The sequence below is a fragment of the Chionomys nivalis genome, chromosome 2, assembly GCF_950005125.1.
Source record: "Chionomys nivalis chromosome 2, mChiNiv1.1, whole genome shotgun sequence".
Lineage (NCBI taxonomy): Eukaryota > Metazoa > Chordata > Mammalia > Rodentia > Cricetidae > Chionomys > Chionomys nivalis.
The window spans coordinates 93,433,662-93,494,609 of NC_080087.1; the positions used below are offsets into that span (position 1 = coordinate 93,433,662).

Consider the following 60,948-nt stretch of genomic DNA (forward strand, 5'->3'; position numbering starts at 1 on the left):
GTAATCATAGAAATGAAAAATAGAGTGAGTGAAATAACAAGTCAAAAGAAGCAATTAAATATAGAGTTTTGAACACTCACAGGAAGACAGACAAAAAGATGGAAGGGTGATGTTACAGAAGAGTATGGAAGTACAGGGAGACAGGAGGCAACTCTAGGAAAGTTTCCTTTTAGATGTGAGTCTTTACACAGAATGATTTACCCAGTGCCCAGCAAGAAAATCAAAAGCGACCCACATTCAGAATAAATCATAAAATTTTAGTTCATATACATAATAGCACTATATCTCAGCATTTCAAAAGGAAAACTGGGTCACCCACAGTACCACTTAGAATCATTCTAGCAAGTTTAGGCAAGATTCACACTACTTTAGAGAAGACTGGTAGAACAGACTCAAATGCAAGCATCTATTAAATTACATATAAATAAAATTCATTTATATAAAAGATACACTCATATATAAGTAAATACAAAATTACAACAAAGTTACATAGGCTACCAAGAGAACATCTATCCTTCCCACAGGAATAAAAGAAAAGAAAACAAAAAGCCCAGAGTTCCAAGAACTGGTGTTAGTCCAGGGGAACTCAGCACTGCGATGCCCACCTTGTGCCAACCATTCCCAGCAGAAGCCACAGTAGCAGAGTGGGCGTCTCTACCCCTAACTCTGCACTTTCACAGAGCTCTGTACCAGACAGCAGACTGGCTCTCCTCACAGCCCCTGGAGGTGATTGCTAGCTTTGACTTGCCACACCCTTGCACAGCCTGGGTACGGTCCTAGCTGGGGCTGCGAGGGACTGAAGAAAGCACAGACACATGGACACAGAAACGCTGGGAACCAGTGGTCCGGGCTATCTGCTGTAGAAGCTGCAGCACCCCAGAAATTCAGTGTGTTTGTTATATACACCTGAACAGGTAGACAGGGTTATTACATACAGATAAACAAGGAGGCAGGATTAGCTAGTCTCCTAGGAGCAATCTCTGTAGGGGAGAAGTCTTCAGGTCATAAACATGGCCCGTGCATGAGGTGGGTGGAGTGGGGATATGACCTGGATGTTTTCAGCATTTGCCCTTGGAGCCAAGGAAGGCCATGTCATCCCCCCGCACCCCGTTTAGGGAAGGCTATACCACTCCCATAGGACTGGAGCCTTGCTCCTTGCCATGACTGTGCTCATGTTCACAACACACATCTTCACTCAGGACTTCATTGGCTCCCTACATGAACTTACAAAGTTCACATTTACCTTCCAAATCTTACATGAGTGCCTCTAATTGGCAGAACCTGCATTATATGTGGAAGTCTGGAAGGAAAGGATCTAAGCGAATTTCTCAGCTTTCCAATGACTCCAGAGTAGGAAAGTATGTTAGGAGGCTACGCTGAAGACTGAGGAAGCAATTTTTTTTTTTTCTATTCCAGACACAGACAGACACAGACGCACACACACACACACACACGTGTGCGTGAACCTTCTTTCCATGTTTAAACTTGTACACGACAGTTGCCATGTAACTGCAAAAGGGGAGGGTCAAAATCTTATTTTTGTTAATTTCAACCTAATGCTGATGTTCAGTATAACTCAGTGTTTCTCAAAATCTACCCTGAATTAGAGTTACCCGTGGCGCTCACTAAGTATGGATTACCAAGTCCCATTCCCGCTGTGCCTGATTTAACTTGTCTGTTGATGTGAGAGGCAGCCTCCAAATTTGAGTCTTCTAACAATTTCTGGGCTATGCTGATATTGCTTGGCCAGTGACAGCAGTTTCGGAAATACAGATATAATAATCTACAGGACAAATGATGTCAGAAGGTGCAATTGATACAGTCTTTCTAATTTATTTTTAAAACTTATTGCATGGGCCCTCAACCACCACTCAGCTGGTCACATAAGGTATTTAAATTACATAATAAAGAAGAGCTTCTCCCATCTCCCACACTCTCGTACCATTAGGTCAACTCATGAGTTCTACGGGGTTAAGCAATATCATTTCAGTTTTGAAAAGATATTAGCTAGAGTGCTTAATTACGACACGGTTTCTTAGAAGAAACATGTTCAGAGGACTTTGGCATCTCATGATGAAATGATGGATATACTAGCTAGAGTCTCAAACCGTTAGGTTAAAGTAGCTTAACATGGACGGATGAGTCTTGTGTAGCCCAGGGTGGGCTTGAACTCACAGACATCTGTCTGCCTCTGTCTCCAAGTGCTGGGATTAAAAGTGATTAAAGGCATGTGTCACCACTGTCTGGCCTCTATGGCTAACTAGTATGGCTTAGCTCCACACTGTGATCTTTAGGCAAGTTTTACTTGTTATAGCACAAACAAGATATCACCCACATTCCATACATACCAGGTACATGTGTGGTACATATACATATATGTAGGTAAACACACACACACGCCTGAAATAAACAAAATGAAAACAAACCAAAAACAACCCTAGCTAACACTGTGGTGAGTTGTGGAGGTAGAGGCAGCTCCTGTGGCATCTGTACCTCCAGGAGCAGAGGCCTAGAAAATGATATTACTGAGGCTGTCTAGCAAAGGGCAGGATGAATCAGATGAGCCCAGGCAAGAAGAGGCTACTTTTAAAAATGGTAATTAAACAAATTCCAGAAAATCTGAATGAGAAATGAATAGAAACATGTGCCTCCAAACTGTAAGGTAAACAGATGAGGGGAGGTTTGGATCAACAAAGTCTAACCAAGACTCAGGCTTGCATTTCCACCCAAGACAGGCAAGGAAGCAAAGAATTAAGCCAGATGAGAATTAAATTCGGGGTAAAGAAAACTGGAAGTGGATAATGACTCACAAAACTACCTTGTAACTGAAGGTTTTTCTCTTGCCCGCCAGTTACTGAATTACCACTGTAAGGTTTAATATTAATCACAAACTATTTGGCCCCTTAGCTCAGGATTATTATTAACTACTTCTTACAACTTAAATTAATCCATTTATATTATTCTATATTTTACTACGAGGCTCATGACTTGTTACCTCACATCCTGCTTCTCGGGCTGCTGTTGGCATCTCTCTGACTCCACCTTCTTTTTTCCTTTATCTTTGAATTTCCTGCCTACCTATATTCTACCCTGTCATAGGCCAAAGAGCTTCTTTATTAACCAATGGTAATAAAACATATTCACAGCATATAGAAGGACATCCCACATCACTACCTGGAAGGGAATGAATCAGAAGTTTACCAAGATTTGGAAGGAATTCTATTGTTGAAGAAATATGTATCTGAGCCAAAAATGTGTTTCCCTGCTAAAAATTCAAAACTCCTATCTGTGGGCTCCTGGCTGCAACTGCTACTGATAACTTTGCTCAGACCAACCTTCCTTCTGGAAGAAAAGACGAGAGCAGGAAAATTCATATGATGAAGGTCTGAACACACCAAGGAGTTAACAATACTTAGGGAATAAATTAAAACACATGGCCTATGCTTCCCACACATCCCGACATTGGCCGAAACATGGTGCCAAAGAGAAGTCCAAGCAGAAGGTGACACACAATGTCCTTATTACCCAGGAGACAAAGATTTCAGTTTGAAACTGTCCAAGGGAATGTTTTTAAAACCCTCATCGGGAATGCTACAAAGAAGAACCTCTGTAGAAATCCCCTCAAATCACTGAGTCACTTAAGTCACCTGTCACTGAGCTTGCTGTGCTGCAGACTGTCTTGATAAACAACCTTTTTGAATGTTGTAGGCCATTGGTTAATTTCTATAGTTTTGGGGAGGTCGCTTCTGACAGTTTTGCTAGTATTCTCTGAGCTTATAACAGTGGCTCTCACCCTGTGACTCTTGAATATGGTTCCTCATGTGGTGGCGACCCCCAAACATAGTTATTATCTTTGATGCTACTTCATAGCTGTCATTTTGCTACTGTGACGAATTGTAATACAAATATAGTATTTGCAGGGAATCTGATACACTACCCCTGTGAAAGGGCTGTTTGACTCCCATAGGGGTCACAGCCCACAGCTTGAGAACCACTGGCTTACATGTAAAACCATTATCAGAGGTCTTTATACTTCCATGTTTGTTGACTTTACTCTAAGACTATGATTAAAACACAGTTCCTCTCGTTGCTGGTTGATTCTTTGGATTATGCCCATGGCTGTTGATGTATATGTGCATCAGGATTACCTGGGAGGTTTGTTATCTATAGCTGGGTCTTCATGGGAGTTTCTGATTCAGGCCCGAGACTATACCTGGAAACTTACATTTTCAAAGACTTCTTAGGTAAAACAGATGCTGTTGTTCTGGTGAACATTTTTTAAGACTACACCATACTGTGTGGTTGCTGCTTCAGGGAGTGCTTGCCAACTATGCAACACTACATACTATTATCTCATGTGCACACAATAATACAGCTCATAAACTCATACGGATTTAGTACTTCATTCTAGGTATGAGTTTTTCATTTAATAGGTTGTTTAATCTGTACCAACAATGTATAGATGTGTATTATTATTTTAACATATTAAAATAGTAAGTCCAGGCCAGAGAGGTAAGTAGATTACTCAGAAGCTGTAGTAGGAAACTGCTTGTTCATTTCCTGGCTGCCCAGACTCCCAAAATAACCACACAGAAACCATATTATTTGCAATATTGTTTGGCAAATAACTTAAGTGTATTTCTGGATAACTCATATCTTAAATTAACCCATCTCCATTAATCTGTGTATTGCCATGAGGTTGTGGCTTACTGGGTAAAGTTCTGGCATCTGTCTCAGGCAGCGCTACATGGCTTCTCCCTGACTCTGCCTTTTTTCTTCCAGCATTCAGTTTAGCTTTCCCCGCCTAGCTCTGTTCTACCCTATCACAGGCCCAAAACAGCTTCTTTATTCATTAACCAATTAAAGTAACACATACACAGAAGGACTTCCCACATTATCTCCCCTTTTCTGTTTAAAAAAAGGAAGGTTTTAACTTTAACATAGTAATTACAAAAAACAAAACAGGTATAAAAAAAGAATTACAGTTATAATATTTATATCTACTTTATCTTTTATCATATTTAAGGAAAACTATAACTATCTATTCTTCAACTCCATCAAAGACTACAGAAGGATATATTACCTAAGTAAACAGGAAGTGCATTGTAAACAATTTCCAAAACTCTAAAATCACAGAGATATCTCACTGCCTGGAAGTCACCCAAAGTTCTTTGGTAATGCTACGGGCACCCATTTTCAGACTACAGGCCCATAGTATCCAGCAGACTTTTCCATGAAGCAGGAAATTTCAAAGACAGTTCCACCTATACTGGCAGTTTGTCAGTCACTTTCTTCTGTGTCCTGCAGAATGTCTGGCAGACTCTTTTATGAAACAGGAACCCTGAAGGACTGAAGGATTGTCTCACCTTTAGTCAAGCTCAGCAATCATTTTTCTGTGGGTCCTGCATGTCTATTTCATACAGCATACCATTAAGCAGTCCAGACAAGAGCAGTTTTTTGCCCAAATGGCTAACAAACTCCATAAGGAACCTCTTCAATGCCCATTTTCCTCTTGAAGTAGCTTGGTATAGCCAAGAGCAGATGTGTCATGAAAAGTCCTAATTTATTAAAAACATAAATGCCATATTCTGAAGGTCTCTGAAAGATTTGAAGAATACCTATCTAACTGAAATATATCTCTATATATCTAGGAAACCTAACATGACTACAAGCTTGACTATTATAGATGATTATCTATTAACCTATATTTCTTAATTATACATTACATTCTTAAATGAGCTGCACAAACACAATACCTTAATCAAGAGCAGAAATATACATATAACAAGATTGACCTCAAATTTGTATCACTAAACCAAGATCCATACCAATGCAATGATATGGATATGATATAGAGATGAATATTTTGTAATATGTAATGTATAATTAAAAATATAAGTTAATAGATAATCAAAAGTTTGTAGTCATGTTAGTTAGGTTTTCTAGATATATAGAGATATATTTCAGTTAGGTAGGTATTATTCAAATCTTTCAGAGACCTTCAGAATATGGCATTTAAAATTTTTTAATAACTTAGGACTTTTCATAACAATGAGACACATCTGCTCCTGGCAGCACCAATAACTTCAATAGGAAGATGGGCATTGAAGGGGGTCCTTATGGGTTTGTTAGCCATTTGGGCAAAAAACTGCTCTTGTCTGGACTGCTTAATGGTATGCTGTATGAACTGGACATGCAGGACTCACAGAAAAATGATTGCTGAACTTGACTAAAGGTGAGATGGCCCTTCAGGCTTCCTATTTCATGAAAGAGTCTGTCAGACATTCTGCAGGACACAGTAAAATGGTGACTGACAAACTGCCAATACAGGCAGAATTGTCTTTGAAATTTCCTGCTTCATGGGTCTGTAGGCTGAAGATGGATGCTCCAATGATACAGAAGAACTTTGGGTGATTGTTCAGGCAGCGAGGTGTCTTTGTCATTTCTAGAGTTTTGGAAGCTGTTTACAATGCACTTCCTGTTTACTTAGGAAATAGTATATCCTTCTGGAGTCTGTGATGGAGTTGTAGAATAGATAACTATAGTTATAGTTTTCCTTAGTTATGATAAAAGATAAAGCATAAATATTGTAGTTAAAACATTCCTTTTTATTTAGACAGAAAAGGGGATGTGATGTGGGATTCTCCTCTGTATGCTGTGAATACCATTGGTTAATAAAGAAGCTGTTTCAGCCAGTGGCTTAGCAGAATAGAGCTAGGAGGGAAAAACTAAACTGAATGCCGGGAGAAAGAAGGCAGAGTCAAGAAAAGCCATGTAGCCCTGCCAGAGACAGATGCTGAACAGAACTTTCCCTGGTAAGCACAGCCTCGTGGTGATACACAGATGAATAGAAATGGGTTAAATTGAGATGTAAGAGTTAGCCAATAAGAAGCTAGAGCTAATGGGCCAAGCAGTGACTTAATACAGTTTCTGTGTGGTTATTTCGAGTCTGGGCAGCCAGGAATGAATGAGTGGCCTCCTACTACAAGAAGTGCACAATTATATACGCAGGAGTTAGTGTGAGAATTTAGAGTTCATGCTTTCAGCCCCACCCCAACACTTCTCAGACTGCAACATAAATCACTTGTGAAGTTTTGGACGACTGTGCTTGAGACATGCTTGCAAGATTAAAAACAATGACTCACATAGTGAGTAAATGATTGCTATTTTGGATCTATTTTTCTATCCTTGAAAGGCATTGCAATAAAAATGTCATTGAAAGCCAGATGATGGTGGTGCATACCTTTAATCTCAGCACTCGGGAGTCAGAGGCAGATGGATCTCTGTGAGTTCAATGCCAGCCTGGTCTACAAGAGCTAGTTCCAGGACATCCATAACTGTTACACAGTGAAACCCCATCTCAAAAAACCAAAAGAAAAAAGTCATTCAAGCGCTGTGTCTTTATCATATGTCTGTTTGATAATGTACCCTTTCAAGAACAAGCCTTTAGTTGGTATATTAGTCAGGGTTCTCTAGAGTCACAGAACACTGTGTGTGTGTGTGTGTATGTATATATTATATAGAGTTCAACATATATGTGTAATATATATGTGTGTGTATATATATATATATATAATTTAGTGGAATGACTTACAGACTGCAGTCCAACTAATCCAACAGTGACTACCTGTGAATGGAAAGTCCGAGAATCCAGTAGCTGCTCAGCCCCATCACGCTGGTGTCTCAGCTGGTCTTCAGTATGTACTGGAAACCCAAAGAAGTAGGCTCCAATGCCATTGAAGGAATGGGGTGTGCTAGCTAGGCCAGATCAAGCAAGTAAAAGAGCAAAGCTTCCTTCTTCCATGTCCTTTTATAGGCTTTCAGAAGAGGGGGGAGGCAGATTAAAGGTGTGTGTCTTCCCTCCTCAAGATCAGGATCAGAGGTATGTCTTCCCACCTCCAAGATCCAGACTAGAGTGGACTCACCCACTTCAAACCAAGCAGACTGTCTCTTACAGGTTCCAGTTCCAGTCAAGTTGACATCCTGGAAAAGCCATCACAGCTGGCAACCAGGTTTGAAAGCTCTTATTTGGTATTCATTTTTTTCTTAGTTACTCTCATAATTCTCTCTTTAGAAGTTGAAGAAAAATACATTAATGTAAGAAAAACAAAACTGCAAGTAGGTATACACGGCTATGGTATGAAAACTATTGAAATTTGAGAATCCCCCTGCTTGCCAGCGGGTTAGTGTGTTCAACTAAACTCATCTGCAAGTATTTAAAGGGGAAATTAGAGGAATGTAATTAAAATATAAATTCTCTTTAAAGAAGGCAAGGACTTGGAAACACGTAAAGGACAGAGTAATATCATTTTCCAATAAAATATATGCTACTGTAGTAGTCTGGGAATTAAACTTGGTTTCAAAAATGTCTAGCCAATTCTCGTGGTCTAGGTTTGCATGGGAAATTTCCCACAAATTGTTTACATCAGTGGCGGAAAAAAAAATAGTTCCAGTTCACTGGCGGATTTTACAGTTAAAGGACATCACAAGAAGTGGGGTCTTAATTCGTAGGGGAGGCGACGTGTTAAATGTAGCCCGGGCTTTAGGCACTAGGCGATGGAGCTGGAGATGGGGGCGGGGAGGTAGAGAAGAAAGCTGGATTGTAACCAGAGAAGCAGGCCGGCTTCAGAATGAGAAAAGAGGACATGTGCATCACTGACATAATGAACTTCAGCTGTGACTGCGTTTAAATTAAGCAAGGTGTCCAGGGACTCCAGCTGTTGTATTTATTTTGGTGATGTGTGACGAGAGCTGTTACCTCCCAGCCTGACAACCGATTTAACTTAGAGATGTCAGCTGCTTAACTCTGGTCAGGCCAAATCTACTCTACCTGCCCTATGGGAACAGAATCGGAGACCAGAGCGGGGGAGGGGGGCCCTGATCGGTGGCGCACTGCCGTCAGGGCGAGCAAACGACCACCTTCCCGCTGTTATGGGAACTGCCATCGCTTGGCGTCTCCTTCCCTTGTACTTGAACTGCAAATTCTAGTGGCGTCTGCCCGGAATCCAGCACCTCCATCTTGCCGGAGGCTGCGGGAATGCCGAGAAGTGTAACTGCGCCAGTCCCCCGCTCGGCTCTCCACACCCCCTTTCCTTACAGAAGACCCCGCCCTTCTCTCCCAGCCCAAACCACAAAAGGCTGAACCGGCGCTGCGGACCGCGGCGCCCCGCCCCCGCCCCAAACGTCGCAGTGCTGCAGGGGAAGGCGCAGGGCCAGACAGGAGGCGGGGCCGAGTGCGGCTCCCCCGCTCGGCGTCCAATCAGCGACGGCCCTCGGAGAGCGCCTGGGGAGCCGGGCGGAGAGACAGCCCGAGTTATTTTCCCTTTTTCTGCCACGTCCAGCCACTGACGTAAGCCCACTTCTCGGGCTCCGATTGGACGCGTGCGTTTTCCCTGTCGAGGGTCGCGGAGCCTATTGGCTGATCCTCCAGGGGGCGGGACGAAAGCGCTGACTTCCTCCGCCTCCTTCGCGGCGCAAGGGGCGGGACGCGCTGCCGCCACCGCCACCGCCGCCGCCTCTGCTTCCGCCGCCGCCGCCGCCACCGCCGCCGCTGCAGCCGCTGCGCGTTCCGGCGGGGGAGGAGTCGGAGGCGGAGAAGAAGGCGGTGGTGGCGGGTGGAGGATCGAGTGCCGATCTCGCTGTGGAGCCGCTGCACATTCCGGTGAGGGGACATTTTTTTTCTCTATTTCTCCCCAATCTGGCTGGTTTGGTCAGAAGGGATCTGGGTGACGGAGCCGCTGCCCCGGCGCCTGGGCTTCGGTGGTGGCTCCTGCGGAGCGGGCCTGGCCGAGGCCGGCCATGGTGGGTGGGGTTGGCGGCTGGGAGGCCGCTCGCCTCCCGGGCCTCATCCAGCCCGCTCGGGGCCGCGCTCAAGCCTGAGCCGCCCGTCGCGCCCTCCGCCCGCCCGCCCGCCCGCTCCCGCCGGCTCCCCCCGGCTCCCCCCGGCTCCCCCGCCGTCCTTGGTGCCCGGACCAAGGACCTGGCGTCTTCCCCCCCCCCTCGCGGCCCGCCAGTGCCGCCCACCCCTCGGGCCCGACGCGGTGGACCGTGGCGTCGCAGGCCTGCGGGGCCCCTGTCCGTGGGGCACGCCTTCCTCCCCGGCCCCTCGCTGCCCCCCGTTTCTGCGTCCTCCCCGGTTGTCACCGAAACCCAGGCCCCCAGACACCCTGTCAGACGGTGCCAGTGGCCTAGCGCCTTCCCGGGCAGCAGCGTTAGGCCCGAGCACGCCTGTCAGAGAGGCACCTTCAGTGCCGCCCCCCCACCCCACCCCCACCCCAAGATTCCTCCTGGTTAATCATTTTTGCGCACTTACAAAATGGTGAGTTGAAAGCTGCCCAGACCAACTTAGAGAAAAGGGGAGAAGGTAAATAGTTTGTTTGTTTTTTTTTTCCTGGAAGAATCGGGGAGGTTTTTCTCTTCGGGCATTTAAAAAAAAAAAAAAAAAAAAAAAAAAAAAAAACCTCTCTACATAGTCACTGCTTTGAATCTCCTCGTTCTGCCAAGTATACAATTCTCTTTAAAGAGGCCTTAGTTCTATTTTCATCACGAAATATTTGCTCCTATTTCTTTTAAGATGGCAGTCATCGTGGCTGAAGACTCCCAGGTCGTCTGAAGAGTATGTCAATAAACATCAAAATTGCAGAAATAAACGTAACCGTTTTTGTGCTTGTCTTCTGGATTTCATGTCGTTTTTATATGCAGTAACTTTAATCTTTTATTACAGACATGCAGCCTTGGTGTGAAATTCAGCAGTATAAAGGAAGGAGTCCTAAGTAAAATGTGAACATTGTCCCCCTCCGGTGCCGCACCACTATTGAGATTTGGTGGGCGTCCTTCAAAGTGCTTCCCCAAATGCACCTTTAAATTAGACACATACAAGCCACAAGCCGAGTTGGCTTATGCGGGGGTGGGGGTGAGGGCTATACCAACGGAGCACGTTTTGTTTAAGGCTCGTATCTTCACCTAATTACATGTCTTGGACACAGTCCCTTGTTTCATGTTCTAAGAGTCCAACATATTTCTTTAATTAGATGGACTTTAATTAAACTTTCCTATTGAAACCTGTTTAAATTGCTTGCAGTTGGAAGGTACGCTTTAACTTAAGTCCTTGGCTTTAGAACGGTTCACAGTGTGGAAGACTGTGAAAATACTACCAGTCCCCTTGTATTTCCTCCATCCCAAGACCCAGCCACTGTTAATCCCGGAAACACTTTTCTGGAGCACAGGTCCAGAGAAATAGATTTGCAGAGCTAAAGGACTTGAGTATTTAAGTTTGATAGACTTCTAACCCTCGCTATTACTCTCTTCAAAGGTATTTTGACTATTTCTTGAGTAATTCTTCTAGGTGATCTTCAGACCAATTGCAATTTAAATTTTAAAATCCCTATTTTGAATAACGTTCTGTACGAATTCTTAGAACTCTTTCATAGTCATGAACCCCCTCCCAAGTTTGTCTTCAGGTTATTCTTCACATCCTGCTGTACAGTAAAGCTTTAGTTAGCCCCCTATATAGTTGACATTCCTTCCCAGTATTTCCACTTCTTTATGGTTGGTTACTGTTTGTAGATGAAAGGTAACTTTTCTTTTTCCTGTCTCTGGAAATACAAAAGCTTGTTTTGTTCCGTTTTTCGTGGAGCTTATGTTTTTATTTAGTTTTTAGTTTTCTGAAAATAGGCAGTTTTGTGGTTTTCTTTCTAGTTTTTGTAACATTTTGTTCATTGAATTGCTGGGTAGGTACTACATATTATTGAATAGTAAATAGTTACAATATGATGTTATTTTTTATTTTAAGGTGAATGCTAGCATTAAAAATATTTCACAGAGCTTTCTAATAGCCAATACTAAGTTAAAACATGGCCTTCTATTTTTAGTTTTCCAAGATAATAATATTTTCATTTTTAAAAACAGCGTGTACATGTGTGTGTTTGTACACGTGTATATTGCTACAGCATGCATGTAGAGGTCAGAGAACAACTTGTGGGAGATAATTCTTCTATCATGGGGTTCTGGGTATTATATGCATATTGTCAGGCTTCGTGGCAAGCACCTTTCCCTAGTGAGACATCTTGTTGACACCTATTATTTTCATTCTTGTTGATATGTTTAAAAAACCTTAAGAAGTGGATGTTAGGTTTTATTTATTTGTTTTTGACATCTTTTCATTTATATGTTGGTTCTATTTGGGTATTACCAGTGCAGCTTGTATACCAGTTTCCTGAAAGAGGTTATCTTTTCAAAGAGTCAACTTTATTGGCAGTAAATTAGACATAATGAAATGTACTTACTTAAAATGTACAACTCATTTTGTTTTCATAAAAGTATGCTCTTAATGGCCATTACCACAGAATAAAATATAACACAATCAGGATAGTATTTTCATCTCTCTGAAAACATTAGTTTCTCTTGGTCTGCAATTTCATATAAGTGAAATTATTTCTTTTGTGTCTGTCTTTTCCTCATATCATGTTTTTGAAGATAATTGTGTGTGTTTAACCGCTTCATTTCCTTTTATTGTGAAGTAGTTGATGATAGGTGATTTACTGCTGTTTTAGTCACCTATTTATGGGTATTTGGGTTGTTGCTGATTTAGGGTTGTTATTAATAAAGGTGCGTGAACATCCATTCTGAGCTCTTATGTGAATTAAAAACTTTTTATACCTGAAAAAAATATCTCTACAAGTGGCATTTATGGGCTTGTATGGAAACTGAATGTTTAATCTTTACCCTGTTTTAGTTGTCTGCCAATGACATGTTTGCTTTATATCTACATTCTCACACCCTTCTAGTATATATGTATTACACTGATTTTTATTTTTGTTTTTCACTTGTTTATTTTCTTGGTCTTTCTGAAAAAGAGATTTTGTTTTGTAGCTGAGACCGTTGTGAACTCACTATGTAGCCTAAGCTATCCTTGAACTCTTAATCCTCTTGCCTCAGGTTTCTGACTACTGAGATTATAGGCATCTTATCATTCCTGGTTCACAGTGAATTTTAACTTGTATTTATTTACTGGACAGCAAACAATGCTGATAACTGTTGTCATTTGTAAAGGTTTCCTTCAGATGATATAGCCATTTTTAGAAAGCCGCTTTTCTCAATGAATTTTAAAGCTTTTGAAATATGATCTTTATACAGCATTGACAGGCAAGTAAACACACATTTCAATATGAAGATTTTGTTTTGTTTCCAATCTGTAAATGTGAGGTGTGGCATAATTATTAAAAAAAAAAAAAAAAAAAAAAAAAAACAGAGACAGATATTGGGGTTCAACCTGAAGACCAGAAAACCAAAGCAGCACTGGCTCATACCTCTAATACTGATTTCATGTCCAGGCGCAGACTGAGCCTTTTAGGCTTTAGACACAGTAGTGGGAAGTTTCTTGGATGTTGCAGGATTCTCAGCTTTGACATTCGGAAGCTTTCTAAATGAATTAATCTTACACTGAACAACCTGACCATAATAGCCAATCCTTGTTTTTTTAAGGCATGTTAGTATCCTGTTTGGGCTTTTCTGCAGTTACTCGCATCTTTTTATTCTTTTAAGGTGACATGTGTGGTCTGATGTCATAGTCTGAGCTTGGAAAGCATCTCTAGTTGATAATATTATACTTCAAGTTGTGTATTTCTGAACTGATTACTTCATCATGTTTTAATGGAATGCAGTTGTTTTCAGTATTTTCTTTATTGACCATCTCGGCTTTGGTTTCAGAACTTTCTTACCTTCTTGAACGTGATCTTCAGTTGTCATCACTTGCTGTTCTCTGGATATATGATTTTATTGTTTGTATGGAAACATTGCTTTTCATATTAATAAATATTCCTTAAGTTTTTGTTTTCTGAAGGCCGGCTGGTCTCTCTTGGTCAGGGACAGGTGCAAACATGGTGTAGAAGATACATTATACATAGTTAGACAACATGCTTCTATTTTTTAAATCAGGGGTTATAAAATTGTTGGTTAGATTTTTTGTTTCTTTGTCTTGATTGTTTCCACAAACTAACATTCCTCTGATACTCATTTTCTTCTCCTGGATTTTCTGGCTCTAAATTGATACTTGTTTCTTCAATTTTTACTTCCTGGATATATCCCTTGATTGCATGAGCCTCCACAGTACTTTCTCCCAAATTAATATTTTCTTGACTCTTCATTGTTAAAATATCTTTCATTATGTGTGACATCTCGTCAGTAGGCTGAGCCCCTTCCAGAATGGCCTTCTCATAAATTGAGATAATATTTTCAATAGGACTTTTGATAGGTTCAATACGTATCCAATATTTAACAAGTTTTTTGGCATCTGGAATATTATGAATCAGGTCATTCATTATGCCTAAAATTTCTTTTGAGCATCTCTTATTAATCAGGTTCAGGCATTGAGAAATTGTTTTGTTTACTTTTTCAGTAAATAATCTTTGTTTATCTTCTTCTGCCATGATAGTCCAAAAGGATCTGATGGGGTTTTCATTCCTTTTGGCTTAGACTGATTTGCTATTCAGTTAGGAGGCATTTTCAGCTCCTTTCCTTTGCCAGTACTCTACTTAGTCATCTGAGCTTTTCTCTCTTCTGTGGTTTCTTTGGGCCAAACTGATTTATAGACAGCTCCTGCTACTGAGTATCTGCCTTAGTCAATAGTTTTTGACCTTTCAATCAGTCTAGTATTAGACAACGTAGTCCTTGCTGCACCTTCAAAATGTTATTATGCTTCTTGATGGTGCCTTATCTCTTTGTGTCCTGAGGACAGGTATTGATAACAGATACAACCAGTTCTGATCATAGTAATTCTTTTTCAAGAGGCTGCAGTGGCATTTCATTTGTATTTTGATAAATAAAGCTTACCTGAGGGTCAGAAAAGTGAAACAGCCACACTGGCCAGCCTTATAGACCAGGAAGCAATGAGACACACCTTTAATACCATTAATCATACTAGCTTGCCATAGAAACCAGGTGGTAATGGTACACACCCTTAATCCCAGAACTAGAAAGGGTTCTAAAATGGAAGGAGACAGCTCTCAGTCTCAATCTCATTCTGAGGTTTCCTGGAGGCAGGATCACTTGTTTTCACACTGAGATTGACGTAAAAGCTTTGCTTTTTTGGTCTTCAGGTTGATCCCCATTATCTGTATGAGTTTTTATTAATTGTGTTTCAATTTGGCGCCCAATGTGGGACCAGTGTTGGGGAAAGGATTTTGCTCTTGTTTCCACAGAAGAAAAACTATGGATATCACCAAAATTAATCAAGATTCAGTTTGAAAAGGAGAACCTCTTGATACAGAGAAATGACAACTCATCCACAGAGGTGACAATCATACAGGTTGTAAGGAAACCTTGTAAGGATATCTTTGCAGGAAAATACCCATCTTCAAAAAGTCAAGAGACCTTGGATATCTAGAAGCCTAAAGAAAAAAAGATATAGCTATCCAGAAAGAATCACCAAGCAAAGAGAAATCTGAATACCAATATCCTCTGAAGGATAATATCCCACTACCTAAACAAACATATCTCCCTACTTCTCAGTATAATGGTAGTTGCTACTCATTTAAAAATCAAATCTGGCTTTGGAATTGGCTTCCTTCTCTAAATCTAAGCATGTTGTTAAAAGAAAAATTCAGAGTTTCTGTCTCGTATCAGGAGCTACCTGGTGTGGGACAGAAGGAAGATAAAATCTAAGGACTAAGGTTATCAAAACTCTGTTTTCAAAAAATTTTTCTCCCCATACCTATTTTTATCTCTGTGGTAACGTTTGAATATATGTCTGTTGAAATTCAAAATTCAAATTTTGATATAATGTTTAAGTTTTCCACAGTGAACAATAAATTTTTTTATAGTAATCTTTGAAGTCTCCAGAAAGAGGATGGGGCCCCGGAATAAATATTCTACCTGGTTAATATGATGCTATTCAGCTTATAGCACCACTTCAGATCTGCTTTGGACTACACACTGCCTCACAAATTACTCTAACCCGGACTTGAGACAAACCTGCACTTTCACATTACACAGAGACTGGACAACAAATGATAGAGCTACCTCTCCCAGTACTTGACATTTAAACCAAATTTTACTTTCAGGATCTCCTAAAGATACTGTCACCCCCCAGACAGCAGGAAGTAAATTTAAGAATACAATGCCCACATTCTCAAGAGGTGGACTGGGTATGTTTTGGTTGTTCCATGGATTATGGATATTATCGATATGATAGGATAAGAGGCTAGATTATTGAATCTATTCTGAAAAGAAAAACTGAGGATCTAGATATGAGAAGATAAAAAGATAGATTACTGAATCTACTTTTAAAAAACCAACTACTAGTTATAAATGCTTTATATTGGATTGGACTTTTATTGTATACAAATTTTGTATGTTGATACAAATTTGAGATTCATTTTGTTAAAACATAGTGTACATACATTTCTAATCTTGTTCAAGGTATTGTACCTATACATCTCATTTAATAATGTAATGCAGATTTCTAATCTTGAAAATTATTATTACAAACTGTTTAAGATAATAAGGAAATGCGGGTTAGTAATTAGTCACCTATTAAAATCAACTGTAGTCACATTAGGTATGTTTTCAAGGTCAAAGATATATTTTAGATAGACAAGTGGTTTTCAAACACTTCAGAGATCTACAGAATATGGCATTTAATATGTTTTAATTATATAGGCTCTTTTTTATGACAGCGAGACATTTTTGCCCCTGGCAGCACCAGTCTGCTTCAGAGAAGATGATGGACATTGGAAAAGTTCCATATGGAGTTTACTTTCCTTGTGGTAAAAGTTAGCCACTGGGCAAGAAACTTCCCTTGCCTTGACTGCTGACATTATGCTGTCCAAACTGGACAATCAGGACACAAAACAAAGTGACTGCCAAATTTTGCCAAGACAAGGTAGGACAGCCTTTCAGAATATCCTGCTTCACAGAAAAGTCTGTCAGTTTTGCTAGGTCTGTAATCTGAAAATGCATGCTCCAATGTTACAGAGAAACCTTAGGTGACTGTCCAGGCAGCCAACTATTCCTGCCATTACTCACATTTTTTGGAAGTCACCTGCACTTCTTGCTTAGTTAATGTTACAAGAAGAGAGTCCCGTGTTTGTCTCAGCTGCCCGGCTAGCTTACACCCAAAATAACCACACAGAAACTGTATTCATTAAAACACTGTTTGGCCCATTAGCTGTAGTTTCTTATTAGCTAACTCTTACATCTTAATTTAACCCGTTTCTATTAATATGTGTATCGCTACGTGATTGTGGCTTACCAGCAAGATTCTAACCAGCATCCATCTCAGGCAGAAGATCCATGGCTTCTCTCTCTGCCCTTCTTCCTCCTAGCATTCAGTTCTCTGCCTTCCTAAGTTCTGCCTCATCAACTAGGCCAAGGCAGTTTTTTATTCATTAACCAATGAAAGCAACACACAATCAGAAGAAACTCCCATACCAAGTTAATATTTCCTTCTTGAGTCTCTGAAAGAGTTGAAGACCAGATAGTTAGAGTTACGGTTTACCTTGTTTACCCAATGCAGAAAGTAAGTTATAATAGAAAGTAAATTAGGAACAAGACTTTGGACTCACCAAGATAGGATAGATATGGAGTATTTTTTCTGAATTTGTCAAATGCAAATGGACTAGGCATCGTTGATGTATTTATTACCTGTATATTTTGTATATAGTTATTTTACTTATTTTATATACTTTTTCTTATATTAGTTATAGCCCTTTTTATTTTAAACAGAAAGGGGAAATATAGTGGCATTTCATTTGTATTTTAATAAATAAAGATATCCTGAGGGTCAGAAAAGTAAAACAGCCACACTGGCCAGCCTTACAGACCAGGAAGCAATGATACACACCGTTAATCCTAGTAGCCACACTAGATTGACATACAAATTAGGCAGTAGTGGTGCATGCCCTTAATCCCAGAACTAGAGAGAATTATAAAATGGGAGGAGACAGCTCTCAGTCTCATTCTGAGATTCCTGGAGGCAGGATCACCATTTTGGACTGAGGTCGAGGTAAGAGCCAGTGGCTGATTGCTTTGCTTTTCTGGTTTTCAGATTAAACCTCAATATATGTCTCTGTGTTTTTATTAATTGTGTTGTAAGGAGGATCTGGGGAGATGGCTGTACAGTAAGAGTGCTTGCTGCTCTTCCAGAGGACCCAAATTCAGTTCTCAACACCCACATTGGTCTGCTCACAGATGCCTGTTACTCCAGCTCTAATGTCTCTTGGCCACCACAGGCACCTTCACTCGTGTGGCACACACAAAAATCCCTTAAAAAGAGCTTTTAGTTAGAATTAATTTGGCTAGTGAGTTTCTTTTTTTATGGGTTTTGCTTCTGTATTCTGAGAATTTCTTGCCAGTTCCAAAATAAAATACAAGTTTCCTCATGTTTTTGGCTACTTATTTAATATTTTTGGTGTTGGGCTTTTTGATTGGTTGGTTTGGGGGGGGGTTATTTGTTTTGTTTTGTTTTGTTTTTTTCTTTTTTGGTTTTCAAGAAGACAGGGTTTTGGAATTCACTTTATGGATCAGGTTGCCCTCAAACTCAGATCTGCTTGCTTCTGCCTTCAGAGTTCTGGGATTAAATGCACGTGCCACCATGCCAGGCAATCATTTTGGTTTTTATATCAAGATACATTGTACATTCTGAGTTAGATTTTTGTTTTATGATGTGAGCAAAGGCTTTTATAGTTTGTTTTCTTATCAGTGGATATGTCATTCTAATTGTGTTTGTTGAGAACATTCCTTTTCTTGTTGAATTTAGTTGACTATTAGTAGACCACAAATGGGATCTGCTTCTGGGTTGTCCTGTTGATCTTTGTGCCTGAATTTTGAAAATACTATATCATCATGGCATTTTTACTTTGCAATAAGTCTTAAAATCAGGAAATGTAAACTCTTGGGCTCTTCCTTTTAAATATCATTTTGGCCAGGACTGGACTGGGGAGCATGTCTTACTTAGTAGGTGAAGTGCTTGCTTCTCAAGCAGGAGGGTTGAGTTCAGATTCCAAGCACCACATAGAAAAAAGCCCAGTAAGGCCATGTGCTTGTATCTCTGGCAATAAGGAATAAAGACAGATGGATCAGAGGCAGGTGACTACCCAGAGCTTGTTGCTAGCCAGCTGGTCTACCCAATCTTAATGAGCTCAAGGTCCAGTGAAGAGACCCTGTATACATACACATGTACATGCACGTAGAGAAAGTTACCTGACCCAACACCTCACCTTGACCTCTGGCTTCCAGATCTTCATGACAGATGGGCACACATGCACATATAAACATGGACACATGTATAGTACTGGTAGTTTGAATTAGAAATTTTCCCTATTGCTTTATTTATGCATTTGAACATTTGATCCACAGTTGATGGCACTATTTGAGGAAGTTTAGGTAGTACAACTTTGCTGGAGGATGTATGTCACTAAGGGGAGTCTCTGAGATTTAAAAAAAAAAATGCTTACTTTTAGTTTGCTCTGTCTTTGCTTCATGGTCTTGGTTGAAGTCATGTCTTCTTCATCATGAACTCTCATACCTATATTACCCATACACTAAAATACACTCTCTCTTCCCTGAAGTTGTCTTTTGCCATGGTGCTATACTAGTTATTTATAGAACCTGTAGAAGTGTTTTGTTTCTACAAAAAAAAAAAAAAAAGAAAAGAAAAGAAAAAGGAATTTTCGTTTGGATTGTATTAAAACAGACCAATTTGTGAAGAATTAATACCTAATTGAATGTCGTAGTTTGCAAACATAACCTTTTTTCAGTTATCCAGGTCCTTTTCTTTGTCTTTTTATAAGCATAATATAGTTTCAACATTCAGATATTACACTAATTTTGTTTGCTTATATTCATAATTTTATGCTATTATAACTTTCCTGAGATTTGTTTCTAGATAATTGCTATTATATAAAAATGCAGTTGGTTTTTGTTTATTGATCTGGAAGTATGTAGCCTTCTTGTGGTAATTTCATAGATTCTTTGGAAGTTCTTTGCCATTGTGGTTAAGGAATTTTTTTTTTGTTTTTTGTTTGTTTTGTTTTGATCTGTATGTTATCTTCCCCTTTTCCCCTTACTGCACTGGTAGATCTTCCATCACCATTATGAATAGAATGGCAATAGCAGACACTCTTGTCCTCATTCTAATTTTAGTCTTGCAATATCATAAATTATGATAAAGTGTTACTTAAGCCAAGTGTTTGTGTTCTTCTCAAAATTTGTGAGTTGAATATTAACCCCATTATGGAAATATTTGGGAGAAGTGGAGTTTTGGAGTATGTGATGTTGTCCCAAATAGATCATTACCTTTTTTAAAGAGTCCAACACCTACCTCACCCCCAAATAAAGATGCAGTGAAAAACACTGTAGTCTGAACTGGAAAGCAACCCTTTGCCAGGTCAGACCTACTCAGACTTGGGTCTTGGAATTCCTAGAGAAATGACTTGTGAGAAATTAATATCTGCTGTATAAAAACCACCCAGTCTCTCAAAGTTTGCTAAGCAGCCTCAAGAGAACAAAGCAAGTGACCTTTTGTCATACTGAGTTCATTTCCATTCTCTTGGAGATACTGGATTTTAACACTGTAAGTACTGAGTTTGGTCAGAAACAATTTTTTATTTTGTTTTTTACTATGTTTATGGATTTATCTTCTGTAGTTTTTAAATATAGCAGTGTTATTTTCAAATGTGTCACCTTGTAGTTAAACCTTAATTAGTATTTTTTTTTTTTTTTTACCTTTTGTCCATGAGGATACCTTTTTTACCTTTTCATTTAATTCTTTTTATTGTGGTAATGCTAGCTTGGGAATACATCTTTTATATTTTCTAAAAAATATTTTTGTGCCATTAGTGTTCTTGATCTTATAAATGGTTACAGAATTTTTCAAGCTTATCTTCCCCCCTTTTTTTTTTTGAGGGGGAGCTTCAACTTGGTTGGTCTTGGTGTTTGTTCCATGTGTTCTTCAAATCTGTTAGTTTGAATAAAGTGGTTTCTGAAGTGCCAGGGAAAGTTGATTGATTTCCTTTACCTTAATGAGGTGGGTTTTTATTAATTCTTTTTTGGTTTGGGTTTTGGGTTTTTTGTTGTTGTTGTTGATTTTTTGTTTTGCTTTGTTTTTGTAGTTATTTTGTTAATCACTTAGAGAAGACTTGTAGTCTCCAAATATAACTGAGAATATATCTTGTTTCTTTTCTGTTTCTTTTTACTTACTGTTTTTAAACCTCTCTTTGTACATATGGATGTCTAAAACTATTATGCATTGTGGTATATGGACCACATTGTTATTAACTAATACCCCTCATCTGAAGTATTCCTCACTCTGAAGTCTGTTTTAATAATAATACAAATTTTCTATCACTCTTTTGATCAGTGCTTGTGTGATAGATCTTTCCCGCCCTTTAATTTTCATTCTTTCCTATTTAAAGTGTGTTTGCTTTAGATTGTTCTTTTTTTATAAAGTATTTGTGTGTGCATGTGCCTAATTATATGGATGTGCACTATGTGCATGCAGAAGCTCTAAGTCAGCAGAGGTGTTGGATCCTCTGGAATTGGAGTTACAGACAGGTTACAAACATCATGTGGGTGCTGAGAACTGAGCTCCCTTCTGCAAGAACAGTAAGTGCTCTTAACCACTGCAGAACCATCTCTAACACTGCAACTCACTTTTACTAACAATTTATCTTTTCATTGAGATGTTTAGGTCATTTGCATTTAATATAGTTATTGGTAGGTGTGGTGGCTGTTTTAGTTTAGGCTGTGAAGAGACACCATGACCATGCCAACTCTTATAAAGAAAGCATTTTTTTTTTTTAAAGAAAGCATTTAATTGAGGTGTCTTGTAACATGAAGGCCTGCTTGTTGGGTTTTCTGTTCTGCCCAGTTCCCACAGCTGGTATGTCCCAAAGAAATCACACAGAGTGTCTACATTAATCATAAACTGATTGGCCCATTAGCTTAGGCTTATTAGCTCTTATCACTTATATTAACCCATTATTATCTGTGTTAGCCACATGGCTCGATACCTTTTTCGGTGGAGCAGGTCACATCTTCCTTCTTCCATGTCTGGGCAGGACTGCAGAGGAAGCTTCCTTCTTCCCGGAATACTCCTGTTCCCATTGCTGCGCCTCTACTTCCTGTCTGGTTGTCCTGCCTATACTTCCTGCCTATCTACTGGCCAATCAGCATTTATTTAAAACATAATTGACAGAATACAATTGTCCCACACCAGTGGCTCCATTACAGTTTCAGAGGTTCAGTTCATTATCATTATGGTGGGAGCATGGCAGTGTGCAGACAGATGTGGTGCTGGAGTTGAAAGTGCTACATCTTAACAGGCAACAGGAAGTTGACTGTCACACTGAGAGAAGTCTGCCTCCACAATGACACACTTATTCCAGCAAGACCACACCTCCTAATAGTGTCACTCGCTTTGGGGGCCATTTTCTTTCCAACCACCACAGTGTATATTTTTGGTTGTCAACTTGACTATATCTGGAATGAGCTACAATCCAGAAATGTAGGGCACACCTGTAAGAGATTTTCTGCTTGGTTTAAAGTGGATGAATCCCCTTCTAGTCTGGACCTTTGAGGTTGGAAATCACATGTCTGATCTGGATCTTGATGTGAGAAGACGCAAACCTTTAATCTGCTACCATATTTCCATCAAGTGAAAGGGTCTCATTTATTCAACTATTGTTAGGTATTATACATATTATTTTTGTTATTCAGAGTTTTCTAGGGGAGCAAAACATATATATGGGATTAACTGATGTGGGATTCCCCTCTGAATGCTGTGGATACCATTATTGAATAAAGATATTGCCTTGAGCCTATAGCAGAGCAGGGTAGAACAGAGGTAGGTAGGGAAAACTAAACTGAATGCTGGGAGGAAGGAGGCGAAGTTAGAAGCCATGTAGCCCTGCCAGAGACACACACCGGAACTTTACCTGGTAAGCCACAGCCACATGGCAATACACAGATTAATAGAAATGAGTTAAATTAAAATGTAAGAGCCAATAAGAAGCTAAAACTAATGGGCCAAGCAGTGATTTAATTAATACAGTTTTTGTGTGGTTATTTCAGGGCTGCACAGCTGGGAATGAATAAGCGGACTCCTACAACAAATTGGCATGCCAATGTGGGGCTGACTACGTTCATGTAAAACCTGAGAAAGTTTGAAAAGGAATTCTAGACACAGAAAAACAAAAGTTTAGCTGCATTTTTTTCTCCAGCTGGCATTTTGCAGCAGCTCCCTTAAGTTTTCCTGATTCAGCGGTAACAGGAAAAAAGCACACGGCTTCACAGGCCATACTGCCAGCACTAACTCTGGCTCTTTCAGGAGGCCAAAACTTGAATGGAGTCATGGACAACGTGCTACAAGTTACTTGGTAACAGCATGGGCCAACTGGTTATCAGAGTTGAGGTGGTGAGGATGGCTCCCACTCAACAGTCTCAGGCACTGAATGGACTTCTGCCATGTTAGGCTGGGTGGAGCAAGCATATTACCCCTAGCAGTGCTGCAGCTTAGGTTCTTAAGAAACACTTAGCATTTTAAAAAGCCATCCTGGTTAGAAAAGGATTACAGATACACAATAAGGAAAGATTCAGACATAAAAGACTTCTAAATGAGACACTGTGTGTTTAGAAAATGTATGTAGCCTTGGGAAAGAAAGAAAAGAGCATAGAGAGTTAGAAAAAGAAGTAAATTGTTTTTTTAAAAAAAACCAAGATCTTTAAAGAGATAGAGTACAGTCTTAGATTAAAGGAGTAAAGATAATAAAATATTAAAATGTAATAGAATAAAAACAAATAAGCCACATAAAATGGACACTGATAAACAGAGAGTCTGAATTATGAATATTATTGTGTTTTCATTGAATTTTTTGGCTGTGAAAGAGCTACGTCCAGAGAGACATTTCATTGTATGGGCTGCTAAGCTAAACCAGCATAGATATTTTAAATGTTTCTTTTTTTAAAAAATTATCTTGCAAAGGCTTTATTTGAAAATTTTACATCCCACAAGATTATCACCACAAGAAGAAAGAGATAATACAAAAAAATATATCACAGCATAGGAGCCAGGTTAGAGGAAGAAGGGAAGTGGGAAAAAACGAGAAAGAAGGGAAGATTTAAATGTTTCTTGACTTCAAAATTTGGGTCTGAGGATAAGTTGCTTTGGAAAAGAGGTTCTTTTATTTCCACAGAGGATGAAAACCTGTGAAATCCTTCCAAACTAATGTGGTTTGATGGGCCAAGACCCTCTGAAAGGTCACTGTGAATGCACCCCAAAAGTTACTTTGCCCAACAAAAAACAGCAGTTTGCAGAGAACCACTCCCAAATTCCCAAATATTGCTTATAAATGTTTCTTTACATTTAATGGAGGATATGCTATAGAGATTTGCATTGGTATGGATCTTGGTTTATTGATACAAATTTAAGGTCAGTTTTGTTATATATATATTTCTGCTCTTGATTAAGGTATTGTGTTTGTGCAACTCACTTAAAAATGTAAGGTTTAATTAAGAAATATAGGTTAATAGATAATCGTCTATAATAGTCAAGCTTGTAGTCATGTTATTTATATTTTCTAGATGTACAGAGATGTATTTCAGATGGATAGTTATTTTTCAAACCTCTCAGAGAGTCGCAAAATATGGCATTTAAGAACTTAGGACTTGGGGCTGGAGAGATGGCTCAGCGGTTAAGAGCATTGCCTGCTTTTCCAAAGGTCCTGAGTTCAATTCCCAGCATCCACATGGTGGCTCACAACCATCTGTAATGAGGTCTGGTACCCTCTTCTGGCCTGCAGGCATACACGCAGACAGAATATTGTGTTCATAGGTGGCGCACGCCTTTAATCCCAGCACTTGGGAGGCAGAGGCAGGCGGATCTCTGTGAGTTCGAGACCAGCCTGGTCTACAGAGCTAGTTCCAGGACAGGCTCCAAAACCACAGAGAAACCCTGTCTCGAAAAACCAAAAAAAAAAAAAAAAAAAAAAAAAAGAACTTAGGACTTTTAGGCCGGGCATTGGTGGCGCACGCCTTTAATCCCAGCACTCAGGAGGCAGAGGTAGGTGGATCTCTGTGAGTTCGAGGCCAGCCTGGTCTACAGAGCGAGTTCCAGGACAGGCTCCAAAGCTATAGAGAAACCCTGTCTCGAAACCCCCCTCCCCAAAATAAAACAACTTAGGACTTTTTATGACAATGAGACACATCTGATCCTGGCAGCTCCAATAACTTCAAGAGGTAGATGGGCGTCAAAGAGGCTCCTTATGGAATTTGTTAGCCATTTGGGCAAGAAACTGGACTCCTTCATGGTATGCTATAAAAACTGGACCTGCAGGCACCACAGAAAAATGACTGCTGAACTTGCCTAAAGGTGAGATGGTTCTTTGGGGTTCCTACTACACCAAAGAGTCTGCCAGACATTCTGCAGAACACAGAAAAAAGTGACTAATTGCCAATATAGGCGGGAACTGTCTTTGAAATGTCCTGCTTCATGGAAAAGTCTGCCTGATACTGTGGGCCTTTAGGCTGAAGATGGATACCCCAATGTTACAGAAGAACATTGGGTGACTGTCTAGGCAGTGAGATGTCTCTGTCAATTCTAGAGTTTTGGAAGTTGTTTACAATGCACTCCTGTTTTCTTAGGTAATATATTCTTCTGGAGTCTTTGATGGAGTTGAAGAATATATAGTTATAGTTTTCCTTAGTTATGATAAAAGATAAAGTAGATAAAAATATTGTAATTGTAATTCTTTTTTGATACCTGTTTTGTTATATAATTACTATGTTAAAGTTAAAACTTTCCTTTTTATTTAGACAGAAAAGGAAAGGTGATGTGGGATTCCCCTTTGTATGCTGTGAATAACATTATTGAATAAAGAAACTGCTTTGAGCCTATAGCAGAGCAGGCCAGAACAGAGGTAGGCAGGGAAAACTAAACTGAATGCTTGGAGGAAGGAGGCAGAAGCCATGTAGCCCTGCCAGAGACAGATGCCAGAACTTTATCTGGTAAGCCACAGCCACATGGCAAAACACAGATTAATAGAAATGGGTTAAATTAAGATGTGAGAGTTAGCCAATAAGAAGCTAGAGCTAATGGGCTAAGTAGTGATTTAATTATTACAGTTTCTGTGTAGTTATTTCAGGACTGAGCAGCCAGGAACGAACAAGTGGCCTGCTACAATAATTAATGGCTTACAGTCTGTGGTTCAGCTAGTTCATTAGTAGCTGTCTACCAACTGAAGGCCCAAGAATCCAGTTAGTTGTTCCATTCACAAGGCTGGATGTCTCATCTATACACTGGAATCCCAAAGAAGTAGGCTCTAATGCCAAAGCAAGAACAAACAGGCAAAGAGAGCAAGCTTTCTTCTTCCATGTCCTTTATATAGGCTGCCAGGAAATGGTGTGGCCCAGATGTTGAGGTGAATTTTCCTAATTCAAAAAACTCATACTACAAGTGGGTCTTGTCACTTCAAATGATTTAAGAAAAAATAAATAAAAGTCCCTCATAGTTGTACCCAGCCACTTGTGTTTTAGTTAATTCCTGATGTAGTCAAGTTGACAAACAAGAATAGTTTCTTAGATAATATAACAGACACAGTGTTTTCAAATAAAATAAAAACAGGACATTTTAAGTTCAGTAGTTTATGGTAGGCATTTTTGTTCCTTACCCATGCTTGTGTTTCTGTGTTTTTGTTTTTGTTTTTTTTTAAGTTTGTATAGCTTCTCTGGAGCTAATGTCATAGTATCTTAGTTAAAGTAATGGTATATCTCACCTACTAATGGGAAGATTTCAGACTAATGCTTCCTTGATCCTCGTTACAGCAACACACACACACACACACACACACACATACTTTTAATTAGGACAATATAAAAATTCTCAAAGCATTTGGAATGAATAGTTACCACAAATAGAACATAGTCATACTAATTCTGGAGGAAACTATTCAGAAAAAAATTCAGAAGCTAAACACTCCCTGTTTAGGAACAAACCCAAAACTGGTAAATGAATCATTTAATCCTGACCCATAACTATAATATTTCTGTGTCCCTTCTCCCTGATCTAGTTTTCATACTTCAGAGGGGTCTGGAAATAGATAACACTATCACAGATAGTTGATTATAGTGGCATCAGATAAAATAGAGAAAATTCGTATATACAGGGTCATTACAGTCTGTATAACCCAAGAACCATTATTGAAAGTAATAAAGAAAAAGGGGAACAAGAGAATTAAAACAACTTTAAATTGTTACAAAGTATAGGAAAGTGATTTAAATATATTAGTCCATGGAATGAAAATATAGAAGAAAGTTTTAAATACAAAAGATTAGTCCATGTTGGTCAAATATAGAGATAATAGGAAAGAAAACAGACATCTTTGTGACACTGATTGAGGTCTGTTCATTAAAACAGTTTAGCTACTGTTATGGAGAGAAATTTAGTGGCCTGTCACCAAGTACATCCTTATAAGACAAGATCCCAAATAGTGCACAGAGAAAAATGTAGGGTTTTTTTTTCCCGTACTGTTGAAACAGTAGCAAATTACTTTGATATTTTCCTAATAGTAATAAGTATATTAGGAAATAATACCTTCTGGGTTTATAGGAATGTGTTTTGGTTTTAACAGTACTAAATTGTGATAGACTAATGAGGATATTTTATAGCATGCAAAAAAATCAGTTTGCCTTCTCCATAAATTCTCTGAAATAATTATTTGAGTATGTTCTACTAAAGGGAAAAATGGGGGGTAAGGAGGAAATACAATTCAAACCAGGTATCTCAATTCTGTGTGCAGTCAGAAGATACTACAACACTAATAGGTGATGGGCCTTGAAAATAAGTGCATTGACATCAAGATATTGAAAGCCTTCCATGAGTTTGTTTGTTTTAGACACTGTCTCACTATATAGTTCTTACTGGCCTTGGTATTGTATGTGTAGAGCAGGCTGGTCTCAAACTCAGTGACCTGCCTGGGATTAAAAGTGTGTGCTACCACATCCAGCCATGAGTATCTTTAAAAGATACTGGTACGTGACAATGATCTCTATTCTGATTCCTTCCCTCTCATCCACAGTCCTGTCAGGCTTTGGAAGACACCATTCTCCTGGTGGTACTCTAGCACTCTCCAGTGCCATCTTTCTTACCACCTACTAGCTAGTTGTAAGTCTCATCATATTTTGCTTCAGGCACATATTTGCTACTCCGTTGAGAATGGAGACAGTAAATGAGGGGGACTAAATTCTCATGTTAACTCTATTCAGAGCATCTGAGCGTTAACAGGAGTCACATGAGTAAAGTGTATAGTCACATGGGTAAGCTGCACATGAAGGGAAGCTGCAATTAGCAAAAACATTTTTACATAGAGGGCTATAAACAAAAGCCAGTTGTAATGAATAATTTGAAATAACATGCCTGGGAGGGGTATGAAAGCATAATCAAAGAAGAGTTCCTTGTTTTTGAAAAAACTGAGGTCACAAGACTATTGTTTTAGTTCCTTGGAGTTTTCATCCAACTACATTAGAAGATGACATGTTTCTCAAATTTGTTGATTTTATAAATGAATATAGATATGTGCTCTCTGATGTATGCTTGTGTTTAAGTAACAATAGTCAGGCATAACAACCCATTTGCAGAGTGTTTTTCTAATAAGCTCGTGTTAGTGGTAGAAAATTACTGGTGGTTTGTGTACTCAAAGTGTTACGAAAAAATCAGCTTCTGCTAAACTTAAAAAGCCTTCAACTTCTATAATAGTTAATGTATTAATTTCAAACAAGAAGTTGTTTTTTGTTGTTAACTGATATGTTAGTCTTTACTGGTTTAGACTAGATTGTGGGTTAAATTATCTGATCGTAATTGATAAGGATATCATTACCTGTATACTTGAAATTTTAAATTTCCTATTAAATTTTTTAAGGTAAAAATTATATTTTTAAACTTAATGATAGCTAAGTGAATTTATGGAAAAGCTTAAGCCAGCATGATATAGTAAGCTCCACTACTTTATTTTATCACTGTGGCTGTGATAAAACAGTGACCAGAAGCAGTGTGGAGGAGGAAAGGGTTTATTTGGCTCACAGGTTATAGTCCCTTGTTGAGGGAAAATAACAAGGCAGGAACTCCAGATAGGAACTGAATCTGAGACAATAGAAGAAAGCTGCTTACTGGCTTTCCACAGCTTTCTCAATTTGCAATCCAGGACCACCTGCCCAAAGGTGGCACTGCCTATAGTGGGCTGTGCTCTCCAACATCAAACATCAATCAAGGAAATTCTCCTAGATGTGCTCATAGGCCAATCTGTTGTAGACAGTTCCTCATTTGAGGCTCCTTTTTCTCATATGTATAGGTTTGTGTAATTACACGAATACTAGCTAGCAGTGTTGCATTTTTCCAATCAGTTCTTCAACAATATATTTGATTATTTACTTACAAGTTCTATGTATGATTGTTTGTGTTTTTTTGTCTGTTTATTGTTGTTTTTGTGAGATCAAGTTATATTTCTCTAAGGGAATGAAAGGCCAACAATCTCCACGTGCATCAATTTTGCCATTTTTTTGTTTTATTCTTTTATTACTAATATTTTGTTCAATGCATTATTTCTTTGTAGGAATCATTTGCAGCTTATTCACTGTATAAGTAAAAACCAAATTACATCCATAATTCTACTGAGCTGGGAGCATAGACGCTGCCATATATGTCACAGTACACTGAAAAAGAACCATCAGGTAAGGAAGATAGGTGTTTATTCTTCTACATTGAGGACTTCTTTTTCTGTTCCCTGGGTACTTTAAATGGAATATGTGGAGCCATGCATAGTGGCTCACACTTTTAATTCCAGCACAGGCAGGTGGGTCTCCGTGAGTTCAAGGCTAGTTGGGGCTATAGAGGGAGAACTTGTTTCAAAAAAAAAAAAAAAGAATATATGTGATGTGCTATATCCTCTGTTAGGTGATTTTGTGAAAAGACTGATTTTACACCGTCTATAGCTATTTAATATTTATAATGATTAATTTCTAACTTAATATAAAACACCCCCTCGTTTCTAGCATATGTTCCATTTTGGAGGCTGTTCTTTTGGAGTAGTAGTTAGAGATGTTGATTCTTATATTTTTGAGACAAGTGATTAAATACTTTACTTTTTTTTGGTAACAAAGTGTCATTGTGTAACTTAGGCTGTCCTTCAGTTTGCCATCCTTGCCTTAGTGCTAGGGTTTTAGATACACATCCCCATGCCTGACTTCTTAACATTTATTTTGAGTTTTAAAATAGATAGTGGCTACCATCTAAATGTTTTTGAAGGGATTAAAAAGTGATATAACATTTTATGGCATTTAATAAATACAAGGTTGTCATTTATACTTTTTTTACTTTATACTTGTTTTATACTTGTTTTACTTTATACATAACAAAAATAGAAAACCTTCATATATTGATTGTACTATGCACTGTGAGGAAATACTCTATTCTTACATAGAATATATAATAAATAGTTGCCTAAGCAAGCTTAATATATTTTTGCATAATACTGTACTGTTTAATAAAAAGTGAATTAATATTCAAGTTTACATGCTGGGGCTTTTCTTAGCTTGATTTATACCATCCATTTGTAATTTTGGAGATGGAATAGCATGTGTTTGATTTCTTCTGTGACTATTTCCTTCCAGAGAATTTTATTTGGCCCTTGGCTTCAGTGCATAACTATTTAGTTGTTTCTTGTCATCCCTGCACCACTTAAACAGGACACCACATATTTGTTGAAGCACTTTTTTCCCAAACTTGTTGCCACTGTAAAGGTCATTACTGACCTTCCTTACTTTAATTTGTATTTTCAGTAATGGATCAAGAATCCAACAAGGCAGCTTGGCCTAAACCAGCAGGAGGATATCAGACTATTACAGGCAGGAGATATGGAAGAAGACATGCATATGTCAGTTTTAAGCCATGTATGACCAGGCATGAAAGAAGCTTAGGTCGGGCTGGTGATGACTATGAAGTATTGGAACTTGATGATGTTCCAAAGGAAAATTCCTCAGGTATGTAACATGTAGTCAATTAAGGGCTGTTATTTTAAAATTTATGTTTTTGATAATAAACATAGTACATTTTCTTTCTATTTGGAAAATTTTTATTGAATTTAATAGCAGTACCATATACATTAAATATAGAAAATTCAATATGACCAGTCACTAAAGTATGACTAATTGTTATGGCAGTGATCACACAACCACATCCATCAGCTAATTCCTCTCCCAAGTCTTTGTCTTATTTTTAAATCTCTTCTGTTTTTACCTTTACAGCAGAAGTGACTAGATATTACTCTTCCATTCACAAACTTTGCTGACCTAGTGGAGTTTAGGGTTTTGTTCTCAGTACCTTACTTTGAAAGGTAGACCATGCCAAGACTTGAATGTGAACTGAGAGTGTTTGTCCCTGCATACTATATTTATGTAACTTGTAACTTCTTCTGAAGAATTTAGCTTAACTTACTTATTTTTTTCCATTATTTTGTAAAATATAAACACCAAAATTTCTGGTAATAGTTATTCAGTTAAGCCTTCTTAATTATTCAGTGGTTTGAAATATTATATACAGATTTCCTATACTGTAGTTACATAGTTATATATAAACATATAAAATCTTCTAGTTTCATTTTTATGGTTCTAAGCAAACTGGATAATTGTAGAATATTTTCTCTATTATTTATAGATCAGAATCTGATGAATGAAGTTATTCCAATAAAGAGTCTTTTCTGTTATAAATTAAATTTCATTTATTTTATGATTTATGCATTAGGTTATAACAAATCTCAGTATCTTTGTGAAACTAATAATAAAAGATGAAGTTGAAAATAATTATAGATTTGATTTTCAAGTGTCAGAATTTTGACAAAGTATGGCAAAATGAATCAGTATATTCACTTATTTTTAAGTTGTATCTCTAATACCTAAATTATAAATGTATTAACAGTACATTTTGGACATAGAAATCTGATGCATGTCTAGGAAGTTAGATTTAATTTTTTAATTAACATCAAAATACAGTTAAAAATCTTATTTCTCATAGACCTATTACCTGGGGATAAAATTATATTTGTCATAAAGGGTTTTTTTGAGAATTTTAGAAATTTTGTAATTAAAAGGTAGATTTGTAGAGTAATTGGAGAACAGATTATTCTGACTGCTTTTATTTCTCATTGTGTAGCATCCTATTTGCTTCTTTTTTTCTCATAGAAAAGATTTTTGATAATGAGACAGGGTTTAAAAAAATCTGTAAAAAACACAAGGATAGGGTAATGAGAGGCTGTCCAGGTGTGGAACTGAGTTCTCAGTGTAACCAGTCTGACTGTATTACTACAGTTAGGGAATACAGTTAGGGAATACAGAAACATTAGCATATTGCCAAATAGATCCTGATTTCCATGGAATTGATATTATATAAAATTTTATCTAAATCCCTCCAAAATGCTTTCTTCTCTTTTATGAAGGTTCCAATTCATTGGATCAAGTCCATCCTTCTTTACCCAATGAATCTACTTTTGAAAAAACTGAAACAGAAATTTCCACTTGTGGTCCAGCACTGAATCAAACTACTGAGAGCAGTCCATCCATTACCCCACTATGCCCTAGTGAGGAAGTCAGGGAGACCTTAGAAAGCAAAAGGAATCTCCGTAGTCGCGCTGAGACCAAGTATAGTCCAGCTCTTTATAATGTCTCAAGTCTCCAAAATGGAATTGTGTTGGTTTATGCTGACTCTAATGATCCAGACAGCAGACGTGATGAGAATAATGACTCCCTTCAGCTTTCTGCAGAAGCTGTGGAAGGTGGTAGATGTCAGGAAGTATTAGGCAATACAGTATTTGAGCTAGAAAATGGAGAAGCAGAGGTGTACGCTGATCTTTCCCCATCTGTTCCCTCTCTCAACTGTGAAATAAGTGATGAATTTGAAGAGCTAGATTCAACACCTTTAGAGAAAAATTCTGCTGGTGATGCTGAGCTTGCCCATCATAATGGGCAGGAATTCAAGAGGTCTTCTGAAGACATTGTTAGAAAGAGACAACAAGATAATGCTGATCGGGAAAGAGAGAGAGAAAATTCAGCTGAAGATGCAGACTGTGGTCCAGGGCATATTTGTAGTGAACACAATACTAATGACAGAGCCAACCACCACGGAAGCTCTCCTGAGCAGGTAGTGCGGCCCAAAGTTAGAAAAGTGATAAGTTCGAGCCAGGTAGACCAAGAAATGGGTTTTAACAGGCATGAGGCTAAACAAAGAAGTGTTCAGAGATGGAGAGAGGCTTTAGAAGTTGAGGAATGTAGTTCAGATGATCCTATAATAAAGTGTGAAGACTATGATGGTGACCACGAGTGTATGTTCCTGACTCCACCTTACTCAAGAGTTGCACAGAGGGAAAGAGAACATAATCATGCAACATCAGAAAATGGAGCCACAGCTTCAGGAAGGCAAGAAACTCGGGATAATTCCTTTTGGAATGGCTGCGGAGATTATTACCAACTCTACGACAAAGATGAAGACAGGTAAGCTTCATGCAGTATTTAGTTGATGTGTGTATTAAGCCAGATATTCTTTTCTTTTTAAAAAGATTTTATATTCATTATACAAAGTATAACATTCTCACACATGTTCATCTTGAACTTTCATGGTTGTCATGTAGTAGCCTGCCTTTCCACCTTTCTCTTTCAGATAGTCCCCTTTCCACTTTCACGTCTAGATTCTGCACAAGAGAAGGCATGCAGTGGTTTTCTTCTGGGTCTGATTTGCTTTGTTTTCTTTACATGATAGTCCCCAGTTCCATCCAGTTCTCTAAAATATAATCCATTTTTCTTTATGAATGAGCAAAACTATGTTGTATATGTACATCATATTTTCTTTATCTGTTTGTATGTTGATGAAATCTGATCTGATTTCTCAATTTGGCTATTGTGAATAATGTTGAAAGAGCCAGTGAGATAGCTCAGTGAATAAAAGGTGCTAACTGCCAAGCTGAGCCTGGTGACCTGAGTTCAATTCCTGTGTTTCACAAGGTAGAAGGAGAGAATTGGTTCCTAGGAGTTGGTCTGACCTCCACACATGCACTGATGGCACACTTCCATCTACATACCTACACATGTGTAGTGGCATAAATAAAGCTTGCCTGCGGATTGGGAAAGTAAAACAGCCACATTGGTCAGCCTTACAGCTGCACAGTGGTAACACATACCTTTTAATCCTAGTAGCCACACTAGTTGCTATAAATAAATGTAATATTAAAGTTTAAATAAAGTAGTGCTGAAATAAGCAAATGTTCAAGTTCACCATGATATGCTGCCTAAGATTCCTTTGTATATTTATACCCAAGGTTTGGTCATTATTACAGTTCTGTTTTCAATCTGTCGAGAAATCTTCATACAGATTTCCACAGTGGCCATGCAGATTCCCATTTCCATTACCAGTGGACATGGATTCTTCCCTTTGTGCAAGCTCCCTGCCATCAGTTGTTTGTTTCTTTGCTTACAGCCATCTGACTAGGATGAAACAGACTCTCAGTGAAGTTTCGTGTTTCCCTGGTAGCTAAGGATGCTAAACCTTTTAAAATATTTTTTGGTCATTTGTATTTTTTAGACTCGTCTATTCAATTCATTTGGCTATTTTTATACTAACATTATTGTTTCTTTGTGCTTGTTTATACTAGCATTATTGATTCTGCATTAATACCCTATTGGATGTTAGCTGGTAAAGATTTTCCTCATTTTATAGGCTCTTTACTCTGTTAAGTGCTTTGTTGTGCAGAAGCTTTATATTGTCATGCAGTTCTACTTATCAGAAAGTCCTTGCCTATTCTGATACCCAAAAGTGATTTGCGTCTCTTTTTATAAAAGGTAGAGATAGGAATCAACTTTGTTCTCCAGGTGGATACTCAGTTTCTCCAGCTCTGTTTAAGAGGCTGCCTTTTCTCCAGTGGGTGCTTTTGGCTTCTTTGTCAGAATCAGGTGCCCATAGCTGATGGGTTTGTTTCTGGGTTCTTTGTTCTATTCTGTTGTCCTGTGTATCTGTTAACAAAGTGCTCTATTAGCAGTAAGGTGTTTAATAATAGGCTGTCTGATGTGATAGTAAGTAGACATCTTGGTGATCATATATTCTGAGTATGAACCATACATGCAAACTGCAGAATATTTTGCTTTATTTGAGGCATTTTAATTATTTATGGAATTAGACTTTTAGATGTATAATGATTATTACAAAGAGTTTAGGTGCTGATTATTTTAATTAACTGTATGTTAATGAATGAAATGCAAAGTATAAATTTATTGTATTTTTTTAAATCTGTGGTAAGACAGTCTGTTTAAAGAGTGATTAAGGTCACTATTGATTGACAATATTGCATTACTTTTGTTAATAATGTCACCCATTTCTTTATTGGGTCCTTGTTCCCTCTTTTTATCACTTAAGCTCATTTATTTCTTTAAAAATTAGTTTCTGTGTATGTTGGTATAGACCTGTAATATTATCATTCATAAGATGAGGTTCAAGGATCATGAATTCAAGGCTAGTCTGGCCTACATAGGGAGACCATATTTCAAGCAAAAATTCTCATTGGCAGTTGTATGTGGTAGGTACTATTTTTCCTCTGCTCACAGATGAGGAAACAGGTCTAGAGAATTAACTAATTGGTATGTCATAAAGTATGTAAGTATTAGAGCTGGAATTTGATGCCTTGAACTCCAAGAGGCTATATTCTCTATGATTGTACTGTTATTGTCAAGACTTTCTAATTGCTTTTCAAACATAGATTTCTTCCCTGTTCCCCAAACCATGAAACAGCAAATGGTGGGGGCGGGAGAAGTTTTTTGAACAGCTGCTCTGTTTTTATTGCCAGAGTCCAGATTTTCATAAATCTTTATTTTTGTTTTTCGAGACAGGGTTTCTCTGTAGCTTTGGAGCCTGTCCTGGGACTCGCCCTGTAGACAGGCTGGCCTTGGCCTCTGCCTCCTGAGGGATGGGATTAAGGACAGGCACCACCACCACCCGGCTTTATAAATCTTTTAAATCTAGTTGTAACCCCAACAGTACTCAGTTATGCACATACTTTACGAACTATTAAAAATAGTATTTTAACTTGAAAGTAGTTTGAAGAGAATTCAACTTGGACTTATTGTTTCTTGCTTTGTTTCATTTTTTTAAATCAAGAGAAAAGTCTGTTTTTATTTTACTCTCAGGATTCAGTACATAATTGTTAACAAAAAAGAGATCAGATATGGAAGGAGACAAGAAAACTTAGAGAAAAGGAATAATGGGGAAAACAACTTAGGTTTAGAATCTGCCATATCACAGAAAAATAAGTGTCGAAATAGATCAAGAAAGTGGAAGACATACAAACTCAGTGTCAACGTCTCTCCAGAACTAATCCATAGATAATAGACCTCTATTCAGCCATCCCCAAATACTTTCTACTGTGCTGTGTTTGACAGTGATTTCATATAGAATGTAGGTTTAATTAGGGCGATGCCTGTATAGTTAATAGCAGAAACATTAAATGATCAGATGACATTGTTATAAATAACTATTAAATAGATTGGCATATGCTACAAAAATAAGTGGCATAAGTTCCTGGTTTCTAAGAGTCAGGATTGCTGGAAGACATACAGCATACAGAACTGTAATAACTAAATCCACACTACTTTGACTAAGCTCTAGATAAACAGATTCGTTAGGAGAGTAGAAGATAATCAAGGTTCATATTGATTTGAAAGACCGGCTGTTTAAGTTGAGAGTAAAGTTATTTCTCAGTTTATATGTATCAATTGGAATCCATGGTCTTTTATTCAAAACCCACAAAGTTTCAAAATCATGAATTGACCATAAAGCTTGATCTGAAATTAACTGCTTTGATAGATACTCTGGATTGAACCTAAATTGAGACACTTTCAAGCAATCATATTTTGCGCTAGAAGTATTTGTATGTTTGGTAACTATTTGTTGGCCTGGATTCTTTTAGGTGATGCTAGCCGTTGCTTGTGAGCTTGCGAGAAAAGATTTAAATTCTAAAACATTCAGCCCTAAGATTTTTTTATTTGATTATCTACTTTTAGATTATTATTAAAGAGAAATAAATTTGACAGTGTAAGGTGGCTAGTGTTTTTTTCATAGTTACACATTAATTGAAGAAAATTATTTAACTTGTCTGTGTCTTTACCACTGTGGACCCACTATTCAAAACAAAACAAAACCGTTAAGTTTTACTTGCTTTTCAAGTGAAACTGTTAAAATATTTTTTATAATCAACCCTCAAACAAAATATAGTTGTTTTCATAGGTTCTGTTTTTTAAAAAGTTGGTGGTTGTTGTTGTTTTCCCCCAGTTGTAGAAAGTGTATTTGTCTAGGGGAATTTTAAATGGTTATAATATGTTTTCTTAGTATATTTAGAAGTGATGTATCATGAACAATGATAGATTTTTGTAAATACAATGAACAGTAGGAGAAACATTTAGTGTTAATAAAACTTTTCCTTTCAACTCTGTTGCAGTGTATTGACTGGTAGAACTTGTAGTCGGGTGTGCCGGATGATGGAGTTAAAACACCCTGAACTGCTAGAATAGGTTAAGTTGTTTATTTAAGACTCACAGAAATTGGACATGGAGGCACACTCCTATAATCCCAGCACTTGGGAAGGAGAGGTAGGAAATCAGAAGTTCTTGATTTTCTTTGGCTATGTAGTAAGTTGAGGCCAGCCTGGCCTGCATAAGATCCTGTCTTTAAAAAACATACAGAATTAATTCTGATGGATAATATGTCTACGTTAGACTCCAATTGTATTTTTGTAAGATTTAAAATATATTAAAGGATTAAATTAATTCACTTCTATTTCTTGCTCTTTTTATATGACTCTGTTAAAGTATTTGTTACCAGGATGCCTGTTAATCTGGTACCAGCCTAATGCCAAAATGAAGTAGCCATAGATTCTAGTTTAATCTGACCCTCTCTCATTTATGTGTTTACTCTCGGTGAAGCTCTAAGAAGAGAAAAGGGGAAATGGTGACCACTTTTCTAAAGTGTCACTTGAGAAGGAAAGGAAAGGATACAGAACTTTGAGTCTGTGAAAAATTTTTTAGAGTAACTCTCTCCCTTGTAAAACTTATCAATGATATACTTAAAGATATTCTTGTTGTGTTTGTATTATAAAGGTAACACAGAACATTTATCAAGAATACAACTAAAATTCATTTGGACACTATTAGATATTTTAAGCTGACTACTTTAAAATAATAGGTAGCTCACATTGTTGCTCTTGCAGAGAACCCGGGCTCAGTTCCAGCAAACACACAGTGACTTCTGTAACTCCCAATTCTAAGGATCTGACATCCTCTTCTGACCTGTGTAGGCAGCAGGTGTGCTTGTGTATAGATAAATAGCAGGTTAAAGCTAAATACACATAAAATAAATAAATCTAAAAGGATCTGATTAATGTGTGCTTACTGTCTTCCCTGAAAAAGTCTTAAGTGGTCTCTTAATTGTATCAGAACACTGCAGTCTATAGGATAAACTTTTCTGCCAGTAGCATTATTCTGTGCTGTTTCACAGACCTGGAATCACACCAAAGGTTAACACTTTGAAATATACCCTGAGACCTGTAATAATTGAGGACAAAAGTTAAATTAGGGAGGGAGGGAGGGAGGGAGGGAGGGAGAGCGCAGGAAAGAGAACTAATTTTTAGTAATACTAGTACATTTTAACATTGGGCCTAACTGTTTCGAAGAGACATGCTGTCTGCCATTTCTCTCTCTCTCTCTGACTCTCTCTCAAGTTTTTTTTAAAGAAAACAAACTGTCTTTTTCATTTTACATATCAATCCTAGTTCCCACTCCCTCCCCTCCTCCCATCCCCTTCACCTTTCTCCCTCATCCCCCATCCACTCCTCAGAGAGGGTAAGGCACATTGCTTTGGAAAAGTACCAAGGCGCTCCCTACCATATCTAGACTGAGCAAGGTATTCATCCAAAGAGAATAGGTTCCCCAAAAGCCAGTACAAACAGTAGGGATAAATTCTGGTGCCAGTGGCCCAGAGTTTGCCCCAGCTATACAACTATTACCCACATTCAGAGGGACTAGTTTGGTCCTATGCTGGTTCTGTCTCTGTCTGGCTAGAGTTGATGAGCTCCCATTAGCTAAGACACACTGTTTCAGTGGATGTCCCCTTCATGGTCTTGACCTCTTTGCTCATATTCTCATTCCTTCCACTCTTCAACTGGAACTTGAGAGCTTAGCCCAGTGCTCCACTGTGGGTCTCTGCCTCTGTTTCCATCAGTTGCTGGATGAAGGTTCCATGGTGACATTTAAGATATTCATCTTTCTGACTACAGGTACCCTCTCCTCTATTGCTTAGGGTCTTAGCTGGGGCTATCCTTGTGGATTCCTGGGAATTTCTCTAGTGCCATGTTTCTTGCTAGCCCCATAATGGCTCCCTCAATCAAAATATCTCTTTCCTTGCTCGCATCTTTGTTCTTTCTCCATCTCGACTATCCCATTCCCTCAAGTTCTCCTGAACCAGCCCTCCTCCCCTTCTCCCCCTCCTCTTCCCCTTCCCCTTCCCTTCACACCCACCCACCATCCTCCCAATTTTGTCAGGCGATCTTGTCTATTTCCCCTTTCCAGGTAGATCTATGTATGTTTTTCTTAGGGTTCACATTGTTACTTAGCTTCTCTAGTTAGGCTCATGGATTATAGGTTTGTTATCCTTTACTTTTCAGCTAATATCCACTTATGAGTGAGTACATACCATGTTCATCTTTCTGGGTCTGGGTTACCACCCTCAGGATGGGTTTTTCTAGTTCTATCAATTTGTATGCAAATTTCAAGATGTCATTGTTTTTTTACCAGAGTAGTACTCCATAGCACTTGAGACTTCTTTGAGAGATCTTCCTGTCACTAGGACTTAATCTTATTTAAAAGGTTAAAGCAAAACATAAACACCTTAACATAGAGGAAAACTTTTTGAGACAAATAATTTTGAGTCAGGCTTGGAGTCCAGCTGCAGAGGAGGCCAAAGCAGGAGGATTGAAAAAGTTGCAGGCCTGCATGGGATACTGAGTAGTGAGTTCAAGGCCAAACTGGCTACTTAGCAGGACCCTACCTCAACATACAAAATAGAAATGGGTTGGAGGTACAGCAGAGTTGGAGAGGCTTGCTTCTGTGTGTGAGGCCCTAGGTTTAATCCTATAACCACATGAATATAAAACAAAAACAAAGTTTTTGTTGATATTGTTGGGAAAATAAAATGCAGATTAGCTTTTTTAGTTTAGTTTGATGTATTAAAAGGCCCCAGACTCTGTTACAGAATAGATACTAATTCTCTCCATTCCCATAGTGATCACCCAGCCTTACAGAGAAAAGGACAGAATACACAAGCTCCTTGCTGTAAGACTGAGATTGTCTTTCCTGATCTGTATACGTTGTCAAAGTAACAACATAAAGAGCTTCTCTGAAATGCAGGTACCACAGCCAAGAAAAAACATAAAACATCCATAAGCATCCAAAGCAGTCTTTAAATCACATGCTTAAACATTTTAAAGACATTCTTGTCTTGTTTTCAAAAGTAATTTAGTAATCCCAGCACTTGGGAGGCGGAGACAGATGGATCTCTGAGTCTAGGAAAGCCAGGGCTGCTGTTGCAAGAGAAACCTTGTTTTGGAAAATTGAAAAACCAAATAAATAAATAAACATATAAATAAATAATAATTAGGAACAAAGTAAAAAATTAGATACCTCTTTGATCTTCATTGTCCATAGGTAGCATTTAGAGTTATATTCAAAATCAAAAAATACCTTCTTTACACATTCAGTTGATAACCAAATAAATTTTTCAGGATGTATTTTTTAATAATTGAGCCTGTCATACAGTGAATTTTGATCATAATCACTCCCAGCTTCTCCCAGATCCACTTCTACCTCTGACCTCACCTTCTGTTCTATGACCTTTTCTATTTCTTTTTTTATTATTATAAATATTTAATAGTTCAATCAAATAAAATGCTTTATATGTAAATATCAGGTGAAAGTTAAGATCAAGTACCATCCAAAAGCAACATCTCATTCTCTGACTCTCCAAAGAAGTGGTTTTTGTTTTTTTAGGCAGGTGCGTGTGTGCGTGCACACCTGCATGCACACACACACATACACACACACACACACACACACACACACACATGGTATTCAGGGTAGAACCATGTCCATATGATGGTATCTTTTGTCTGGACCTCAGCTCTGAATACAGTTTTAAACAGATCACTATAGAGTGGATATTTTTGATTTTGTGAACAAAAAAGCAGAAAAGGATCTTAATTTAAAATATATAGAACTACTTAGATTAGAATTGTTTCTATATAAAATTGGAAAAAAAATACCTTATTTTCTGTGTCATGAAGAAACAGGTGACCTAGTTTGGGTATGTTTTAAAAGAAATTAATGATTGCCTTTTAAAATTATTCACCACTTTCCAAATTTGTACTACATATTGTTTCCAGGTCTTACTCTAAATACCACTGTAGGCTTGGCACCTGAAAATTAATACTGCCACTTTATAGAAGAGGTAATTAACGCAGAGAAATTACTCTGGATTCTAATGCAAATTTGTCTGATTTCAAAGCTTGTTCATAGAAATTGGGTATCATCAGTACTGTTTGTGTGTTCAGTAAAGAAATTGGCTATGGAGGGCTGAAACTTTTAGTAGTAGGAAGTTGCAGTGTCCTCTGACCTTCTGAGCCAGTCTAGGCTTTTGGAGTTACAAATTAGTAATAAATACTATATTGACATAATAATATTCACATTGAAATAGTACTAAAATGGTTTGTGTATTTCTGTCATTCATCACAAAATTGTATATACTTTTTGGAACATCCTTATAAAGGCCTACTGCTGGCCTTTTTCAAATCATATCATACTAATAGAATTTATATTTGAAGCTGTATGATTGAATAATCTTTAGTACCTACTAAGAGCTTGTAAACATTTAACTGCTGGTAAGTTACTAGTAAACTTAGTTATTAGTTATTTTATATTTACATAACTTGGAAAATACTTCAGATTAGTTAAATTTTGTAATGTCTGTTTTAGTAAAATAGACATTCATGAATTGGGCAGTCTCCCAGAAGTAGAGCAGGATGAAGAAATTACTCCATTAACGCAATTAGACAAAATTTGGAAGATGTCTGTAAAACATAGGAAAGAACTTACTGAGAACATCTTAGTTCATCAGTGCCCATCAGTTACAACCTAGTTCATTGGCTAGAAGGTCATCTACAGCCAACCAGAGCTTTGTGGAACTAAACTGTAGGTTGTTCTACTCTGTTAAACATCAATCCATTGTGAATGCTTAAGAAAAATAACTGCAGTGTTAAAGAAATAGCTGCAGCACAGTGATTTGGACTGAATAAGCCAAGTACCCAGTCCATGAATAATTGTCCCCCTTAAAAAGGGGATAAATTTTATCTAGAAGCATCTTGACAGAAATAAAGTCTGGTCTAGTCTTGAATGGTAATAGGCACCAACTGACTGTGAACACATTTTGATGAAGAGAGAAAGCAATGAAGTAGAACACCTTGTGTAAGGGAAGAAGAGATAGTTATAAGAAGGAAGTGGATTGTGTTGTAAATTGCAAGTGTTATTCAAAAAAGTTTTAATGCTTTTTCTGTAAACTAGCATTTCTAAAGTAAACACATCAAGTGGCACACAGATTAAGGTTTGTGAGTTTAATCAGTACTTGTTTGAATGAGTTTTAAAACTAGGTGGCACATTACACCTGGGATTTTACAGATACAGCTTACTCTATAAACTAAATGTGTTTGATAGAAATATGTTATGGAAGTGGTTTTGCTGACAATTATTGGTGTCTTTCTGTTTTGTAGACACTAGTGTAGTGACTGATATATATTTACTTCCTTGTCTCACATGAGCTCAACAGCTGTTAGATACTGTTACTATATTACAGAGGCATGAGAAATCAAAGGCACACAGCAATTTTCACCGCCTGTAAGAGGTGGGTTTAAATCCAGGAAAGCTAGCATAAGGGAAAATTGTGGAAGTGGTAGGTGTTCCACCTAAACTTGTGAAATACTGCTTTACGGGGAGAAGAAAAGCTTTGAGCACTTTCTGGGATTCTGCTATGAATGTACCAGTTAATGTGTAAGTTGAAATGATGATAATATTTAGAATGCATTTGTGAGTTGAGGAAGTGAGATTAAATTTAGGAGACTCAGTTAATAGATGCTATAGTTATAGGAGTTATAGGCTTGTAGAAATCTCCTGGATGGTTTTGTTTTTGTTGCTGCTGCTGTCATTGTATTGCAGGATTCATTCATTCATTCATTCATTCATTCATTCATTATTTTTGATAGTAGTAGAAGTGAAGAAAAGGGCATTAGGCCATATACAAAGAGATTGGAAAATGAAGGATTTGAACATAGAAAATTGGGAAAGAGTTCAAAATAAGTAGCTTCTAAACTAAAAGCATGGTAAGATAAGGGACTCATCTGGCGGATGGATTTTTTTTTTTAGTAAAAAACATAATTTGAAAGGTGAGTGGAAATATTCAGCAGCTGGTTAGTATTAATAAAAACTTAGTGAGGTGCTCATTGCTGGCTAGGGACACAGTTTCAGAAGTTTCTTTTTATTAAAGGGTTACTATGAATATTAATAATATAGGCCCAGAGTCTATAAGTACTTTTTTAAAAATGGGGGGGCAGTGTGTAATAAAAAAAAATTGTTTCATTTAGATCAGGTGAGTTTTATTCATTCCAGATACCATTTTTGACTCCCAAATTATATTTAAATTTTTATGTAGAAATATGTCTGAACTCTTATATATATGTCATGATCATTTGAAAGGGTTACATCTGTTGGGTCTATTTGCTTCTGTTTTTTTTTTTTTTTTCATTTTTATGTTTTTAAAATGAATGAGCACCCAAGTGAACCTTGCCATCAGTAGTCCTACATGTCCCATAATGCCTGATAGCTGTCCACATAATGAAAGGGACTTAGTGTGTAATAGTAGCTTGTTTCTGTTCTGGTTTGCAGTTCAGAATGCAGTGATGGGGAATGGTCTGCTTCTCTGCCTCACCGATTTTCTGGCACAGAAAAAGATCAGTCCTCAAGTGATGAGAGCTGGGAGACTCTGCCAGGAAAAGATGAGAATGAACCTGAGCTACAGAGTGATAGTAGTGGCCCTGAAGAAGAAAACCAAGAATTGTCTCTTCAGGAGGGGTATGTCTTACAGTGAGATTAATTTTTAAATGTGTGTTATGCAAGAATGGCATTCGCCACATTCAAATGTTGTACAGTAATTACATCATAAGCTCATGTGTTGAACAAGTGGTACTTTGGTATTTGTAGGGGGCAACTTTAAATGCTGGCAATTTCAGTGTTTTTCTGAAGATACAATGCATATTTTCATGTTTCTGTATAAAGGAGATTTGAGCATCTAAAACAGTGGCTCTCAGCCTTCCTGATGCTGTGACCCTCTGTTGAGGGAGCTGCGGGCTGCCTTCCTGCCGCCTGGCTCCCAGCCACCCGGTAGCTTTACCCGAAATAACAACACACCAACTGTATTCGTATAGACACTGCCTGGCCCATTTCTATTAATGTGTGTAGCACCACGAGGTGGTGACTTACCAGGGAAATCCTAGCCTACGTCCATCTTGGGTCGGAACTTCATTGCATCTGCCTCAGAGCGGAGAGCTATGGCATCTGAGCTCACTTCCTCTTCCTCCCAGCATTCTGTTCTGTTTATTCCACCCACCTATGTTCTAACCTATCAGGCCAAGCAGTTTCTTATTAATTAACTAATGAAATCAACAGATTGATATGACACTCCCACATCAACCCTCTAACACAGTTCCCCTTGATGTGATGGCCCCTAACCATAGATTATTTTCACTGCTACTTCATAACTGTAACTTTGCTACTGTTATGAGTCATAATGTAATATTTAGAGATGGAGTCACAACCTGCAGGTTGAGAACTGCTGATTTAAAAGGTCATTTCAGCTAAATTAGGAATAATTGAGTTAATGTTGCCCATTGCCATACAGTGAAGAGACTTGGGAGAACAGTCTGTCTCAAGGTAAATCAGCATGGTAAACTACATTTAGCATTGTCATGGTAGTTCGGGTGATTGATTTACAAAATGGGGTAGTTGCAAATGAAGTTTTAATATATTTTTATCTAGTTTGGTTGATAGTTTTAGAACATCAGTGGTCTGTGGTAAACATCTCTGACTATAACTTGAATGGAAGAAAATATTTCTAATTTAGGAGTTCTCAGACTTAATTGGTGAGAAGCCAAATAAACATTGTTGATTTTGTGTGTCAGTCTCTGTTGTAGTTCTCATCTGTTCTGTTGTAGCATAACGGCAGCCATAGGTAATATGTAAGTGAAGTGGTTCCTGGTATGCATAAGACAGTGAATTTTGTCCCCAGTAGCAGGAGGAAAAGAATTGAAGCATGAAAAAGAACATTAAAATCCATCCAAAAAGAAAAAGATAGAAAAGGAGAAAAAAGTAAAAAAAAAAAAAAATAGACTATAGAAATAATTTTTGCAATCACTAGTTGCAAAAATACATATACATTAACTAATCTTTGCTTTTATAAGGCAGAGCTTATCGGAATTTTTAAAACTAAAGAGAGACACATTTAAAGGACAAATAAAAGGAAAATATAATATTTTAAGCAAATACTATCCAGGAGAAAACTAGGACATTAACATTCGCAAAATAAACTTAAAGATAAATAAGGTATAATTAGAGGCTGGAGAAATATGTCAGTAATTATATCTCTTGCTGAACAGTCTGAGGATCAGAATTCAGATCCCTGCACCCTAGTTAACAAGTCAGGCAGTTGGCTCATCCTATAACCCCAGCTCTGAGGTGGGGCTTGCAAGTCCTGGGTTCAAGGAGGGAACTGGCAGACCAGTACAGAGGGGGATTCATAGTCCCTTCTTTCCGCTTCTGAGTCATGTGTAAAGACATGACAATCTGTGCATTCACACACATATACTCAAAAAATCTAGAAAGGGGTTTGTGTGTGTGTCAAAGGACAACTTGTGAGAATTAGTTGTCTCTACCATGTAGGTCTTGGGACTTGAACTCAAAATCCTTAAGTATTGTGATGGAACTTTGATCCACTGTGTCATCTCACCAGCCTTTTTATTTTCTTTTGAAATGCTGTTGCAGGCCAGGAAAACTGTTATTTAGAATCATAAGTAACAAGGACTTAAAACTACAAGAACTCAAGTTACATGTATTAAGTAGAATGATTATACAATACAGAATGGTATGTTTGAAAGCAACATTTTGTTACTTCCTTTCAAATGTATATATTAGGGAACAGACATCCTTGGAAGAGGGAGAAATTCCCTGGTTACAGTACAATGAAGTCAATGAAAGCAGCAGTGATGAAGGAAATGAGCCTGCCAATGAGTTTGCACAGCCAGAAGCCTTCATGCTGGATGGTAACAACAACCTTGAGGATGACTCCAGTGTGAGTGAAGACTTGGATGTGGACTGGAGGTTTGTAGCCGTGTCACTGTATGCTGTTACTCACTGAGCGAGTTATGGTGGGAACAGCATCTGATAGGTATGATAGGTGTCTTCTAGTCTCATTTCAGATGTCACTGTCTCTATGGACTGTTTTCCTCTTTTCTCATCCGTTGGATGAGGAGGGCTGCTTGTTGGTTCCTGGCCACCCAGCTAGCTTAGACCCGAAATAATCACATAGAAACTGTATTAATTAAATCACTGCTTGGCCCATTAGCTCTAGCTTCTTATTGGTTAATTCTTACATGTTAATTTAACCCATTTTTATTAATCTGTGTATCGCCACGTGGTTGTGGCTTGCAGGCTAACGTTCCATCTTTCTCTCGTGGGCTACATGGCTTCTCTCTGACGCTGCCTTCCTTTCTCCCAGCATTCAGTTTAGTTTTTCCCGCTTACCTAAGTTCTGTCCTGCTACAGATTCAAAGCAGTTTCTTTATTCATTAATGGTAATCACAGCATACAGAGGGGAATCCCACATCATCCTTTTTTGACTTTCACATCTTTTATAGCATTGATTTTAGGAGAACATTTTAAAAGGTTTTTTGTTTTGAATATGTCAATACCTGAAATATTTGGAGACTTAGAGAAAAGTGTACAAAATGATAGAGTATTCCAATATATCCTTCCTTCACTAAGATTCTTTAAATGTTAATATTTTAGACATATTTATTCTATTTTCTCTTTTCTTCCTGTATTTATGATTAGGATTCTTCTGGCCTTTTTATAAGTAAGTCTGCAGATATAATTTATTTACCTATAAAAATTCTAGAATGAAATTTATGAAAAATCAAACTTTTTACAGAATACAGAATTGCTCCTAAAATTAGTGTTGATATAGTGCTAATAATTTAATTCCTAGAATTTATTCTAATGTCAGTAGTTATCTTACCAATGACTTTACAGAAAATGTTTATCTGATCTACTCCAGGATCATCATTACATTTAGTTAATTTTTTTTTAAAGTCTGGGCATAGCCTCAGTTAATCTTTATTTTTCATGTCTGACAAATATTTGAAATATTTGTGGACTATCCCTCACATTGTATTTGTCCCGTATCATACATAGTTGTGTATTTTTAGCAAGAATGGAAAATGATGCAGTTTGTCTTTATAGTACATATCAAAAGAGACATTATGGCATATAATTTTGTTACTAGTGCTATTAATTTTGGTCATCTGGTTATTATGTAGCCTTATTTTGAGACTGTAAATAACCTGATTACTCTCCAACTATCAAACTTCCATCTGCTAGCATTAGCATCCATTAGTGATTCTTGTCTCAAACATGAGTTTTTAATACTGATTATTCTTCAGTGACCTGATTACAACCATATATCGGGTCCTGAGTGCCTAGGTTTGCTAATGCTATTGAAGAAAAGAATAATTGGGAAGTAATTTACTTCAGTCATTGGATTGGGCTTTCTACAGAAAGTGGACGTGTTTGTGTTGTTTCAGTAGACAGATATGGAAAAGGTAAACGTTTTAAGTAGAAGTACTACTTCAGGTTTAATCTGACCTATTGTAGAGCAGGGTGCATGGGAGTTTTGTTTTTTCTACGTGCCTGGATTTTCTGATTTTGAAATAATTAATAATTCTAGAGCCAGGGAAAAGTGGGAATCTGATTTATAGATAAAGGAAGCAGTTTAACACCAGAATCAAATGTATTTATCTTCAGGGCTCATAGAAGTCATAAAAATGAACAGTTTGGCTGGAAAGTAGTGATGCACATTTTTAATCCCAGCACTTGGGAGGGAGAGGCAGTTTGAGGCCAACCTGATCTGCAGAGTGAGTACCAGAACTGCCAGGGTTACACAAAGAAACCCTGTCTCAAAAAAATAAAACAGCAAAAAATAAATAGTTTTAAATAAATAATTTTCAAGCTATTAATAAGTGAAGGAGGCCTGATTCTTAGCCAAGGGGAAGAAGAGCGATTAAGGAAGGCTTGAGAAAATAAAAGTTGGCAAACCAAAAGTAATTAAGCGGTTCGAAGTGGGAGATAAAATATGACTAACTAGTCATAGAATTTAAATACAATAATTTCCTTTCTCATATTTTTACTTTCACCCAGATTAGAAACTAAAATTAACAGAAAGAAAAAAATATAGGGAAATAATTATATGCATAAAAATACTACCATTCAGCAGGCTTTTAGTCAGGAAGAATTTCCTGCGTGTGCAGTGAGGTAGCAGACTGGTGAGCAAATGACATCATTTTAGCTCTTTAGAGTTAACCCTTAGCTTTTCTGTTCGTTTTCTCTTCTTCAGCTCACACAGTTTTACTTTTCTTCTTACAGAACTTTTACAGCCTATGAATATGGTAATATATGATTATCCTCACTGTAAGGTTTCTGAAATCATAGTTATGGGTCTTGTTTTTTCAGCCTGTTTGATGGCTTTGCAGATGGACTCGGAGTTGCTGAAGCTATTTCTTATGTGGATCCTCAGTTCCTCACCTACATGGCACTAGAAGAACGCTTAGCCCAGGCTATGGAGGTATTTTTATAACTGATAAGTACATAGAGAATTGGTAGAATATGAAATAATTTTAAAGGTTTAATTTCTTTTTAACCTTACTGAAGAGAATGTGAATAGCTTTCTTAGCAATTTAATACCTGCTGAGTTGTTACTAGTATATGTACGAAGTTACTTGCTATCATGCCGGCAAATTGCAGTAGTTGTCAGTTTTTTCTACAGAATAAGAACTATTTTGCTTAAGTTTAGGAAATGCAGTCTTTCCCAGTCCTGAACTCTAGGTATGCAAGTATGAATGTTTTACACGTGTGTACACATAGGCACAGAGAGGCAGATCTATGAACCCTGGAAAAAGCTTCCCTTTGTCCTCCAGACTGCACTGCCTTCTGCAGTTAGGCTTGCTTTCCCGTATCCGCACATGTGCATGCTTTCCAGCAATGGACACATCTGCCACCTCTTCTTGCCTGCTTCCTGATTGTTTGAACTAAAACACAACCTTATTCTGAAATGTATCTGCCCAAAATTAAAATCCCAGACATTTTGACTTGGGAGCTTCCATAATACTGGTGAACCTTGTTGAAATAAATCGTTCTTTAAATCACTAGTCATGAAATGACTTCAAGCTAATATAGGAGTGCTGAATAGTTGAATGAGAAAGAGGTAGAAAGTAAGTGGGTAAGAAGGGACCTCCAGGAACATTATGACAGTACTTGAGATTTTCTGAGTAGAAAGTTACCTTCAGATTCATAAGTTAGGTAGTAGGCAAACAGATGGGTCCACGCGTGCAGACATTAACACTGCGTTACATCACGTCTTTGAGCGTCTGTGTGATTTCCACTAGAGTGTTGGTGTCAGTTATTCTCTCATAGTGCGTTGTTCTCAAGAATCACCATCGCAGGAATAGTATGTACTAGAGCAGCCAACGTGAAGAAAACAGCCGACGCCTAGGACTGTTGTGAGCCTTTTCCCAAGGCTCACGTGTACTCGGGAGTGGTGTGGTCTGATAGCTTGCATTGGACATAATACATGGAGTCAGCAGAGTGGAGCAGATTCATTTTAGGGTTTGGTTTCACAATATTTAAAACGTCTTTCATTTTATTGTCTTAGGTTTCTATTTCCTTGACTATGGAGGTATCCTTAAAATGCTGAGAATAATGTAAAAATTTATTCATTACTTCTAGTGGACAATGTGACATTTGATTGAAAGAAGAGCTTAAAAGATTGGTCATGAGGGGCAAGCCCTACAAAGTCACCAGGAGTGTGGCTAGAGACAAGGCAAGGAAGAGCATAGTCTGTCTGGGAACTTGCAGCCTCATCCACTGTTGTCTCTGCTAACGAGAACCCAGGGTAGTGTTGCCACTTGCAGAAACGTCCTGTGTCTCTGATGAGATGTCTTGAACTCGCTCCTGTCTCCACAGTGTAAACAGTCTCATCACATTTTAGCACTCTGCGTTACTGATTGAGATTTTTATTGGGTTATTTCACATCTAGATTATCGGTACAGTTCCATTTTCCTGTCACACTACAGAAATAATTTTTTCATGTCTAGAATGCATTTTAAAATAGTTTTAAAGCATGGAACTGAAAACTTACTTTTTTAAGATAACACTGGTATTCTTTACAAATATTATAAAAAACCCCACAAAATTCTGCTTGCTTTTATTTATACTAAGTACCCCACCTCTTTGTCAGTAGTTGCTTTCATTTCTATTTCTTTTCCAGTACCAGGTCCAACTTTCTTTAGATAGTAGCTTTTGTGGCAGATCTTGACAATATACATTGAGCTCTTATCTGTGTCTCATGTTTGAATGAGCACAGAATAAAATAGCAAACATCCTTATTTTTTATAACTGATAATAGAGCTATCTACATAGTCCTAAATTTGAAAATTCATATACTTGCACAGATTTATGTAGGCATTCGAAGTTCTCATCATAAGTCATGTGGGAGAGAACCAACTCCAGGGAGTTGTATTCTGGCCTTCATACCTGTACACACATTCATACATATATATACACAATGAAAATGTAATTAAATAATGCAGAAAATGGTTTAAACTGTTACAGTTTCTCATTTATAATTACAGTTACTCACAGATAAATTAAAAATTTTGGCTATCACTTAAACATAAAATTTTACTGGAAATGACCTTCCTTAATGAAATGGAGGGAGGCTTTTTCTCTAATAGTTTTTTAAATTTTATTTTTCATCTGTATGAATGTATGATTGAGGACTTTTGTTGAAACAGATAATAGGAATATAGTTTAATCATAGTGTCATCACTTAGTTCTTTGGTGACATTTTCCAAACGTTATATCCACTACCTTCCTGGGGTGCTTGTTTTGTTTAAAGCAAGGGATTTGTAAGCCTCCTAAAAAGGTTTATTTTTCTGTTGGAATCCATGTTGATCCCAGTTGCTTAGATTATACCTCTAAGTTACTACTTTATAAAGTGTGGGAAAGTCTAGTATACAAGGAATATGAGATAATATTCCTTATAATAATATAATTCCAATAATACTTAATAGGTGCATGTTCATGCAGGATAGATTTAGGAAAGACTTCTTAGGTTAATTGAAGTTGTTTTTCCCAAAACGTCCATACTTGAGACCCTTCAAGAACCTTTACAGACTCACAAAAGCACATTATATACACCAGACTGTAAATTATAGGAACACAATAGGCCATATAGGCCAAGAACATGAGCTCTTCAACCCCTGGAACTCAACACAGAGGAGAGAACCCACTCCTGCAGGTTGTCTCCTGCCCTCCCTGTAGGTACCATGTGCATCCATGTGCACATAACTGAATGAAATAGAAAATCTGATTTCAAGAGCATGATCTCTTAGGTTGATAGGCTATCTGATCTTGGACTGTGCCCTTAACCTCTAAGCTTCAGGGGCCTCATCTACAAAATGGGATTAATATTTCTCCACTAGATATTATAAGATTGTATTATATATTAAATCATGTACCATAATATTTAGTATAGCAGTGGTAAGTTCTCAGGACTGTATTCATAACTCATTTTAAATCATGAGTCAGCCAAGTTTCAGTCACCCAGCACTGGGTACATTAGGAACATGTAATGAAAACTGGCAAGGGACAGAGACAAGGCCTGCCTATCATTTAATCTAAATTGGAATCTAGAAGAGGATGTTCATATTACATGGCTATGTGACCCTTTGTTTTCTCCAGCTTTCATAGAATAGTCATTTACACAGATATTTAACCCCTAAATGAAGTTGGCCGGGCAATGTAGTAACGTGATTACTAGCAGTGTGCATGTTCTAATTCTGTGCCAAAAGTAGGGGAAACCACTCAGATGTCTATTGGTTGTTTTCACGTTAAGCATTTAGTAGTTTCACCATATTTTATCTCATGAAGTGAGCTTTTCTAAAGTGTTTCTTTTCCTGATATTGATCTCACATAAGAACACTCAAGTTGGAAGCGTGACCATCATCTGAAAAATACAGTTATAATGAGCAAGTAGATGATTACTGAAGTAAGATCTTTCCTTGGGATAGGTTGGACTTTCTGCAGACATGTGTGTATGTGTGTGTGTATGCATGCGTGTATGCTGGTGAGAAACAGGAATTTGACTTAATGATCAGGGCAGTGGTTCTTTTGGAAGGTAACTAAAAGGGAAAAGAGTAATAAGAAGAGAATATAGCAATATGATAAATATAATTTGATATGACAACTTAAAAATAGTTCGTATTACTATTTTAAGGCATCTCCTAACAAAGAAGTATACTTTCTCTTTTTCAGACTGCGCTGGCACATCTAGAGTCTCTTGCAGTAGATGTTGAGGTGGCTAATCCACCAGCTAGTAAGGAGAGCATTGACGGACTTCCAGAAACTCTTGTTCTAGAAGATCACACTGGTAAAGTCACACTTCTCAGGTTTGGGATGCCATGTTGTATATTTTGATAAATTATTGGGGCACCAAGGAGATCAAGTAGTTACTATATTTTTTTAAGCCAGAAGCTGACAAACTTTCACCTAGTAGAAAATACTTAATGAAATGATAGATTAAGACCAAGTATTTACCCAGTCAACTTTTCAAAGAAGGAATGCTTACAGAATTGCACATTACCATGCTAGGATGGTGCTGTCCAGGTAATTGATAAACTACCTCTTCCGTGACCATCGTGGGGACCAGTGCTTGATGGGTACGCCTTGTTTGTGTTCTTAGCTATTGGCCAGGAGCAGTGCTGTCCCATCTGCTGCAGTGAGTACATCAAGGACGACATAGCGACAGAGCTGCCGTGCCATCATTTCTTTCATAAGCCTTGCGTCTCAATTTGGCTACAGAAGGTGAGTTTTGGATGTGCTTTCCTAAATACTTCAACAGTTATTTCAGGCTAGAGACTGCTTTCTTTTGTAGAAATTTAGACAACAGGAACTATTTAATATATTCTCATTCACAGCCCTGCAAATGTCTACAGAAATCGCTCAGAAGATTCTTTCACACCACTCAGAGCACACTGTGACAATGAATAGTGGTGCTGAGAATGCGTGAAAAAAGTATAACCAATCAAATATCCCCTCTTCTAGTTTTTATTTACCTACCTTGAAGACTTTCCAATAATTTCCAGTGTATTTGAGTTACTTCAGAAGTAGAGTTTACTTACATCCCATGATCTCCGTTGTCACATGAAGGTCCTTAGCTCAGTGGAAATCCCCAAGTTTTTTTCTTGGCGTTTTTCTTACGGTTATAGCTCCCTCCTCCTTATAAACACTTCTTCCTATTTCCATCTTCTTCCCTCTTTCCTTTTTTTTTTTTTTTTTAACTGTTTTACTTTTTATTGTCGCTTTATCTTCTTGAAAATATGTTTTAAAATGTCTGGGGCTGGAGAGATGTCTCCCTGGTTAAGAGAACTGGCTGTTCTTCCAGAGAACCCAGGTCCAATTCCCAGCACCCACATGGCAGCTCACAACTGTCTGTAACTCAAGTTCCATGGCACCTGACTCCATCACAGGAATACTCATAAAATTAAAAAAATAAAAATCTGCCGGGCGGTGGTGGCGCACGCCTTTAATCCTAGCACTTGGGAGGCAGAGGCAGGCGGATCTCTGTGAGTTCGACACCAGCCTGGTCTACATGAGCTAGTTCCAGGACAGGCTCCAAAACCACAAAGAAACCCTGTCTCGAAAAACCAAAAATAAATAAATAAATAAAATAAATAAAAAAAAATAAAAAAAAATAAAAATCTCTGAAATCTGGTGTAGAGGTGTTCACCATTCTTTACAGAATCTGAGGAATCCTTGTTGCTGGTGCCTCCTATGTTGTGGTTAAATCATACTCAGTTTGTACTTTTCTCGTTGGCTGAAATCTTCATTGTTCCCATGGCTCCCACAGCTGCAACTTTGCCTCCAGTAACCAGAATTCCCATTCACCATGGGCATGTGTACATGTTCCCCAGCTGTTGACGTTTGTGTGATTGGTTTTTATTCTCCCCCAAAAGGGTTGTACAGTTTTTTAATACATAATATTTTCTAATTTTGTTCCTAAATACTTATCTTCTGTGTAAACTTTAAAAGCATTTTATTTATTTGCTTTTCTCCAAAAATAATTCATTTTGGTTGGAGTTTATTATTATGATAGCACTAAATTTATACATTCTGTTATAGACCTGCTCTGAAATACTTTTATTACAGTTAAATTAATTGGACACAAAATTATCCATGGGGTGCAGTGCTCTTTGAAGTCAGGTGTTCTACACCTAATTACTGCTGGCTCTTTCTTTTTAATTTTAAGGTTTTTCTAAACATCCATCATTATGGTGATATGTATATTGCACAATATTTTGAGAACTAGTGTGAGAACCTAGGAGGCAATCAGTACCTAATAAATGTTAAAAACATAAATTACACCAGCACTATTAGTAACAATTAGAGAGGGCTTGTTAATAATGAGATGACAAATATAAGCTTAATTTATGGTACAAGTTACAAAGACCTGTCAACAGCCTTTGGTAAACTGCGTGTTAGCAAAATGATTGCTAATGGATTAGTGCAGATAATGGGTGTCTCAAGTCTCCCTGGCATTCTAGGGGATTTTTTTTTAATCTGCTTATTTGGCATTAATGTTGATATAGCATAGATGGCTATATCAAACAATATAATCTATCTACCTTAAATTTTACATGAAGTTGAAATAGTCCATATTGAATTTAATGAATTACTTGATAAAAAGTTTTTACGTTCCAACAAGCCTCTCCACTGATGCAGTAATCCTAATCAGACCAAATCAAACTGTATTAGAAAAAGCCTAGGTTTAATGGATGCCAGTGCTCCCAGGTGGCCTTCCAGGCCCCCCAGGGATGGAGAAGGGAAAGGAAGACCAAGAAGACCACGTGTTCATTCTCTGGGGGACAGTTTAAGTAGCCTGTGGGAGTGGTCTTGACCTTCCCTGGGGAGGGGAGTCACCTTTTGGCAGGCTTTCTCGGAGGTGGAGCCTAAACTGAGGCAACTCCCAGGGGAGGGGACTGAGATGGAAAGTTCCACCCAAACATTTTAGACTATTTAGAAGTAGGGATGTTAGAGGCTGGGGTGAAGCCGTAACCCAAACACTTATAACAAATACCTGGAATGGTAAAGTAACATTAAGCTGGCAGAAATGAAGGTGAGAATTAAGTAGGAAAGAACTTGTAATTCCTGTGTGTGATGGCAGAGGTGATGTTAGTGAAAAGATATTTCTGAAATTAGTAGGAAAGCAGAAATACAGGCTCCCAAACCTGCACCGCTGTGTGTGCATTCCCAAGCTGGTGATTCATGTCTACTCCCATAGACTTTCACCTCTTGACCTGTGGTAGTTGCCTATGTCATTCCTCATCTTCATTATAGGAATTGTCTAAATTGCAGCTCTGGTTGTGTTACTTTGTTTGCCTTAAAGGTGAGAAATTAAGGTTGGTTTTCTTTCACTTGCAGAATAGTGGGATGGCAGATGTCTGTCTTGGCTTTCAAGGCTTTCTGTGCTCTAACCCCCAACCTGTCTCTTCAGATTTTCTCTTCTGTACATTTAGTCCTGTTTCTATGCATTCGTTCCTGCTTCCCTCCATCCCATCTGTGAGATGAGGTGATCTAAGTAGATAAGCTCAGCTTCCCTTTGCTATCTTTAACATAACAAGCTTTCTTTACGCTCTCAGTTAGTTACAGACTTAGGAAAAGGACTCTAGGATTTGTGCAATCAGTTTCAGACACTACTAGATGATTCCCCTGCGTTTGCCCACTTCATCTTCACAAGAACTAGAAAATGTACTGGTGTTCTAGTCCCTATTCCAGTGACTGTTACCTGGGTTAAGATGATATAGCTGGTACCTCCTAGGTCAGAACTGCACTCCTATGTATGCTGCTGTGGCTGGGACACTGCCATGTACTTGACTGTGCTATATAGCACTGGATAACAAACTAATTTTTGTCCTCTGATGAAAGAACTTAGTATAAAGCCACCCCTGGGAAAAAGGGTCCTAAGATAAAGTTCTTTGTCACCTTCAACAGCATTATAGCTTCATCGCCCTTCTATCAGGGAGATGTATTTGGGAAAAGATCAGATTTACAAGGGCATGATCTATCATCTGTTAGATGATTGATCTCTGTGGTCTTCCATTGGTTGTAAAACCATCTTCTTTCCCAGGTCTGTGGTTGGTTTGTTTTGTTACTAAGAAGACACATAACTCTGTTTGTTTTTAGAAAGGGATTACCTAGCTAATACAGTAAGGTCTGAAGCCAGTCTGTTTTATACATCTGTCTATACTAAAGTGAGACTTCTATACATGTATATAACAAGGGCAGGCCTGGTGGGCTGTAATTTGGTGAACTAATTTGGTGGGGTCACTCGTCGTGCCTAATAGATAAAAGTGATTGGATTCAGGTCATTACTAAGTTTAGATGACCTCCAAGAGACAAAGCACTGATTCTTTGTATTTGATGACAGTGTCAACTCTAAATAAAAATTCAGTAAGTAAAAGGTGAGTTGAATCCAAGGTGCAAACATGATTATAACACACTGTTTTGTATAAAAGAAATTTGAGCTGGGCAGTAGTGGAGCTCACCTTTAATCCCAGCACTCGGGAGGCAGAGGCCAGTGGATCTCCAAGTTTGAGGCCAACCTGGTCTACAGAGAGAGTTCCAGGACAGCCAGGTCTGTTACACACACATACACACACTGGGGGTGGGGGGAGCAGGAGAGGGATGGGGGAGGGGGAGAAAAGAGGGAGGAAGTAGAGAGAGAAGTGTTTATGTTGTGTGGGTTTGAGGTGTATTTTGTTTTTAAATACTTGATTTGGGAGCTGGAGAGATGACTCAACAGTTAATAGTGCATATGCCTCGTCGTACAGGGGAGCTGAGTTTGGTTCACAGTGCCCATGTCAGGTGTATTGCAAATGCTGTACCTTCAGTTTTGGGGGAGTCTTAACACTGTCTTGTGGCTCCAGTGGCACCTGCACCCATGTGTATAGACACACACACACATCCAAAATATAAAATCTTTTTTTGAATGATGCTTAATTTGTTTATAGGATAATGATGCCATGATTTTTCTATAAAGACCAAGGCTGTTAGTATATTTCTTCTGTTGACTGCTAATTGGTTTGTTTTCTCTCCAGTCGGGAACATGCCCTGTGTGCCGCCGTCATTTCCCACCTGCAGTTATTGAAGCATCTGCAGCTGCTTCCTCAGAACCTGACCCTGATGCTCCACCTGCCAATGACAATACTGCAGAAGCCCCATAAAGTGTAACATTGGAATGAGATCTAAATTCTATCACATTAAATCTGCAAATTTCTTCTAAATCTGATGTGCAAATAATTATATATAAATATATTTAAAATGCTATATATAGTATATGCCATAGTTTAGAAAGAGAATATTAACCTTTCTAAACTGAACTTAGGTTTGCAGAACATACTAAGCATTTTCAAGCTGAATGTTGAAGCAGTGCATCCATTTTCTTTAGTTGACTATGTTGGTGTTCACTGTAAAGTGAGTAGTCAGCTCTGTGGCATATGTGGCTGTTTTGTCTGACGTGCTGCCACTAAGAGATCATAATTACGCTCTCCTGTCCACATCAGATGTGAAGACTGTGATCACAACAGTAGTAAAATTTGGTTTCATTGACAATAAATGGAATTCTAAAGCATGCTTTTTCACTGGTCCCTTTGCTTCTGCTACATTGAAACTTCTTGGTTTATAATACTGAGAAGGTTAAGGTTAAAGCTTTTCAGAATGCCAAACAAAGACTAAAGTTTTGACCAGAAAAACAAAAGAAATTTACATCTTAGATGTAAACCTCCTGAAATGGTTAGGTGGTAAAGGGTTCAGTGAACATTGGATATGTGTAAAGAAAGGCTAGCTGAGCATGTGAATAGTCTAATGTGCTCAGTGCTCAGCACAGTTACATGTGTTTGGCCTTAGGAAACACTATCTAAGCTCTTATCCAATCTGCTTCTACTTGTTAAATACTTGAAGGTCCAGAACACTCTTCACATATTTGTTGAAGAAGTTAGATGTAGCTAGTTTAAGGTAGTTTGGTTTCTGAAATATTTTAGGTCTGAAGATTTGCACATGGTCATGTTTGTAACTATATCACCCCAGATAAAAATTGCACAGCTTTTAGAGGATCACACGGAGTAGGCAAGTCTATGCAGACACGGGTGTAGTAGGTAGCTATGACGAGACCTGATGTCCACACTGGGGAACAATGGCTTAGAAGGCATAGTACTAGAGCACTAGTGAGTGCACGTCTACCTGGTCCCCTGCTCATCTAGTTTTGGGAATATCTAAATAGATTCTGAAATGCACAGTTTCATTTAATTTGTGTAATATCTCTGAGTATTTATATTCTTGCTTTTTCTCTCCATTCTTAAAAATAAATGAATTTTTCACTGTTGGCACATTTGAGGCTTAAATATAAAAAAACATAACACTTGCATTCTGATTTTTGCATATATTGTAAATGTGGCTGGTATTTACAGCAAAATACTGTGTATCCTTTTATGGGTAAAACAAAAGTGAACATTGCATGCAAGTAATGTGGTGAATTTGTAATTTAGGGGTTCTCTGGGGCTTCTGTGACTTTGGATGCTTACATTCAGGCCTTAATGTTGCTCTAGCTCGCATGCTTCCTTCTGATGTATATAGTCAATGTTGTATAAACTAATCTTTGCTTGTTTTCTACTCTGTGATCTTTCCATGCCATATTTCATTGATAATCAGTTAGTGTCAAGAAGTCATACCAGATTAACATTAGTTCTCCTGTGTATACTGTGGAAATTTGTGGGTTGTGTGGTTTGTTTGTTTTCTTTTATGTACTGTTGATTAGTTGTGGCACTTACTGATTAAACCTACGTTGCTGCAGATTGCTTTGTAACAAGCCACGTTATGTTTAGTCAGTATTAAGGGACCTTGGTTTTATTCTCCTAGATAGCAGCTGTCCCAAAGAAAATATTTCTTCTTTGCCTATTAAGATTTAGCTGTTATCTGCCAGTTGTTAAGAGGTTTGGTTCCAAACTCAACCAGAGAGTTTAACGTAAGATAACTGTTGTACTTTTTGCTTTCCATCTGTTACCGTCCTTCATTGTTGACTCCTGACTGCGTATACACAGCTGCTGTGAAGGAGAAGGCGGAATAAGACTTGCTTTAAATTTTCTAAAAAGGAAAATGAAGTTTTAGAACTTTGATGGTAACAAGCCAGTATAAGCTGAGGCTGACAAGTTCAGACCCCAACGTATTATTTGATCTTATCTTGGATCCTTTTTGAAAAGTTAAGAATATATGAAGGTAAATTAGAAATAGTAAAAATATTGATAAAATGCCATTTATCTTATTTCTCTATTTTTTCGTTGTGACTTGGCCTAATAATTTTAATTTTTTAAGCATTTTCTTATTTCTTGTAATATGAATGCTGATATTTAACGTTAGGCTCATGTGGATTTCTTTTGTGTTTCTTAGTTGTTTATCTCTAAGCTAACTAACTTTTAAGATTATTTGTGATACGGATTTATATATAAGCTGTTAAATATATATGAGCTGTTAAAATGGAATGCAAGGTTTTCAAAAGCCCAGGTCTAACTGTAATAATTGGTTTATTGTTCTACAATCCCAGCCCGCCATTTTCCGTGTAAATCATAAACAATAAACAGGATATACTCGGTGGTCATTTCTAATATTTAATTGTGTAATCCTATCACTTCTACAGCATAATCCTCTGAGGGTTTAGAGTCAGTAACAAAGAACACAACTATTAAAGAACTCTATACTAAACAGACAGGATTCTTTTGTTTGTTTTCTAAAAAGATGTAGGAGGGCGCATAGGTTACTTAGAGAGGCAGCTGGTGGACGTGTGCTGTTGCCCTTTCCTGCCTGACAGTCTCAGCAATCCCACAGTCTTCTGCACAGCCAGGCTCCTGTGCTGGCTCCGCCTGTGGAAACACTTGCAAGTTTTGTGGTTCCTCACTTGAGTGGCATCTCCAAACCCAGTGTGGGACTGCTGGCCAATGTGCCCATTGAGAATGCGCTCTCGTGGTTCAGAAAAGCCTCAAGGGCTTATTTTTGAGTCAATTGAATAGTAGATTTTGTCCACATTATTAAACAAAAACTAACTTTGTATAGAAGGACTGGAATTCTATCTTTCTGATAAACATGCCAGAAAAATACTATCAGAGTTTTTTTTTGTTTTTTTTTTTTTTTTTTTTTTGGTTTTTCGAGACAGGGTTTCTCTGTGGCTTTGGAGCCTGTCCTGGAACTAGCTCTTGTAGACCAGGCTGGTCTCGAACTCACAGAGATTCACCTGCCTCTGCCTCCCGAGTGCTGGGATTAAAGGCGTGCGCCACCACCACCCGGCTGCGCCACCACCGCCCGGCACTATCAGAGTTAAGAGTAGCAGTGGCGTGCAGATGCCTCTGCTGT

General features: G+C 38.0%; 1 protein-coding gene across 1 annotated transcript; it reads left to right on the plus strand.

Annotated features, from left to right (window-relative positions):
- The first annotated feature begins 9,481 nt into the window (after positions 1 to 9,481).
- On the plus strand, positions 9,482 to 60,195 carry Pja2 (praja ring finger ubiquitin ligase 2). The gene is made up of 10 exons (XM_057758569.1): positions 9,482 to 9,661; positions 29,598 to 29,715; positions 30,823 to 31,023; positions 32,475 to 33,525; positions 44,053 to 44,238; positions 46,354 to 46,539; positions 48,946 to 49,057; positions 52,807 to 52,921; positions 53,234 to 53,355; positions 57,648 to 60,195. The coding sequence occupies exons 2-10, from the start codon at positions 29,685 to 29,687 to the stop codon at positions 57,771 to 57,773; spliced, it is 2,130 nt and encodes a 709-aa protein (XP_057614552.1). The 5' UTR covers positions 9,482 to 9,661; positions 29,598 to 29,684; the 3' UTR covers positions 57,774 to 60,195.
- The last annotated feature ends 753 nt before the right edge of the window (positions 60,196 to 60,948 follow it).

Bases quoted from the DNA above. Each gene is read 5' to 3' on its own strand.
- Pja2 (XM_057758569.1), top strand. From the start codon at position 29,685: ATGTCACAGTACACTGAAAAAGAACCATCAG. The intron at 46,540-48,945 runs GTTTGTAGCCGT...TTGTTTTTTCAG, and splicing joins GACTTGGATGTGGACTGGAG to CCTGTTTGATGGCTTTGCAG. The intron at 52,922-53,233 runs GTAAAGTCACAC...TTGTGTTCTTAG, and splicing joins TGTTCTAGAAGATCACACTG to CTATTGGCCAGGAGCAGTGC.